Source organism: Triplophysa dalaica, chromosome 25 (genome assembly GCF_015846415.1).
Source record: "Triplophysa dalaica isolate WHDGS20190420 chromosome 25, ASM1584641v1, whole genome shotgun sequence".
Taxonomy (NCBI): Eukaryota; Metazoa; Chordata; class Actinopteri; order Cypriniformes; family Nemacheilidae; genus Triplophysa; species Triplophysa dalaica.
Genome location: NC_079566.1, coordinates 13494206 through 13566294, shown reverse-complemented (window position 1 = coordinate 13566294; position 72089 = coordinate 13494206). Strand labels below are relative to the sequence as shown.

General features: G+C 36.5%; 4 protein-coding genes and 1 pseudogene across 7 annotated transcripts; 4 read left to right on the top strand and 1 right to left on the bottom strand.

The window, feature by feature from the left end:
• The first annotated feature begins 2913 nt into the window (after positions 1-2913).
• Positions 2914-10968, top strand: LOC130415665 (CMP-N-acetylneuraminate-beta-galactosamide-alpha-2,3-sialyltransferase 1-like). The gene is made up of 7 exons (XM_056741516.1): positions 2914-3258; positions 6659-6896; positions 6984-7177; positions 7262-7441; positions 9453-9498; positions 9779-9898; positions 10065-10968. Exons 2-7 carry the CDS (start codon positions 6666-6668, stop codon positions 10227-10229), a joined length of 936 nt encoding a protein of 311 aa, XP_056597494.1. The 5' UTR covers positions 2914-3258; positions 6659-6665; the 3' UTR covers positions 10230-10968.
• A 5382-nt stretch (positions 10969-16350) lies between these two features.
• LOC130415565 (CMP-N-acetylneuraminate-beta-galactosamide-alpha-2,3-sialyltransferase 1-like) lies at positions 16351-23664 on the bottom strand. Of its 2 annotated transcripts, none has more exons than XM_056741360.1 (7): positions 23501-23664; positions 21321-21642; positions 20957-21150; positions 20488-20667; positions 17606-17651; positions 17409-17528; positions 16351-17262 (listed from the first exon to the last, which is right to left on the bottom strand). In XM_056741360.1, the coding sequence occupies exons 2-7, from the start codon at positions 21606-21608 to the stop codon at positions 17098-17100; spliced, it is 993 nt and encodes a 330-aa protein (XP_056597338.1). In that variant the 5' UTR covers positions 21609-21642; positions 23501-23664; the 3' UTR covers positions 16351-17097. The 2 variants fall into 2 exon arrangements, with proteins under 2 accessions (XP_056597338.1, XP_056597339.1); XM_056741361.1 differs by lacking the exon at positions 23501-23664 and adding an exon at positions 22875-23494.
• A 3307-nt stretch (positions 23665-26971) lies between these two features.
• LOC130415984 (CMP-N-acetylneuraminate-beta-galactosamide-alpha-2,3-sialyltransferase 1-like) lies at positions 26972-40370 on the top strand (annotated as a pseudogene).
• Positions 40371-40496: 126 nt separating this feature from the next.
• LOC130415985 (CMP-N-acetylneuraminate-beta-galactosamide-alpha-2,3-sialyltransferase 1-like) lies at positions 40497-50163 on the top strand. The gene is made up of 7 exons (XM_056742026.1): positions 40497-41316; positions 43862-44194; positions 46968-47161; positions 47587-47766; positions 48293-48338; positions 48509-48628; positions 49040-50163. Exons 2-7 carry the CDS (start codon positions 43931-43933, stop codon positions 49205-49207), a joined length of 972 nt encoding a protein of 323 aa, XP_056598004.1. The 5' UTR covers positions 40497-41316; positions 43862-43930; the 3' UTR covers positions 49208-50163.
• A 3186-nt stretch (positions 50164-53349) lies between these two features.
• On the top strand, positions 53350-60231 carry LOC130416034 (CMP-N-acetylneuraminate-beta-galactosamide-alpha-2,3-sialyltransferase 1-like). 3 transcript variants are annotated; one of them, XR_008906005.1, is made up of 7 exons: positions 53350-53954; positions 54501-54827; positions 56378-56571; positions 56851-57030; positions 57537-57582; positions 58626-58765; positions 59312-59424. XR_008906005.1 is itself a non-coding variant. In XM_056742121.1 (7 exons), the coding sequence occupies exons 2-7, from the start codon at positions 54564-54566 to the stop codon at positions 60002-60004; spliced, it is 972 nt and encodes a 323-aa protein (XP_056598099.1). In that variant the 5' UTR covers positions 53362-53954; positions 54501-54563; the 3' UTR covers positions 60005-60231. The 3 variants fall into 3 exon arrangements, 1 of the variants encoding a protein (XP_056598099.1); XR_008906004.1 differs by adding an exon at positions 59837-59865 and having other exon boundaries at positions 53351-53954; positions 58626-59431; XM_056742121.1 differs by lacking the exon at positions 58626-58765 and adding an exon at positions 59837-60231 and having other exon boundaries at positions 53362-53954; positions 59312-59431.
• The last annotated feature ends 11858 nt before the right edge of the window (positions 60232-72089 follow it).

Sequence of the window (72089 nt, the reverse complement as noted above, 5' to 3'; positions counted from 1 at the left end):
ACAGGTAAAATGAATATTATCGTTTCATTTAAATGTAATGTATGTGTACACCATTTAAGGTTAAAAATGCTGTATTTTCCATAAACCCGGGCATATGTGTACATCTCCTCTTTGCCCCGCCTCTCTGAAACGCACTGATTATTTACAAAGCTCATCGCTCTGGACATTTTAGTCAATAGCGAATATAAGAGATCATAGAATTATTTCAAGTGAACCACATGGAATGCAAGATGTGAATGCTTTGTTCATTTTAGTCATTTAGGAAGACTGGTTAATTCAGTTGGCTATTGTGGGGTGAAAAATAAGTTGAAAATTATAAAAACAGCGTTATTTGATTAAAAAACATTTCTGTTTGGTTGAATAAAAGTACTTTTTTATATAACTTAATAATGGTCTTTTTCATCTCACTTTATACGAACTTTTAATATGTCAAGGTCACTTTGGTTAAGCAACCTAAGTTTCCAGAATTGTATTACGGAGTATTTCTGTGCTCGATACACTCCCAAGCGATCGTACAGGTTTCGGAAAGATTTTTTTCGAACATGTAAAACTGTTTAGTAACAACTGGATAATTCTCCCAGAAAAGCGCGCGAGAGCAGGAGCATGCGCAGATGTGCTTCTTCTGAACAAAAGCCGCTAGAAGTCTAGGAAAAGTGACTTCAAAAGACAGACTTCTTTATTTAGAAACACTGTTTTGCGTTCCCACCTCCATGTGCGCGGGCAGGGGAAACGCATGGCAGTATGAATGTGGCGTATTAACGCTGTTATGTTAAATTTTCTTCCTGTTGCCTGGGCCCCAACCGCGCATGGGCCCCTGGGACTGTGGCAATAATCCCTATTGGATAATCCGGCCCTGCACACAAATACACCAGGCTGCAGTGCGGGGCGGTGCTACCTATGGGGGAGGAGCTCCGCCCTCAACATATCCGATTGGTTAGCAGGCGGGGTTATTGTTAAATACAGCTTTCATGTGTCGCTCTGCCCATAACTCTACACATTGGTTACAAGGAAATGATGTTGAAACCAGGAACTGATGGTAAAATCATTGTTGTTCGATTTAATGCGGTGCCGTTCAAACCGATTGAAATATAAACTCTGTATGTATTTATTAATATTCATAGTATGATAAAAAAAACTTAATCCAATGAAAGTTACTTCAAGGGAAGTGTTCCAGTCTTTTGTAAATTTGAAAGCATCAGTCTTTCTACTACTTAGGTTGATTTTGATTCTGATTTTGGCGCATCCTTTGTTAGCTAGACGATAGATTTAAAACATATATTTGATTAGAATATGGATACCGTATCAGTTTGAACTCTTTTACAAAGTCTTTGTTTACAGTAAATTTCTCATTTTTCATCTCAGAAAGTATGTCAGTGTCTATGTATTTATTTACCGTATTTACTTGTTTTTATTTAATATTTTTTTTCATTATTTATATTAAATAATCATTTATTATCCTACTTTTTTCTATTACTGTTATTTAATGCAGGGATTTTCAAACTGTGATCTGGGGCACTCTAGAATGCTCCAAAATATATTTTTTTGATAAAAATATAAAGGTTAAAGAAAAATGACATAAATCTACTGGAACATTATTACAGTTTCATATAAATATGTTAAATTTTTTTCTAAGCGAAGAAAGAACATTTCTAAGAAGGCAGTCCGAAAACATTAACATTGTTAATTGTTAAATCCATAATTTTAATAGCCAATTAGTGTGTTGACACAATTATTGAATTACATCATTCACTTTATTTCCATTACAACAAATGATTAAAATGGTTACGAATATAGCAGGATTAAAAAAATATTAACTACAACAGAAGCATATTTGACCAACATAAAATTACAACGAAAAACAACTTCATTACGTTCACGTGTGTTAATATGCGTCCTTGCAGTACACCACGTTTGCCATTTCTTTTAAACAGGCATTTTATCCATTAATAACGTATATTTCCGATAGGGCACCATGTAGTATTTGGCAGTTTTTGAAGCAAACGGCTATGTATAAAAAACATTCACTCAACATAAGTTAATGATGTGCATGTGGCATTCAGAGAGTTTTGCATCTGAACTTTTCAATTGTTTATCAATGAAAATCAAGTTAATTTAACGTGGGCATTAAACCTTATGAAAAAAAACTTCCCAAATACAGACCGTGTCATCACACTCACAGTGATGCTAGAAATAGTGGAAGTGAAGCATACCGAGCAATCGACGTCATTACTTGTGTTTAACCAATAATGCGAGGTTAGGGCGAGACGACACATAGATCGCCCTTAATATTTACCGAACCTCTAACCAATGAGACGCGTACATATGGAGCACCGCCCTGTAAAGACCACCGCCCCGCAACCTGCAGCTCGGTGAGTGAAACTGATCTATATTTAGTTGACAATGGTTGCGCACGTGCTTTGGTTCAGCCTCCCCCACCACACGCGCCGTACTTTTTCGGAAACAATCGTAAAGCTGTATCTATCTTTAATAAATGTTATCAAACTAAATACTCTTCGATCTTACGAAGTATGCAATACTACTCTATATGTTCTCAAGATTAATATGAGATTGGCAGCAACCATGTGTGTTACCCCCGCTTTAAAAATACAATACACTTTTGTGTCCAATTAAACGATTACCACAAATGTACGTTAGAATAAATCCCAACAAAACAATGTAGGCTCAACATTATTGCGCTGGTGCTGTAAACATTTACAGGGATGAATCCTTTTACAGCAGGGTTGTAATAAAATAAGCCATGATAAAAAGGTCAGTAAAGATGACCTCACATTTTCTTCTCGCCACTTATCGTGTGTTGGTGGAAACTGATGATGTGAGCACGTGACCATCATCCTGCATTTAAACGTGTCCTCTGCTTTCGCAAATAGAGAATCACTTGGTTTGAGCGTTTGTTGTGTCTGTGATTATATAAGAACCGCTACCTTGATTTGAACCCTATTCCTATCATTTAAACAAATAGCTTTCCAAGAGTGATCGTGTTGTATTGTGCTTGCAGCCCGTTTACCCATGACGACATTGTTGCAATTGCAGTGCCTTGTTAATTAAAGTTTAGCCTTTAGTCTACGTGATACGCAGTCATACGCTGTATAACAGTTAGAAAAGATCAATCATTTTCGTATACCCACTTAATAAAGCCCGAGGATACAAACATCGTTTTGAGTTAGAAAACTGCGAAGCGCTGACTTTTGGACTATTGTTGCACCCGGGAGATATATGACACAAAAGGATATCATGCAGGTGAGCCTTATTTTAATGCACGTAGAACTATACAAACACAACATAAAATAAACTTGTCTAAGGCGTATACAAAATACTGTCACATACTAAATAAGCTTTAACAATAAATCAATTTCAATAACATGGAGTTCATTACAAAAATATTTTAAAAAGTGGGAATGAGATATACGTTAACATTCTTTTTAGTATATGGACAAAACCAGAACAGGTGTCCAACAGTTTCATCAGAATCTTCACAAAATGAACAGCAAGAGCCAATATAATTTTGATACTTTTACATATAATGGTTGGCGGAATAACACTTGTGAATTATTTATAAGACACCTCTTTTACTTTGTTGGTTAGAAGGAAATTATGAGGAAGCATCCCTTCTTCCAGCAAATGTCATTCACTGCATTATTCCAGTATGATAATACTTAAGGAATATATACAATATCCTGTTGAAATAATGATCGGATCAGTCTATTGTTTTGACAAGGTGAAACGAAGCATAATTAAGCAACAGGTATGTCAAGCCAATTTATTGAGACTGATCGAAAGTTTTTCAATAAAGCAACAAAACCTGGAGGCATGAAGCATATGACTATTCAAGCCCCTCTTGGGGAAATGGGAGAAAGGTAACCATTTAATCTGCACTATTTGCATCGTGTGACGCTGGAGCAGGTATTACAGAAAATGAGCCCTGCGTCGCAATAGCGTCCCGGGTTAGAAATCGCGTAATATGTTTGCTGGTGTATTATACTTTCTGCTGATAAATCGCCCCCATTTTTAAAACCACAGCGTATTCTTTAATGAATTGAGGATATTTATTATCATTAACATAAGAGTATTGTTGGCATATTGAATTGTATCTAACTAGCCAAAGTGTCAATAAATGAGGGAGGAAGATGATTTATACAACAATGTAGGCAATATTTGGTTTGGGATGATAAGAGATGCGAACACAGGCTGGAGAAATTCCCAGCTATAGGTGCAAGGGTTGCTTGATAGAAGTGCACAAATGTTCATTGTTAATTATTATACCCTGACATGTTCACAAGTCTCTGAAGTCCAAGTGTCTTAAGTCTATGTACTATTTTTAGCAATAGTTCTCTCCGATAGTGATTGCAATTCACAGTGTATGATCCTAAATCGGTTTTGAAAAAGTTTTTAAAACTAACTTTACAGAATATCTTGGGTATTCGAACCAGTACTGTTGCTGGTTTGGTAGCCTGCGTTTTCTTCTTTTTACTAGGTCTTTGCGCCACGTTTACCGTTGCAAAATCATAACACATTTTATGCGGAATAATGATGTGCTAATATGAACAATTTCGTATTTTTATTGTAATTTTGTCTTTTAATGAGTTGCATGGTGTGTAATTAAATGTTCCAAACAAAGATTGAACTGTTTTCACGTCATTTATTTGACCTTCGAATGAAACTAAACCAGGACATTACCTTTATTTTTCAGAAAAGTTCAGTAACTACTGGATATGCATTGTTGCAACACAGAGAATATTAGATCATGAACTCACTTACTAGATCATTCAATTTCATTTGATTTAAATGACTCGTTCAGTAGGGCGTATTCATGAAGTACATTTAACCAATGAAACAATGAAGCGCTATTGTCTAATGGCGTGCCTCTCTGTCTCAATGAATAGTCTTCTTCAGTCATGCAAACATGTCACATACGTGCTTTGATATTTAGAGTCTCGTTCAATCTTTGAATGTACATAACGACTTAATTAATCACTTCTTTTGCCTAAACTGTTACATTGTTGCATTTCACGTTATGCAGCAGCTCGCATTAGCGCATAAATTAACATTTGCATTTAAAATGTTCGTGCTTGCCTTTGTAATGAGTTTTAGGGTGACTCGCCCTCACTCGAGCGTCAAGTTTGTGGAGTTTTTTACGAGTCTCATGAGTCCAAGTCGAGTCTTGAGTCAGCTGTTTCCATCGCTGTTATACACTGACTTAAATTATAATTGCAATACTTTTGTTTTTGCCCCTATTTTTCATGAGCTGAGCTAAAATGTCAATTTTTTCCCCTTGTACACAAAGGGCTAATTTCACTCAAATACTGTTCACATATCTGCCTAAATCTGTGTTAGTGAGCACTTCTCCTTTGGCGAGGTAATCCGTTTACCTCACAGGTGTGGCATATCAAGATGCTTCTTGTGTGCGCCTTAAACTGACCACAATAAAAAAACACTATAAAATGTTTACAGCACAATGCTACAGATGTCGAAAGTTTATAGGGAGTGTGCAATTGGCATGCTGACTCCAGGAATGTCCACCAGAGCTGTTGCCCGTGAATTTAATGTTCATTTCTCAGTGAAAAAGGTGGCGTTTTCAAAAAGATTCACTTTGAGACCCGTTTTCAAAAGTTTGTGTTTTCAGTCCCCCAAAACGCTGTTTCCGTCTAAACGAAGACCAAGACTCATAAAGGTATTTGCACCTTCAGTTGAAGATGGTCTTGCGTAAACATCCCCTAGTGGGCTTTTATTGTGGCCAGCCCAAGGCACACCTGTGCAATAATCATACTGTCCAATCAGCATCTTGATATGCACACCTGTGAGGTCAATGGATTATCTCGGCAAAGGAGAAGTACTCACTAACACAGATTTCTGAACAATATTTGAGAGAAGTAGGCCTTTGTGTACATAGGCCTACTTGATACATAGATTCTTGATTACATATAGAGGCGTAGTCTATGCATTCGTGAGTGTGGTGGTGCTGGGGGGGGAATCAGAGTATATTCACTACCACTAAAATGATACCATTTTCTTTATAATTGTTATTATATATTTGTGTTTTAGGCCTACTTTAAATTGATGTTTCGTTTTACTCAATGCTTATTGTTTTTGTTTATGGCATTTAAAATTAAGAAAAAGTATGTATATTTGTAACTGCAATAATCAGAAAAATCACGTACACAAATTTGTAACGAAATATGAAAGACTTCTGACAGTCCCTGAAATGTACATTTGGCTGTACAATATTTCACAGTTATACAAATACCGCAGTGGTTTGCAATAAAGGATTTTATCTTCATACATAGTCAAAGTTTTAGTTTGATGCAAACAGCAGATTGACACGCACATAATCTACATGGCATGGTGATATTTGATTTATTTTCATTAATCAGATATATTGATTTAATTCTTATATCAATATAAACGATTGAAACTTTAACCAGTATCTGGAATCAAAACATGGTATGTTTTAAGTTTGTTTGAGAAGTCCACGTATTTGGTATTTAGAAATGTATTGAAATATGTCTATTGCACTTAACGTATTTAAACAGTGCACCTGTTGTTGTGAATGTTAGGGAATTTAAAAAATGATCAGCTTATTATTATATTAAACCACACTCCAAAATGATCTTTGTTTGTTTGTTTTACTCCATGGGTGAAGTGAAGGAATGATGCAACGGATTAGAAATTGGACACTGGTCATATGTGTAATTCTAGTCTGCATGTTTGTGGTCTTCCGACCCCTGGAAGACTTCTCAGATGGGATCTGTGCGTGTACTCACTGTGTCAGACAGCAGAGCCACAGTCATTGGTTCAATGAACTCTACAACGTCTCTGTCCCAGCTTTGCTCACCAGGAGAAATCATGTGCTTAGTGATAGTGACCTGAAGTATTGGAAGGTATTCTTCTTACTGTAAAATGACTTTGATCCATATGTTTTAGAGAAACCTTCCGGAAACTGAAGTCACTTTTACATAACATTGCAGGATCTTCAGAAATTAAAGACCGAATCCAACTACGTCGAAGTGGTGGAGAAGTTGTTCTCGCTCTTCCCAGATAAAGAACACTACTCCGATGCTGGACCGGATCGCTGCCGAATCTGTGCTGTTGTGGGAAACTCTGGCAACCTCCAAGGATCCTATTATGGACGTCTCATAGATTTTCATGACTTTGTCATTAGGTATGAATACGTTGAGATATGTCACGGCCATAAACATATCAGTTCTGACCTATTATATGTTTTTTGCATTTATTGTTAAGTTAGGATAAATAAGGGCCCAACCAAAGGTTTTGAGAAGGATGTGGGTTCCAAGACCACTCATCGGATGATCTATCCCGAGAGCTCTGTGGATATGGACGACTTCACCCACCTTGTACTTTCTCCCTTTAAGATCTTGGACATGGAGTGGCTCATCAGTGCCTTCACCACTAAAAACATCACACGGTGAGGACTGTGTAGTCGGCCTGAAAAAATTGTGCCACTACATGTAGACAACAACAAAATATGACATGGAGAGTTACATCAGACCATCCCACAGTGTCGGCTTCAGTTCACAGAAATGTAATGGTCTAGTCAGGGCTCTAGACTGCGACAAAATGGTTGTAAATGAGATATTTTTTTTATCATGTTCGAAATACAATTTCACCGCTTGGTCCAAGTGCGTAAAACAAATTTTGCACCGGCAAATATTTATTTGAACATTTAATGTGATTTATAAATGGTGAATGACGCACTTGCGATAAGTGCAGGAAAGAGTGAGCAGAGAGCTTATGCACTACCTCTGTCTCCAAACTGAAGTGTGCCCCACCTACACGCTTGCAGTGCATTGATAATAAAACACAGCGACTATTTAAAAAAAAATCAACGTGACCTATTAACAGAATGATTCATCAACATACAACGTAATTATGATTACTATCAAAAAAGGGTGCGACTAAATGAGAAATTGAGTCACACCAATAGAACCAGTGGAAAAAATGTGCCTAGAGCCAGAAGCTGATCTAGGATTTGTTTAAAGCAAGGGCCGATCTAGGATTTTTTAAATCTTATACCAGATTTCTGAACAAAACACTGGAGAGGAGTAAGAGAATGATGCAGGTTTATTAATGATAAACAGAGATGAGTACAGGTAAGTAAAAAATCCAAAAGACCACCAAACAAAAGCATTATATACAGTGCTTATAAGCATAACTTTGGTGTGATCAAATACTATAGGGTTTTAAGTGTCAGACACTATTCTCCATCCCTGGACTATTTTACTCCTCTGAACTGTAACTTTGTTTCGAAAATTGGTGGGGAAAGAGATGACAAAAACAATACTATAATAAATTGTTTCTATTATAACACGTTGGGAATATGTATCATAACAGTGGGTGGTCTGTCCATTAGCTACTCCGCTTTTCGACCCAAGTTCTCACAGTAGTCATATTTGGTTCCCAAACTATCATTTTGGGAAGGTCACCATGGCTGTTGGGGTGCATTACACTTACACATTCCCATGACTAATAAAGACATTTTTTCATTGGTTTTCGGGTTTTTGTGATTGGACACTGGATGATGAGCCCATTTTTAAACTGGCCGCGTTCCTGGAGTCAAGGTTCTCTGTCTTCCGCAAATATAATTTACGAGTTAAAATAATTGCTTTAGGTTTTTGGGCTTAATGGTGTTCAGATAAAGATATAGTCAAATGCAATAATCAAAATGCAAAATAATATTTTTAAATTACAGAATGCATGCTTCACTGTGTATAAATTAAATAACGTAACTATGATACTTCTGTGTATGTCTAATTAGTGAAATTGCTCTCACATAATGTGTACTGTAATTATACTGTATATTTACAGACAGTAGTATGAAGCCCTGTAGATTATTCTATGGTTCACAATTTCCTGTGCTCCTATTGATATTATCCTGAGATTTTGATTGGAGTCTCATCAGCTGTACTGCTGAATGTTTACTGATGGATAAATGTGTGCTATTTGAGATTACATCTTGACACTTCAGTTCATTATATAATGTGTTTTCTTATGCACAAACCCCAAACAAAAATGTTCACATTTTTCTAAGGTTTAACCAAGTTGGTGTATTGTTCTGAGAATGTGCTGCGTGGAGAATAGTTGTGAGAAAATCATTAATTGTGTGTTCGCATCGAGGAGAAACGGTCATTTCTGAAACTGACTCTAAAGTAAATAAACATAAACATTGATAAGAACGACGTTTCCTTGTAGTATTCAAGATCTGAAAACATTGAATCTTTTTTGTTATTTTGACCAGTTTGTACCACTTAAAATTTTCTACACATACAGCAAACAAAAACGTTTTTTGCAATTGGGATGAACTGTTGTCACTAGTTCACAGAATGAAACAAATATGATCATTTTACTTAATCACAAACTAAATAATAAATTCCGAAAAATGTAATATAATTTTAAGTATGTGTTCTTGTCTTTTATAGCACCTACATGAAAGTTAAGCCGAGTGTGACTGCCAACAGACATAAGGTGAGTTTGAAGCTACACTTTGAAATTGTTTGGATTCTGTCGAGGGGCTGGGGTGATTGTTATTTTGTCAAATTAAAGTAGAGCACGTGCTTCTGAATGCCTGGGTGGGTGTTCTCGTTGTTTGTATATAGTGGCATAATATGTTAAATTCTTTGAATGTAAGGGTGGTGGAGGATGTTTTAGACAACGAAATTTAAGATCAAAAATGTTTTTTTGCCACTGTAAATGTAATTCTAGTTCATTACAGTAATATCTATTAAACAAATATTTAATCTTCAAGGTGATGATTCTACATCCGGCTTTTATAAAATACGTCCATGAGATTTGGTTACTAAAACGTGGCCGATATCCATCCACTGGCTTCCTCGCAATTGTATTTGCCCTGCACATCTGTGACCAGGTAATTCTTGAAAAAAAATATATATTATATACAAAAATATATATATAATAATATATAATGAACATATATAATAATGAGAAAATCATAATCTATATAGAATTCAGCTTGATCTAATATTGTTTTGTCATTTCATTTTTGATGTGTATTTTTGTGTATATTTGCACAGGTTTCTGCATTTGGGTTTGGTGCCGATCAGTATGGAAACTGGTATCACTACTTTGAGAAAACCGGACGCAACCTTCACACCGGTGCTCACCCCGGCAGCTTTGAATTTGACACTATGATGCGCCTTTACCTTGAAAACAAAATTCAGGTGTTCAAAAGAAGATAATTATAGGAAATCGGACATGTGTCATTCGACTAGTAAATTGAACCAGATCAAACTGTACTGCTTACGCCTGCATCATAAGGCACTCATTTATGCTACGTTTCTTGTTTGGTTGCAAATGTTTGCTTGGTTCAGAGAAAAAGCTTCCCTTGAGCAAAACTCCACATGCTGTAATGTATTTAAAGTGACCCAGTTTTACGGGCGTAGGACATTGAGATGGCACTGTATTGTCCGTGAAGATATATTTTATTTGTTTAGCCACCTCACAAATTCCTGTCTGCGTACATGTGTACGTCAAAGCAGAGAATGGGTTTTTTTTGGGGCGTGGAAGTCTATTGTGCAACAGAATGTTCAGTTGCCCACTCCTCAAGATAACTTCTGAATGATCAGCCAATGACGCACCTGCTCTGCAAAAAATGTTTCACGCTGACTGAGCAGTAAAGGGATCCTGAAACAGATCTTTACATATAATGAGGTCATTTATTTGTTGAGATTAAGTGTCCTAGCTACCGAAATGTGTTTTCTCTTCACAATGTAATTCCAACAAATGCCTTCAGAACAATGGTGCTGTTATACGGAATGCCTTGAGATCATCATGTGGCTCAGAAAAAATACTTTAAAGATCTCGCACTGATGGTAATGAACACACACTTTTGTTTTCGAAATGGTAACATGCATGTTCAAACGAAGCCATTTCATTGTGTCATTTAATAAATAAAATAAACGCTAATCATTCACAAAACAGTTATTCAGTTATTTCAACACGTTTCTAGTGTGTTGAAATCTGGTGTAGTGACGCAAGAGGAAGATTGTTTACAGTGAAAGAGATGAATCATATTTAACTGCATCAATATTACAAAGAATACTATTGTAGCATTGTTTCATGATGGATGTTAGGTATTAACACCTGTAATGGTTCAGAAGTCACACAAAAAATCATGAGAGATTAGTAGAGAAAATTATTGACTGATTGTTTTCCAGGATACTCGTCAAGAAATAAGTGAAATTGCTTTCATATAAAGTGTGAACTGTAATTATACTGCATGTTAACAGACAGTAGTATGAAGCCCTGTAGATTATTCTATGGTGCACAATTTCCTGTGCTCCTATTGATATTATCCTGAGATTTTGATTGGAGTCTCATCAGTTTTACTGCTGAATGTTTACTGATGGATAAATTTGTGCTGTTTGAGATTACATCAGTTCATTATATTAAGTGTTTTCTGAATGAGAACATGGTTAAACCTTTGAAAAATGAGGAAGTTTTTGGTTGGGGTTTGTACAAGTTGGTGTATTGTTCTGAGAATGTGTTACGTGGAGAATAGTTGTGAGAAAATTTTGTAAAGAATTTTGAAAAGAATTTTGTGTTTGCCTTGAGGAAAAAGTGACATTTCTGAACTGGTTCTAAAGTACATGAACATGAACAAGAACGACTTTTCATTTTAGTAGTCAAGATCCGAAAACATTGAATCTTTTTTGTTGTTTTGACCAGTCTGTACCATTTAAATTTTCTACACATACGGCAAACAAAAAAAAACATTTGCAATTTGGATGAACTGTTGTCACTAGTTCACAGAATGAGACACATTTTTTTACACAAAAACATACTTAAATTATTGTCGTTTTTTCTGATAGCACCTATCAAAGTTAAGGCGAGAATCAACGGAAGCTACACTTTGAAACAGTTTGCATTCCGCCCAGGGGCTTGGCTGACTGTCACAGCATGCGCTTCTGAATACCTGGGTGGGTGTTCTTACAGTTGCATAACCTGTTCTTGTCTGTAAGTGTTTAGGAATCTTCGAATGTATGGGTGGGGGAGGATTTTTTAGACAATGAAATTTAAGAACAAAAATGTTTTTTGCCACTGCAAATGTAATTCTAGTTCATTACAGTCATTTCAATTAAACAAATGTTTAATCTTCCAGGTGATGGTTCTACATCCGGCTTTTATAAAATACGTCCATGAGATTTGGTTACTAAATCCTATCAACCTCTGCTAGGGGTCATAACTATGCATTTGAAATTTCAATCAAGTCAAGATGCTTAAATATGCCTTTTTTAGTATAGGGCCAAAATGTGTTTTCATCTGTTTGGCGTAACGTCAGGTGCTTCGTGTTTCCAGGAACAGTTTTCTCTTCATAATGTAATTCCAGCAAATGCCTTCAGAACAAAGGGGCTGCCATACAGAATGGCTTTTTCCTTGAGATCATCACGTGTCTCACAAAAAATACTTTAAAGATCTCGCACTGCTGGTACTGTACACACTTTTGTTTTCGAAATGGTAACGTGCATGTCCAAACGAATGTATTTCACCGTGTCATTTTATAAATGCATGCAGTTGTTATACCAACACATTTCTAGTGTGTTGAAATCTGGTGTGCTGACGCAAGAGGAAGATTCTATCTTTACTGTAAAATATATAACAAACAATACTACTGGACCATTGTTTCATGATGGATGATGTATTAATGCCGCAAATTGTTTAGACGTCACAAAAAAAAGATCACAAGAGATTATGAGAGAAAATAGATTTTGCACATACCCACGGAAGTATGTTCCTTCACTTACATGAAGGGATATGTGTATACTGAATGACCAAATGGAGTTTCATGTATACATTTCTCATTTCTCATTTCTCATTTCTCATTTCTCATTTCAACTGATGCAAAACGTTCGGAATAACCCAGAATGTATGTATGGCAGTCGGCCTACATCAAAGGTTTTATTTAGAATCAAATAGAGCTTTATTGCCATTGTAAAGGGAACAATGAAATGCAGTTTAGCAGCTCTTCTGGATGAGAGTTGTTAAAAACAGAAAACAAACAAAGATATATATACACACAATATTATAAAAAATATAAATCCTCTGAGGTAACGCAGTAGCAGTGCAAGTAAAGCAATAGTGCAACAGAGTAATATAGTAGGGGAGGGTTATTGCACATTTAAGGGAATTTTTATTGCACGTTTATTTGTTTTAATTGATATCAAGATGGCAGCCGCGTCCAGACGCAGCGGCCAAGGTTTTATTTCACATTAACAATAGCCTTATATAAGACAGTCACCTGCAAAACTGCATTCCAGTGGTGCATTGACAAAGCCAAGCTTTTTTTAAAGCCTTTCAGTGCATGACTTTAAAGATATGCTTTGAGGTTAAACCCACGTAACAAATGAATCAAATTCAAAAACAATATCTCTTTCACAAACCTGTCCAGGTAGAATAAAATTACCATATATGTTCATTAGACTGTAAAGTATGTACAAAATATAGTGTTCCATTCTTCCAATGACATATTTAATTATTCTGCACACATTCCATGTCATATGTTTCTTATCTATCGTATAGCGTACAAGGGTATTATTTTACTTGTGTAACCAGATATGTATATTAAATAAGCATTTTTTGTGTGAAATGCATTGACAATATAAGGATAAACTAGATCAATCTTTTGCTAGGCCCTAATGTTTTATAATAATACAGTAGGCTACATCTTAATTATATAGCAAACAAATTATTATTAGTGTTGTTAATATAAATCTATGAAAATTATGAACTGAAAACATAAGCAGGGTTAAGCTAATTCATAAGTCTGCAGTCTTTGACTTTTACAATAAAAACATGTTTACAATGTTGAAAACATGTTGAACAAACACATCTCATGACCAGACGGCTGATGGCTGAAAGCAAAAACAGGTGCAACAAATGCAAACAAGTCATATATTTATGGATCCTTTTAGAATCCTCTAAACTGGATCAATCCCACAACCTTGGTCTTGTCTTATTGAACCCATACAATGAGGTGACTGTTTTACTTCAACTTTGACCTCCAATTGTTTATCTACCCTGTCTTGCTCAAACAACCAAAGACTGCTTGTAGATCCAACTGTGTCTCCCGCTTCTTTGTTGTTACATACATGCAAAGAAAACAAAACACAAACATTGAAAAGAAAAACCCTTAGTTGAGACACAAGGTCTAAAAACATTATCTCCAATCAAAAGGTTTAATGGCATCTGTCAAGAAGAAAAAGAAAAGGTCCTAAAATAAACTTCTTTACGTCATGCTAACTTTTAATCAATGGCTTGGATCTCATTGTATTGCTTTGCACACATCACGTATGTAAAAATATTTTTTACAGCTGGGGTTAGATCACAAATTATGTTGCAATTGTTTCGTACAAGGATGTATTTAATGTGCTCATAATTATGTTTGTGTTGGATGTGGTTTTGTGTGGACTCTCTCTCTCTTTTTGTCTCTCTCTCGACACAAGACAGGTGCTCAAAGCAGCTGTGTTCAATCCGGTGAGGTTTGGGGTCATTAATGTTGACGGGAAGAAATCAAAATATAAGATGTGGTGGATCTGTGGAGAAAAGAGAGAGACTTTCTTCTGCCAGTTTCTTTCTCATGGCCCAGATACATTTGTTGTTTAATTGTCTTGATTCATTAATTTTTGAGTAAGTGAACTCATGAGTTTTGTTGTGTTCTTTGACAAAAAGAGAACTGAAGCTGATTAATATATTTTCATTATTTTTACTTCTTATATGGTTTTCAGTATTTTATGATCTTTTGATTTAGGGAATTTAGGGGGAAGGGTGCCGTTTTTGTTTAAACTTCTTTTTCTCCTGATTATAGTCAGATAGGAATAGAGGGAAGTTGTGCGTATACTTTATTTTTCGATTATCTTTTTCGAGGTAAATTCCTCTTCTTGGGATAGTAAATTCTGATTGTTTGTTATTTGGCGAAGTCAAAGAAGTACAAAAATTTCCAAACATCAACAAATAAAATGTATTATTTGTTGATGTTTGGAAATTATTGTTAATCATTTTCTATTGTTTCAAATTAAAAGATATGAATTTGTGTTTGTGTTGACTCTGGGACGGGAGGCTGGATTGCCCTGGTTTTTCTCTCCAATGAAGCTTTTTTTTCGAGTTATGTTTTATTTATTATTTTGTTGCTGGCTCCCCAGCCCTAGATGGGTAGTTATAAAACACAATACATAAAATTATGTTTTTGTTATGAACTACATTATAGTCATCATAAAGCTAGCAATAGCTCACTACCTAGTAATCATTTTATAGTTTATGGCTATGATTAAAAGGAAACACTCAACGCAGTGAACTATGTCAGTTCCTGAGCAGCTGCGTTACACAACAGAGCACATGAGTGTGTAAAGACAACAAAATATTTAACAGAAATTACTAAAAAGAAACAATTATAAATCTCTGCCAAATTCATAAATGTAGGCCTAACAGTTAAAGCAGATCAAAAGAAAAAAAACGTACAAAAGTTTCTCTGCTTAGGTGTAAAAACATATGATGCATGAAGCAGACGTGCTTTAAATAAAATGGTTGCAGTGCATGGGGTTAGGGTGGGTTGTAATTTACTGTTGATAAAAACGTCTGCCAAATAAATGAATGAGAATGTCATTACCACCCACGTGATTTCATATATACATTGACACATCTATTGAATCATATGTCATGATAAAACCTTGTTTATGATATTATATGGATTCATTTGTCCGAATCAGTGTTGAAAAATAATCAGTAAACAGAAATAATCCCTGAGTGCAAATCATTTATCAACACTGATATCCTTAGAAATTTGACACACAGATTCCATATTCTAAACAAGATCTATGAAGAAAGTAAGGAATTTCAGTCCGAAGTGGCTTACAATTCCAAACAATAATCAAGAGTTTATAAAAAATGTGATGGACGTTTTGAAAAGTCAAAAGCAACTTTATGACTTTTAAGTCAATTAGTGAATCTTATACATGCAGCGGTAAAAAAAATGAGGAGAGCATTCCAAATTTTCATTTCAGAACCGCATTGCAATAAAATCAAACCTCAGGAGTGGCATAAAGTTTCCAACAGCAATGTAAAAAACGGACATCATAACAAGGCACATGATGAACTGTGATACAAATCCAGATTATCCCATAAACATTTTGGAACTTTGCCTAGTGTGTAAAATATGTAGAAAATTCTATTTTACCTAAATGTGAATATAAACTTGTTTTCTTTGCAGTATTTGAGGTCTGAAAATATACAGAGCATATTACCTGCTTATATCTGATATTTTGAGATGTTTCTCCAGTATTCCTTTTCTGAAAAAATATATGCAAATATTAGCAATAATTTTATTTAAATTTGGGAGAAATATTGACTGTAGTTCACAGAATGAAACAAAAATTGTATTTTGTCTACACACATGACTTATTTTTAGTACATTTTAAAATCATAAAGACGGTCTCTTCATTTTTTCGCCGCTGTTTGTTTATACACACACATACAGGTTTTTGATGTTTGTTTAACAGTTGGATTACTGAATGTTTACGCACCCACACATGCAGACAAAAACAATATTACAGAAACCCACAGACAGGCAAAGAATCATACAGAAACACACACAATGGCCAATTACTCAAGAACTCAAATAGACAATGTATGTATACTGTGTTTGTGTGTACTGTACATACTTATCCGTCACAGAGTGTTGACTTGTTAACGATTAACACATTAATAGGCTAATAAAAATGATTATTATGAGTTTAACTTCACCTATATTCTTACCTGAGTATACAATACTCTTCATAAAGTGCCAGCAGTGATGACAACAGGTCTGTGCACCAAACACAGCTCCAACCTAAGTGTCTATATTTTTCAATATTCAATGTTTTCTTACTGTTCTTAATAATAATGACATTTATGTATAAATATATAAATATATTTAATAGAAAATAGGACATATAAATTTTGGGACAATATTTATGCAACAACAGTGGTATGGGTTTGTGTTGAAACATGGAGCAAACATTTCCCCTCCCCCCCAATTTTTTTATTTTTTATTTTATTTAAATTTGACAATATATTTTATAACCCTTTATACTTGAAAATCTTTTTTCTCAGCTGAAGCTCATTCATGGTTATATTTTCAAAGTCTCCACCATGGCTACCTCTGGAAAAGTGAGCCAAAGTGCTGTCGAAATAATGATGCCAGTTTCCATCACTTCTAGCTCCAAAGCCAAAAACGTTAACCTGTGTGAGAGTGAGATCAAGTCATATACAGCATTACTCACTCAGATAATCTATTTAATCAAAAATTTGTTCAAGAGAGGTTCAGAGTTTGTCAAAAGCAAACATTAGACTCTGTGAATCAAATATCAGAGAGAAGGGGATTTTACCTCATCACATATGTGAAGGGCCAGTATTAGAGTTATGAAGCCTGTAGATGGATATCTCCCATGCCTTTGTGACCAGTTGTCATAAACGTATTTAATGAATGCTGGATGGACAATCATCACCTTACAGAATAATGGAATAGTTATTTAATAAAAATATGATGAATCTTAGGCATAAGAATGATTTTTAGGTTACATACCCTGTCCATGTCAGCATTTAGAGAACCTTTCACATCAGTGTACGTGCTGGAGAACACAAAGATCATTGGGTTAAAACAAGTAAATTAGCATCAAAGATCAAGACCGAAAATATGATTTTAGCAGGTGACTTGACAATATCATGTCTGTTCTGGTGAAATCTTCTTGTAAATCTAAACCTGTATGACTTCTGCAGAACACAAAAGAAGATACTTTAATGATAACAGAACTTCAAGCCACATACACATATTTGGCCTTCAACTCATTTCAGCATGCATTGTGGTAATTCCACTTCAGTGTCTGTTAATTAAAAATATAGGAGGAATTCAACCTGGAATTCTTCTAACAGCAATGTGAAAGACTGAGAGAATGCAAAACATGCATGAACGGTGTGAAAAAAGTACAGGCTTTATTCCATTATCAGGGCTCTCAAGTCTCAGACACAGGCATGTCAACCTGTTCACACCTTGTATTTCTTAGGCAGAGAAATTTCCAGGATAACGCCCACCAAGTTGCGCCGCTATTAGAGGAATCAAGTGAGTTCGCCATAGAGTTCAGAAGGCCCAACCACACACCAGCTAATCAAATGAAAATATATAGCTACTGAAAAGCCAAACAGCTGTATCCGGATAAGATTTAGATGTTCTACAATAACAATTGCAAGATTGGGAGCATAAGAGGACGAGCGACGGGACTGCTGACGAGAGAGGGCCAGGCCTGGATTTTATGTTGTGGTTTGTTATGCACCAGCAGTAGTCCAGGAGGGGCTGCCGGCTGTTTATGTTATGTTTTATTCGCCAGCAGTCGCCCGTGAGGGGCTACTGGCTGTCTTTTTATTTTGTTTTCATTGTATTAAATGTTTAAATGTTTGCAGGTTCCCGTCTCCTTCCTTCCTTTTAATTGAACCTTTTGACAATCTCTAACTCTCACACACACACACACACACAATAAGAAATGCTGAATTAATTATAAATATATTTTTTGTACGGATTTATGCGTCACATTTTTCAGATCAAACCCCCGCTGCCAATATCTTACTCTGAACTCAGTTCAACTTGAGAGCCCTGCATAATATTGTTAGGCTTTGTTTTCTCTCTGTTTTGATGTTTTTAATTTGTGAGCACATGCCTTGTTTGACACCCTGCCATATGCTGTCATGTCATTTTGATGTGACCTCGCCCTCTTGCTATCTGTTAATTACCTTGTTATTGTATCACTCGCCTCACCTGTTCCTTGTCATTACTTTCTCTCTCTCCCCTTCTGTTCCTCCTTTTGTGTCCAGATTTTCTTCCCTTAATATTTCCTCTGTTTCTCTTATCCTGTGTCATACCATTTGTGTTAGTTTTCTTTGCTACTCTCTAGTCTAGTTATCTTGCCTTGTTCCTATATTTTGACTCACCCTAGAACTATCCTGTCTGGTCTATAGGCTCAAGTGCCCATAACTGAAGGGCAGAGCGAGGCTTTGTGAAACAATGATACGGTGACACCTAATGGACATTTGCAGGTATTGCTCTTAGACACTTATATAACAAGTAGTGTTTGTGGTTAGTAATCCTGGGTCGAGGGTTCGAATCATGGTTGAAGCGTCGTCACATCATATAAAATAGTGTTTCTTCATTATGTTTTTATTTTATTTTAAGTTTTAGTTTTCTTCAGAACAGCAGATGTTCTGGCTACACCTGTGCACATCCAATAAATGCAGGTGTTAGGAGTGCATGTGTTTCAACATTGATAAGTGTTATGATTTCCCATCACACACCTCCAAGTCTGTTTTCAAAATGGTCCCATAGACTTCAATTGACCTTTGACTTTTTACTGCAATCATCTTATTTCGCATTTGACATACACAACATATGGCTCTGTTTTTTTAATAAAATGTGGCTAGATTTCACATTAAGTGTCTTATCCCTAGATGATCACTGTCCATAGATCACAATAAACATGCTTCTTTTTTTTTCTTGATTTACAGAAAATCAGTTATTGACACTTGTTTATGAGTTTACTTTCAGATCAACACCCCCTAGTGGCGGAATGTAGTCGTGTTTTGAAACGTTTTGAAACCGTAATGACATAAAGAAGAAACTGCCTTTGCTAACAATCACTTGACTAAGCCAGTTTCATTCTTACTTCAAAGAACTGATTCTATACACAAGATTCAATATTGGCTTCGAAGCTTCATGAAGCCTGTTTCGAAAGCGCCCATCACCAGTTCTGTACTCTCTTCCAGAGTGAATTGCATCTCTCTGTGTGAGTCAAAGACTAGCCAGGATGCTCCCCCTACAGTCACCTCAGATCTCCTCAGGCCAATTACCGTTGCCTGTTTCCTGTGGCCAGTTACGGCTATCTCCCCTTTCAGCCCTTGCCAAGCACTCAAGCCTGTTGCCTCCTGACTCTGGCCTAAAGCACTATTTTGTGACTGTTCTCATTGTTTGTCTTGGCAAGTCTTGTTGAACCCTGCTTCTGATTCCGACCTCATTCCTGACACATGTATTCATGTTTGAACTAATCCTAAATACAATTGAAACATTAGTTTGGTGTTTAAATGTGAACATGAACTTGTTTTCTTTGTAGAATTCAAGATCTGCTAACATTACAACTTTTTGCTTTTTTGAGCAGTTTGTCCCGTCTGAATTTTCTGCAAATACAAATAATATTTTTATTTGGAATTTGGAAGAAATGCTGTGACTTGTTCACAGAATGAAATTAAAAATGATAATCTTGTTGAAACCCGTTCAAATGGCAAATTCAGAAAAACTTGAAATAATTAGTGTTGTCTTCATTTTTTTTATTCTGTTTCTCAAAACTTTTGGATAAGGAATATTTCCACTTGTTTGTTTAGAAAGCTGTATGTTAAAGTTTTTTTTTTGATCATGCACAATCTCACCTTGTGATGTGTTTAGTGGTGAAGATGCTGATGAGCCAGCGCAGATCAAGGATCTTAAAGGGCACAAGAATCAGATTGGTGGACTCATCAATGTCCACAGCGCTTTCAGGGTAGATAATCCTGTGGGTAGTCTTAGACCCCACGTCCCGCTCATAACCTTTCGTTGGACCCTTGTTTATCCTGTGAGAAAGGAAGAGATAAATATTGAACATTTTTCACTGACACTTTGATCCTTTGTCTCTTTAATCAAGGGTCACACCCCAAAAACCAGAATGGCACATTTTTCAAATCACTGTCATAATTGTCAGCTATTTCAGGAGTACATCCTTACCTAAAAGGAAATGTTATCTACAATGACAGGTATTTTTGACAAGCATACATAAATCTGCTTTGCAACAGCACAACTGAATGAAATGTGAATAGAAAAGAAGTGGTTTCGATGTAAATGTTTTGAAGAAGTAGCTGTTACCTTATCACAAAGTCATGGCTGTCTATCAGTTCACCATATTGGGATTTCAGAAGATTCCCAGAGTTTCCGACCACGGCACAGGTTCTGCAGCGATCCAGACTTGCGTCCGAATAATGTTCTTCATCAGGGAAGAGAGCAAATAATGTGTCTACCAAATCCGTGTACACATGTTTAGAGCTGTCAATTTGTAGACCCTACAAATGTTTAAAGACATCAAGTTTAGCTGCAGTTCTTATAGATGTGGCTAAACTTCGGATTTTTAGATCACTTGACTGAGAGTTTGTCTATATAAACCCTTAAATTGTCCCAAACACAAAATACATAAATCATGTTTCATATTAGAGATAAAAGGGAATTTACTTACTTTCCACCATCTATAGACATCTTTCTTCAAAACGCTGTTCTTTTTGTTCAGCATAGTTGGAATTGTCGGGTTGTAGCGCATAAAGAACCAGTCATCATCATTCAGATCTCTGACACATTGATCACAAGCGCACAGACCTCCTCCATCATCATCATAAGATGTTTGCAGGGAATTGTATATCACAGCATTTTGGAGAAACATGAAAAGAACGATGATGCTAAAAACGATTGTGGTTGAAATCACTTTCATGTGTGATTCCTGTTTATTGAAGGTGATCATATTTTTCATATGTACTGTCGCTGGATGGTTCAAAACCCAACAGCTGAAATGCAAAACACCATATTTAGCATGCATAATAAAAAAATGATGTTGTTCTTGTGCATTTATGGACAAACTAAACCAAGTATTTTCAACTTATGTTTATTTATTTTTAAAAATACATATTTATAAAACAAAATGTTTGTTTTAAAACATTTCTTTTTTTTTCTTTAATGCTGTTTTCACACGAACTGTATCTACTTAATAATGATTTGATTTCTTTTTAAAGATTTTTTCGTATAGCCGCTTTGCAACAATTCAAATTTGTGAAAAGGATTTAGCTCTAGGAAGTAACATTAAATTCCCCAAATAATTTGGGTGGGGACCACTTGGTTCTGGATTATTAGTCGAAATAAAAACAAGGGTCCATTTTGTTTTTTAAATTACCTTTGTAAAATGAAAATTAAATGCCCAGTAGGTACACGTACCGACCACGGACCCACAGCTTTATTAAGGGAGGCCTAAATATTTTTCATAATATTATTAAATTAGATTAGACAATTAGATTATTAATACTACTCTTAGATCTATAATTGACCTTATAAGTAAGTTTATTTTTATGTCGCCTTGTTGTACAAACACTGTCGAGTTTGTGAAGAGGCAGCAGATTTTACCGGAGGGGAGCAGGAATCCGGTTAGACCAGGGTTCTCCTGAGGGTTTTTTTTCTCGATTGGAATTTTTGGTTCCTCGTCACCTTTTGCATACGGTTTGAACTATTTGCACTTCAGAATTAATATTGCATTTATCAATTTAAAGTGTGTTTTTTATTTTTGACCAGTGTTTCTCTCTACTTTATATTAAATGTGTCCTTTCCCATTCGTGTCGGTGCGTCCTTGCCTGTGTGCGCCTGCTTGTCTGTGTGTGTCTGAGCGTTTGTGGGTATGTCTGTCTTCTGTGTTTACCCCTTTTCTTGTTTTACATGCATAACTTTATTTATTTTGCATATAGTCAATTTGCCTCATGTACAGCTGCTTTGTATCAATAAAAATGGTAAAAAGCGCTATATCAATGAAGTCGAGTTGAGTATTATTTTATTAATGTACAAAAATGAAAATGAAAACATTTGCTTCGGTTTACACTCCAACTATACAACACAAACTTTTCATACATTTTTAAATAATAAAGGCCAAATACGCGTTTCCAATTTTCCAATGTTGCACACCACTTTTGGCCATTACTGTCAAAATCCTTGGATGTTTAAGAGTGTGTGACAAATGTATTAAAAGTTAACGTACCTGCTTATTTGGACGTTTGGTTCCTTGGAATGAAGCTGTAAATCTGAATATTTTGATTCTTCATCAAGGATGTTTATATTCCTGAAAAATATTGTACTAAGGCGGAGTAAAGTTGCTTGCTTTAGGGTTAGGTTACTAAGAGGACAAATGTCGCCATGATGTAATTCCTGCACAAACCCTGCACTATACATTTAGTCTAACTGTCTTGAACATTTATAGCTGTCAATGCACTGAAACCAATTAATTTGGCTAGGTTTTTATTTTATCGTGAACTGCACTGGACGTAAATGTTAAAATTAAAATACAATTACATTTTTGTGGTTTGTACCGATTGCACCACTGTCACGTGAATGGTCTGAAACTAATCCATAGTTCTTTATATTTGAAGAGGCTTTCATTTATTTGCCTAGTTGATTGAGACTTAACAGATACTTTAAAGCTAATTTCAACAAGTTTGTTGACCTTCCTGCTAATATAATAATTAATCATCGTTATATGGTATTATCAAAGCGATAATTCAACATTTTTGTCTTCTTTTGAAGTTTTATGGTGGTTCGCAAACGAGCTTCTGAGGCCACCTACAGGACTCGACAGAGAATAATAAACTAAGTAATTCAACACTTTACCTTCGATATAATATGGAATGAATCCGTTTGTCTTAACCTGCAAAGCTACTATACATCGTAGATGTATATACTTCCATATTTTGTTTTACCGCTGCTTGAAGATATTCCGTTTGTTCCATTTCTAAGGGCTCGTTCCTATGCCCTAAACCCTTTGAATGGGTTACCATATGGTGTGAGAGCTTTGAAGGGTTGAAGGTGTAGGGGACCTTTTGAAGTGCCCTTCTGCGTCATCATGTCGCGCCCACAAGGAGGTGGAGTCACCATGTAAAGAATCTGCGCAAAGAATCATGAGGGCCCGAAGTGACCATCAGTTGTACCCTTCAAAATTCTTTATTCTGAAGGGCTCTTTGAAGTGGCCAATTATGTGCACTTCGGTTTGGAACGACCCTTCAGTATGGCGGGCCTGATTGTTGTCACTCCGAAGGGCCCTTCATAGGGTGATATATCCCAGTTGGAACGCGGGGTGACAGTTTCAAAACCTTATTTAAATGTCAGGAACACTTCAAACGATGCATTGACAACTTTTAGAGATATTTATATCATTTTAAATCAGTCGTAAGTTGAAGTTGAATATTTTGATAAATTAACTTTTAGTTCCTTTTTATAAATTCTCTTTTTTAGTGATCAGTTGCAATTGTGTGTTTTCCACACAAAATAAAGTGATTTATACCCATTGGTGCTCACTGCATATGATACTGATGAAAGTGTCTGGAAATCTGTCTGTTTCAATAAAATTTCTTAAATTGGATAAACTCTGCACAGAAATGTGGTGTTTATCACATATTATTATTATATTGAATTTTCCAATTATTGCATCTAATTGTCTACTATTCAGTTTTCATTTTATATTTATTCATTATAGTGCATTTTCTAATTATTGTATATAATTTTACATTATTGTAATTTAATTTTACATTTAGTTTCAATGTTCAAAAGCACAAGTTAGCATTCTAAACTTTCCAGGCTATTTAAAAAAACTTTAAACATTGACTCCTGATATGAACTTCAAACAAACAAGTTTCCAAAATCAACAAAAATATGCAATCATACTTCGTTAATAAATATTTTGCAAATAAATACTTAAAATAGGGTCTTTCCGTTAAAAAATCTTCTTTTGAACAGCTGAGAAGAAAACCACTAATTTTATAGTTCAAATCCATGCTTCTCACATGGCATTCCAGTGACAATGGTGTTAAATGGCTCAGTCTTTCTGATGACCGCAAACGAGAATTAAAATAAAATATAACTTTGAGAAGGAGTGCTCTCCTTTCGCCTGGATTTGATACGGATCAGATCTGCTGTATGTTGTAAGAGCTGGCACCGGCGCAAATATTTCATCGTGCATCGTACCATTACTTTCGTTTTTATCTAAAAGGGCAAAGTAAACATTCATAAAACCCTTGCTTTCTAATTAGTTGGTTGCAAGAACCAGGGCCGGCCCAGCCTCTGTTGGTGCCCTAGGCAAGATTTAAGATTTTGCCCCTCCTATGCAAAATAAATAAATTCATAAATAAATAAATGTTTTTTATATAAAATGATTTTATATATCAATGATTTTGATATTGGTCAAGAACAATTTTGTTTATCCGCCCTTGGGTACAGTGATGAGAAAAATAAGAATTTTGTTCACTCATTTTATTGCTTTTAATGTATTGTGAATTATTGATTTCTCTCCACAAAAGGCACAAGGCGCATCCATATGTATAAACTTTTTTAGTTTAAAGTCTTTAAAGTTTGGAGATATGCAAATTCAAAAGAAAAACTTAAACATGAAAAACATAAACCTAAAACTGGAGATTTAGAAAGTATATTTTAGTGTTTACTGAACCAACATCTCTTATTGCAGGTAAATGATGATGATAAGAATAAAATGCATGTGGGCCGAAGCGTGTTTGTGTTGTTTTTTATTTATGAATATTAAAGAAATTGTATACCAAAAGTGATATCTCATGAAGTGGAGTGGTTTGGATATCATCATCAGGCTGCGCCTCCATCACGGGTCTCCTCTCTTTTCTGATGATGTGTGTAGTGTAGCACAGGCCCTGTCAGGTTCATTCGTTAGACTTTTTAAACACTGAAATTCAAAGGTCATTTCACGATCCTGTCCTGGATAGAGCTGCAGTGTAACAGGTGTGGGTGAGGGAATGGTGTCTTCAAACACAGTACCATCATAAATGGTACTGAAGATTGTTGACTCATGCAGATTCCGGTCATTTGCAATATTAAATTTATATTACCTGCAAATAGTATATTGCTTTTCAGAAAATAACCTGAGGCCCCAGAGCCGTATGATGCAGTCTATGACATCGTGGGATTACAAATTTATAAGATAATAGTAATAGTAATGTAATAGTATATAAACAAAGAAAGTTATGTACATTGTGTTTCACTTCCTGACCATACGGCAGAGTCCCAAGTAAGAGGTGAATTCTAAGCTCAAGCTCCTGATTCCTGCATTGCATTTGCATGCTTTGTGTAAATCGACTCCACCTCTATGGATCCCACCCCTTTGAAAGGTATAAAACTCTACTCTGCTGTGGTATAGTCGGACTTGGATGACTTCAGCAACGCAAAGTGGGTCCTCAATAGAGAGAACTTCTGTATGAAAGATATCCCAACGTCTCCTGGTCTCTGCTTCTACGAGGAAAAGGTTTCCTAAAACATCAATCAAGAGACCTACTATTTTCATTGACTGCATAATCGTTTGTGCCCTTAATATTTATTAAGCTGGGTTTTTAAGAGACTAAAATATAACACATTTGCAAATGGCAGGACGGACTACATTTTTTATAAATGTCCTCTTTTAAAACTGTGGCGTATTGATGACACAAATGAAAGCAAAAATGTATCTGATATGATGGGAATGCTGCTCAGAAAGATTCATAACATTTTTTTAAACCAAATGTTCTGTTGTGAAGAGAATCTATTGCCAAAATGTCAATCCATGTTGTAGGTGTGACATTTTGAAAGTACCCATTAAAACTGATCTGTGTCAGCTAAAATGTCTGGAATTTTTGTGCGTTTCAATGAGAGTTTTGTGTCATGTCTTTGTTTACGGGTTCTTGTCATGTGGACAGACAGCTTTGGTGAAAAAAGGCTGACTATGTGTTTCTTTTTTTACCAAAGGTTGGCAAGCATGCAGAAGCAGAGGGAAAAATAATCATTGCTTCAGACGTGAGGACATCTTAATTTTAAACTTTCTTCTTCTTTAGGAACTTTAGGCCTTTATTAAAACACGTGTTATACTCTGAAAGTCATATTCTTTGCGTTCACTTTCCAATGATTAAAATATTTGATGTCAGAAATCTCATAAAAAGAGTGTGCGAAACATGAAAAACTCGAGAAATATAAATGGTGATTGTAGGTTGGTTTACACTTTTGTAAGTGGAGGTTGGATGTGCAGAACAGAACATGATAGAGCCGATAGGTGACGCACTCATCTTTGTGTCGTGCAGCCCTCGTTGGGTTGCGTTTTCCTAACGCATCGCTGTAAGAAAGACCACATATTTATTTTTAGGGGAAAATACAACATCTGCGCATCTTTGGTGCACAGCTGACGCGCTCTAACACAGTTTGAGCACCTGGATGAGGTAACATGAGGAATATTTGATCCCCTGCAGATTTTGTAAGTTTGCCTGCTTACAAAGAAATTAAGGTCTATAATATACTGACTGAAATGCAAATCAATTTATAACCTTTATTATTTTTATATTCTGTCTCTATCACTCTATAACCTCCGTTTGGAGAGTGTATTTCCTCAATGAAAACCATAAAGTTCTATCTCCGAATGATCCGCAAAGATTATTGTGTGTTTTATATTGTACTTGTCATGTCTGTATGACGTTGTTACGGTGTGCTAACCTCATTGTTATTTTTATAGCACCTGATTTATTTGTAGGTTTTCTCATCTTGTGGTTTACTCAGTATTATTTACATGCACTGAATATTAAAGTGCACATATGTACTTATTGTTTGCTTACACAGTCAAGTGTTGCTCGCTCAGTATTGTCAGTCACGTTTTGTACACATGACACCGCCTAGCAGAAGTTTGTACACTTGTACTATTTAGTTAATGCTGTCACAATTAAAATGCTGTATATCAATACCGTTCATGCTAAGATATACTATAATACATGTTATTATATGTTTCTTTCAGAACCACACACTTACGAATATCCATGTAAATAACTCCAAATTAATATAAATGAAACATGTATGCGGGTGCCTATACTGCAACTGTCAAGAAAACGTCCCTAAATCTGTCTTATGGTCTGGTTATTTTGTTCTACCCGGGAGTGATTGTAATACAAAACAGTTGGGCAATTCCAGCGTTATGGAAGTGACATTTTGCGTTATGGACGTGACACAAAAATGCTCAGAGAATGAATTTGTTATACTATTATATTGAACCATCTGTTTATATTTTACTGAACCCTTGTTGATATAGTCTTAACATCAAAAATGGTCAGTCTATGAAAAAAAGAATATATAAAAAAAGGGAAATAAACATGCGTTATGGATGTGACAAAAATCGTATTTTTTTCGTATGGTTGACATTTTCACAGAATTGCCCGGTTCCAGCAGTAGATAGAAAATACAGTCCCTCTAAGTCTAAGCAACAATCTTCAGATTCAAATGACAGGGCCAAAACGAATATTATCGTTTGTTTTAGATGAAATTTAATGTGTCTACAAAAACGTTGTATTTTCGCATGTTTGTATCTCCTCTTTTCCCCGCCTCTCTGAAACCCGCTGATTTTTTACAAAATGCATCGCTGTGAAAAGCGAGGTGTGCTGTGATTGGCCAGTTTACCAGCGCGTAGTAATTGGTCGAATACTGCAAGCGCGTGACGGAAATGTAATATGTACCATATTCGGAACATCATGTTCCCAAGTAATTGTACTGACAGATGATAAAATGTCATCGATACGTTCCTAACCATTTCGAGCCCGAATCTGATCCAAAAAATGAAGATGATCAAGCCGATATGTCAACTTTGCCAGCGCGACTTGAGCAAGATGTAAAGGGTTGGTAAGGTTTTTAAAAATTATATTATGTTAAATATTTAAAAACTATAGCTAACCATTTTACATACTGTAAACATAAAGATTTGCCGTTAGTGATTCACCAGTTTTACGCCATGTCTCAATAAAGACAATAAAAAAGACATTTGTTGCCTTAATTTGGAACACTGATTAGGATTTATGTTGTCTTTTTTCACATCACGCTCGTGCCTGCGTTTGCAGACCAGAAAACAGATTTACATTTATGCATTTGGCTGACGCTTTTGAAACACACAGTGTCTCCACTACATAGCTGCGGCGGTGACGATACAATGAGATTTACAAGTACGCTCACCTTACCTGTGTTTACATTTGGGCAGTAGTCAAGTCATTTTAAAGGGGTTATTAGCCACGAATACATGTTTTATTGTGTTTTTGGTGAGTTATAAGTTGCTCAAGCATGTATCAGACACATAAAATTTCCTAAATTAATGTGTCCTAACAAAATTCTGTTTATTCTATCTCACCCAGACCCACCTGAAACGCCTTGTGTAACCACACCCCCACAAATCTACGTCACAAAGACTGCCCAAATATTAAGAAAGTTAGGTGGGCTTGCCTGTCATTACAATTACTTTGGAACCGGATGTTACAAATATGGTAAGAGACATTACATTTCCTTCACACCCTTGCAGTATTTGACCAATCACTACACTCTGGTTAACGGGCCAATCATAGCACGCCTCGCTTTTCAGAGCGATGAGCTTTGTATAAAATCAGCACATTTCAGAGAGTCGGGACAAAGAGGAGATATAAACATGATCGGTATGTGAAAAATACAGCGTATTGAACCATAAACCGTATAAAAACATTCTATTACATTTAAAACAAATGAAAAATGTTTTAGCATGTCATATTACCCCTTTAAGGAACGCTAGTAACCAAACAAAACACACCCACATTGAATTTCATTGTATGATACAAGACCTCTCAAAACGGCCTCTCAAAATACCTTCTTTTGTGTTCCACAGAAAAAAGTGTCACATTCAGGTTTTGAACAACATAAGGGTGGAAAAAGGATGAGAGTATTTTTGGAGGAAAAATATGTTTTTTAATAAACAAGTAAAGTAAGTATGATTCATTTCCAGGTTTAAAATTGTTCGGTCACAAAGGGAGAAAACACTATACTATAGGACTCCAGAATAGCAGAATTTAAAAGGAAAAACAAAAAAAATCTGAAATTAAATTAAAAAGATGCCTATTGAATCCAAACCCTTTACCAACTGAGAAAAAGCTTGTGACACTAGCCCCGGTCTCCCTTATTCATAATCTTCAGAAGTGAGATCACAATGTGAGAGCACTGCCCGGGTCTGCAAAGAAGCCAGTAATGATTTGTCTAATATTTTAGCATAGGTTATATGTAAATTCTTAGGGGACATCATTGTTGACATGCACACAGCAGTTTTAATGCAAATTTGTGCTGAATCCAAACGTCCACATAGACACACTCTGCTTTCTTTTTTAAATGCAACCACATGTTATATCTCAAACTTGTTGCTAAAGCAGTAATTCTAAATAAAAGGGATCCTTGTGTTTTGAAGAGTATAATGGTTCATGTCACTTGAACGTACTGTAACAGCACTGAGATAAAACTTCTTTGATGGTCATCAGTGTTACTTTGGTTTTAATAGAGCATTCCTATCGCTCACCGTTTAGCCCTGGGCCTCGTTTTAGGTTTCTGGGGAATTCTTCCCAAATGACTGACAAGTGTATATTTCTTTTTCATGAGACATGTTTAAGAAGCATGATGCATTAGGGTGCTTTAGGGGATGTTCATTCTAAACATGTCATGACGGTGGAACTGATAGTGTCAGAATAGCAGGACTTTTTTCACCACAAACCATTTTTTATGAATTAACTTAATTATTCTTTGCTAACTTTTGAGAGCTGAGACCCATCCACTGGTGCTGAGATGAAACCTGTCTAAGATGATTTCTCTTCCCCCTATTCGGTGTTCTTTTTATAGTGAAGATACATTTTCTCATTTTTCCAATGGCTCAAAACATTTAAAAGAATGTTACATGCGGAAATGTAATACATACCATCAAAACCGGGGTTTTACCCTGAAGGTGGAAATATTTCAAGATGGGTGTAAGGAATTCAGAGAGAGCAAGAAAGAAAACCTGCCACGGACGCTTTGCATATTCGATTAAATAAACTGATCATGTGTGAAAGAAAGAAAACGACACAAAAAACAACTCACCCAAAAGACTTTTAGGGTTCGTCTATTTCTAAAGTAACCCCAAAATATTTTTTAATTTTTACAAATATTACAACATGTCCCCCAGTGGCCAGCAACACTCATAAACTGAGTTTAACCAAATTCAATTTCCTTTTATAATGAAACTTAATATGTGTAAATTCAAGTGACCTTGTAACGCTATTTTGGTTTAGCTTGACATTTTGTTGTATTCTTTTTATAGTTCTTCTTTAACATTTCAAAAGAATAAGTGGGAAATGCCTCTATTCCTAAAGATGATGCTAATGTGAATATTTGATCTGATCCCTAACACAACATGTTGAGTAACCGGATCGGCTGGAAGTCACACACCAGCGCTCAATGAAACACTCAGCTCCTGTGTTTGCTTTCAACAGAACGATAAAGGATCATGCCGTGCGTAACCTCTCCATCCAGGAATTAAATTTGCTCCATTGACTTTCAAAATGAATCTGTCAAACATACAAAAGAAGGTACGTGAACCTGAATATGGATGCAGATGTGCCAGGTTTTACGAAAAAAAGCTTATTGATTTATTGAGTAATCAGTGTATGGTATAGAGGATGTGACTTCAGTACTTCACTATAATGTCTGATGTGATACAGACATTTCTAGAAACACAAAAAAATTGAAGATGATACTGGCATGCACTTATCTCTGCTAGTGCAGGGGCTGAAGGACCATAAAAGGGCACTTAAAAATAAAGTACCAAAACTGCAACATGTACATTCACAAGTTTATTTTTACAGTGTCTAAACAGGTGCAGTTATAATTTTGAATATAAATTTAAACCAAAAAAGGGATAAATATATATAAATACTATAAAATTTAAAATTAATATTGTCAACTTTGATTTTACTGAAAAAAATCAAGAGGGTAATCGTGTTGAATTGGTTTTAAATTTCTTTAATATTTAATGGCTGTATTATATAGATGCAAGTGCTAACTGTCATGAAATGAAAGAAATGTAATGCTATCTATGGTAGAGAATTGACTTGGATGTTAAACTTAAAATGCATTTTCCCAAAACATGCAATTTAACAGCATTAAAAACTGTCACAAATTAAACTTCCATTAAAGGCCAATTTTAATATTAATTAAATGTCGTTGGATTAATATGCCAACTTGGCAAAATTAAGCAAAACACAATAAAAAATCTACTAGTTTTAATGGAAACATACTGGTGTCTACCGCTACTGTATGTTATGGATTCTATTGGTTGGGTGCTGTCAGGCAGATTAATACTATTGGAATAATGCCTAAAAACATACAGAAAGGAATTTTGAAATGAGATCAATAGAAATACTGGTTCCTAGAAGGGCTGGGCGATATTGCAGAAATGTATTTGTAAATGTTATGTGTTTTTTTCTATAATGATTGATAACTATAATTATTTTTAAATATAATTCATTAAAAATATATTTTTTAATTTATAACAATCTATGTCAAATAATCTCTTTTTTAAATAGAGTTTATTAACAAAACAGTGAAACAAAGTTAACTTTAAACCAGTTTAAATTAAATAAACCAAGTCATTGATATGACCTAATTAGACATGTACTGTAGCAACAAAGAGGATATTAGGCCATAAACAACATGGACCAGTTAATTCTGTCTGGGAACACTTCTGGGTGCAGCACCCCCTGGCTTCGAGCGGGACACGCGATGCTCAACAACAGGGCTCCGCGAAAGACGGTAGTCTGGTGCAGCGCTGACTGGAATACAAATTTAGAATAAAGATATACTATTTCGCGATTTGATTTCATTTTTGTTATAATGCAAATAACCGATGCGGGATTTTCCGGCATTAGTAAAGATGGTTTGCGGCATGATATAAAATAATGCGAAAAACCCCCTGAAATTAAGCCCTGAAGTAGCCTCGGCAAAATAAATTACAGCACCCCCTGCTCAAAATAAGTTAACGTGGCTATGTGTGGCTAGTATTGTTTTTTCAAGAAGATATTTATAAAGATATTACGTTGAATTGATAAAAAGGGTAAAAAAAGTCATCCCTGCCCTTTGACGTTGAACCGGCGTCTTGTTAAGCAAATCGGGTGAGAAACTGAAGGCTATTATCGCAACTTTGGCTGTATTCCAATCGCACATGCAACACGGACTTAGAAGGGCAGACCCTTGGAAGTGCAAGTTCTGGATGGAGATGGCCTGCAGTTTTTCAAAAATATAGCTATTAAAATCATACACAATGAATGCAGTAATTAAAACAACATAGTTTTTCCCATATCTGAGAGAACAGCTGCAGTAGTGTAGTACTCTTCATACAGTTACTTTCAAGGTTACAAGAAGCGTTTAGCAAGCCGACCTACCTTGTGCACAAACCGACTGCCTGTGGCTGTGGATTGACGATTATAACGTTGCAAATAACATCAAGTTTCTGGGAAAGAGCGATAAAAGCGCGTTATAAGACGTCAATCGTTGTGAGCTACGGAAATTACTTTCGTATTGAATTACTTTTCGTATTGTTAGCAGTGTTTTGGACAGTTTTGGTCTTAGGACGTGTATTTCGTAAAGCACACCTTTCCTTAAGTCTCCACTTATTTGAAATGTTAAGGCGGGCCAGGTAAAGATGATTGGCCAGTTGACTAGCCCTGCCCCAGGGGAAACAAGTAGTCCCAGAGTGGAGACTAGACGATGCGGCGGAGCATCACATTTGGAAGGAGCGACAGGTCTCGCCCCGGGCACTTCACTTTTCATTGGTTCATGATCAGAAGAAGCGTATTTGTGTAGAAAAGTGAACGTAACCTTATTATAACGGTGAATGACTTTAGATTAATCTTGCAAAACTCCAGTTATAATCAATGAAATTGACTACTACACTGTTTTTTAAGATAAACTTTCTTAAACAAGTAATACTTACTTGAAAACTGTTTTCAAGGTAGTTGAGCTACCGTCAATCTAGTGAAAAATGAAGTTAATTTAGTAGCATCGCTAATTGTAGTTAGCTACTCCCCCACAGTTTTTCTGTGCTACCTACTGCTGTTGCTACTAAGCAACCAAAGACACAGAGTAGTTGCGCAAACAGCCCCGTAAAGAACCTCCGCCTACTTCTCCATCCCCAGGGCAAATAAAAAATGTTTTATGTTTATTTATTTATCTTTTTGCGATGAACGAAGCTATTGTTATCTAGTATAATTATCACTTTTATAATTAATATTACCTTTTTAAGTATGACCAGAAGGGCACTTTAATATTTTGACCAAAGAGGCAGGGTCTTGAGCCCCCCCTGGCCCTCCCCTGTATAAGCCATTGGTTTCTAGTGACTGTCAGCTATAACATGTAACTCAATTACATCCATAATCAAACGTGAAAAATACAGTTCTGATTACACTTTAGGGTAAACTACTGTAATATTGCTCTTTGTAAATGTTTACAATAGTTTAGCATGAACTATACTGCATTGCTGTATTTAACACTGCAGTATACTAGGGTAAGTTTAAAAACTATAGTGTCTAAGATATTAGTTAAAGTTTACAATGCTGTCTAGTGTTATTTTCATGTGGATATGTCTAAACTAATCGATTTAACGAAGAAGCCAAAAATAAGACCAACTATTTTAATCTAATTTAATCTAATTCAATCTAATTTGGTAACTTTGTTTAAGTAAAATGTTTTATTTAATTATACATAACTTTCTCTCCGTAGGTTGTATAAATCTGCTTTCCTAATATCTGGCGACTCCAAACTCCAGAGGTGGCAATCATATTACACACAATGAGACATCACCACCGCTATTTGTCTTTACTCCTCATCTCCACTATTGTCCTGTTCTGCTTTTACTCTCAAAACTCTTTGGTCATTTTTACCTATAATTCTTATTTTGGTTATGTGACCGAGCGCGCTCCGTGCGGGTGTGGCACATGTGCGCTTGAGCGGGGGGCGCGCGGACTGGTTCAGTGCACATTATGAACCGACAGTCCATCTGCTGCTCAACAGCAGCAACAGCGTGTTACACACAGACGTCTTCAGGTGGTGGAAGGTGAGTTTGCTGAAACTTTGCAGGAAGCACAAAGTTGTGTGCAACCAAGAACAATTTAGATCAGTTGATAAATCTGTCAGCACATGTGTATTCATTAAAAGACAGTTTTAGGCAAATTGGTTTAAGTCATATGGATCACATGCAGTTTTTGCACGAATCATGTAGAAAAATATGAACATACAGTATGGAAGATTTTCCTGTTTAAAGACGGGCAGTGCAGTTCCAGGAAACTGACACAAGAGAATATTAGATGCCGGCAGCTCTTCAACAAAACTCATTTATTTAAACAAAATGAAAACAAGACTGAACAGAACAATCCCTCCAGGGGAAAAACATGAACACAGTACTTTTAACAAAACAAAACTTGACTTAATTTAAAGAGACCAGGGGCAACAGGACCAGAAGGGCATAAAGACAAAAGATCTAGAACAGGAAAGCAAACACAAGAGGGCAGTTAATATAAGAGGAACGAAAGATGCATTACAAGGCAATAGGTGAAGGACTTGAACTGAGATCGGGATAATGAATATGGAAACAAGGGGGCGGGGCTAAGACACAGGCAGGAGAGCACATGGCACACAGAATCAAACAATAGCCAGGTGGTTGAAAACACAAGACATAGGGCTGTCATGATCTCGTCACTTCAAACTAGAAAAACAACCGCAAGAAGGGTTGGTGTCACGATCACCAAGGAGGAGAACCCAAGCGCAGGCAGCAGTAGAAACACTCTAAACTTTTATTAAACAAAATCCATGTCTGGGGGAAAGCCAAAACTGAACAAAGATACACTCCAACAAACCTGGTAGCACAGGAACGAGGCAAAGTAACCAAAGCAAACAAAATGAAACGGCACAGGACAGCAACACAAGGGCATTAAATATGAGAACTAACAAGGGTCTTCCACACAAAACACGTGGGACTGTCGTGACCCTGCCTCAAGACTAGAAAAGCAAGACAAGATGAGGCAGGATCATGACAGCAAGATCATGAAAGGCAGTTCCCAGCATGCTTTGCATGAGAATGGCTGTGGATAGTAAAAGTAGAAAAGTTTATGTATGCAGGTATAAACCAGATAAGACTTATGGTCCAAACTAGTGTCTTGCTGCCATGTATTTTATATTTGTCTTCATATTTGTAATTTTTTCTTGCCATAACACTTGCAATTGTGTCACTATAGATTCAAGATTCTAAAGCATGAAAGTGATAATTCTCCAAAAAATGAAAAAATCTATCATCAATAACCTCACTTTGTCATTTCAAACCTGCATGACATTCTTTCTTCCGCAGCACACAAAATAAGTAATTATGAAGAATGTTGTTAACTGGCACCCATTCACTTGCATTGGTTTTGTGTCCATACAATATAATTTTATGAGTTCAGGCACGGTTAGGTTACCAACTTTTTTCAAAATATGTTATTTTGTGTTCCGAAGAAGAAAGAAAGTCATACAGGTTTGAAATAACAAGGTGAGAACAATTTATATACATTTAAATAGCTAATTTTTAAAAAATATATATTGTATTGTCTTTATGTTAATTTTTACCCGCCCCACAGGGTCTACAATTTGTAACACGCGCTGCCGACTACACAGAGGTGGTGAAGAAACTGTTTCCACTCTTTCCGGATAAAGAACACTACTCAGATGCTGGTCCAGACCGCTGCAGAACCTGCGCTGTGGTCGGGAACTCCGGGAACCTGCTGAGATCCCATTATGGACCTCTCATAGATTTCAATGATTTTGTCATGAGGTACAAAAGCACACAAACTTACAACTGACTTTAATTTTGTGTTTTTTATTTGTTGAGAAAATACACAAAACTGCTTTTTTGAAGTGGAAAAACGGTCCATAAGATTTGAAAAAGAAAGTTCTTTGGGGAATCAAAAATGGTTCTTATGGCATTGCTGTAAAGAAACTTTTGAAGCACTTTTTTTTTTAAAGAGTGAAGCACAACTAATCCACCCAAAACCAAGAAAAACTTGTTTGGTTCTTTACAAAGAATGCTATCATCAAATATCATTCAAGATAAAATTGAAAATATTCAGCGTGAGGTTGCATGGATGCTGCTATAAGGGTCAAAAATAACTGGATTTGTATTTGAACCTTTTTTCAAACGTTGTATTCCTACATTTCAATTCAATATCAAGTTTTGCTGTGTTTTCCTTCAGGATAAATAAGGGTCCAACGGAAGGTTTTGAAAAGGATGTGGGTTCCAGAACCACTCACAGGATCATGTACCCTGAGAGCTCTGTGGATATGGACAACTCAACTCACCTGGTGTTTTATCCTTTTAAGATTCTGGATATGGAGTGGCTCATCAGTGCCTTCACCACTAAAAACATCATAAAGTAAACTTTGCTGATTCTAATGATAGACCGTCCAAAATCTAATGCTGTACTCTAACCAAGAGAGAATCTCATATTGAACGTAACCATGAAATCAAAAACGACTATTAATATTTTAATGTATTATTGCAGAGCTGTTTTTTATAATCATGTGCACTAATCTGTCATCAAAAACATTAACAACAACATCTCTGTATGACGTTTGTCTCTGCCTGGGGGTGGAGCTATACTGAGTGTCAATCATATACACCCGCCCACAGCTGAGACACCGTTTACATTTTCATGTAGGAGGAGTTTAACTATAATTGGTAAATCTATAGTTGTCTGTATAACATTAGAGTAGAAGAAAGTATTGTAACATCAGCTTTAAAACAAAATATCCTGCTGTAGGTTTGCCCATAAAACCAACCATGCAAATGTTAAGTAATTTAAGAGGAATTATAAAAAAACAACGACAGGGATATTTAATTTAATGGGTAAAATTCAGTTAACGTTTTTTTATTTGGTCTCTTCTGTTTGTTCCCAGAACATATAGGAAAGTGCCATCCACAATAAAGGCTAATAAGGACAAGGTGATTAACACATATTTTCTTCGAATAAATAAATTTACTAACAACATCAAATTATTTTGTTTGTTGAAATATAATGTAGGAGAAAATCAAACTATATCAGATCACAACATTATATTAGTTCATTCACAAGTGTGCTTCACAAGGGACTTGTGTTATTTTTTTCTCTTAAGGTGATGATTCTCCACCCAGAATTTATGAAATATGTTTATGTGAATTGGACGGAGAGTCACGGAAGATATCCATCCACAGGCTTTCTAACGCTGATGTTTGCTCTGCACATCTGTGATGAGGTAAAACATTCATTATACGTCTATCAAATAAAATAAAAAAATCTCGAGAAATTGTATGTGTTGTGATTCCAATGAGACATTTGTGAGGTTTGTTTAACGTTCACCTCTCCATTGAGGTTTTTAGTACAAGCTGTTTATTTAAAAACAAGTAGTCTCTGTTTGGATTGTAAATATTAATTTGATTTGGATGTGTCACTTCTGGACCAGTGACAAAGATAAATGGAACGGAACAGCTTGCAGTACACAAATAACTTTCCCTATATACTGTAACTCAAGATAAATGTATCGCCTCTTTGTTATTTTTCTTTTTCTCAAATATGAAAGGATTAAACACACAAGTTATTCTGTGAGAACATAATCGTGTGCTAAAGCTCTTTTAAATGATGAAGACATGAACTCCTTCCCTCACAGGTGAAAGTTTTCGGGTTTGGAGCTACAAAGGCTGGAAAGTGGCATCATTATTTTGATGAAACGTTGACTCAGTATGTTAATGAAAGTCATGCTGGAGACTTTGAATATCAGACAATCCGTCGACTTGAGCAGGAGAAGAGGATTGTGATGTTCAAGGGTTGGACATGAACCAAAACGATTTGGAAACGCAACGGCGGCGCCAGGACGTTTTTCTTGGGGGTGCTTAACAGTTTATAGAGAGGCTAATACAATTATAAAATGTTTAAATTCCTCAGCTAGACAACAGGCAATTTTGCTTAAATATATTGTTGTAGTGCTTTGGCCTCCCATGGGAGCACTTAATAATATTGTTAATGAATTAAGTTTCTTTACATTTTTTAACAAGCCTGCATTAAATGCTGTGCGTTAAAAAAAAAAAAAAACTTTATGCAATGCCACATCTTGGGTCCTTCAATGGCCACTGCTTCGAAATAACCAAAAGCAAACTTATCAATGCTATGCTCTTCTGTTTTTTCGTATTTAAATAGAATTCCCAATAAAACGCTCTTATTTCAGCGTAATCTGTTGTAGTTTTAAAATTCTATAACTAAAACGTAGAATATAGCACCCGCACTTCGTACAACACAACATTCGATTTGCCACGGAAGGCATAACAATCCGCTTTACCTGCTCTTCAGATGCTCTTCTCTTGCTCTGGAGAGCTTCTCTTCCAGGTAAATGCGATTTATTTTAAGTAATGTTTTATTGGTTTCGCTGCTATCTGAAAGTCACATTTTCTGAACGGAAAAGTTCGACTAAGCAGCCTTAAGGGAGGGGTTAGAATCAGCCAATCGAACAGCGTGTAATTGAGGAGCGTGCATAACCTGCCTGGCCTGTTGTGTTTTAGGCACAACACCTGGGCTAAACTGTTTTTTGAATGGGCTATAGTGTGATCTATTGTATCTGTAATGTAAATATTTTTGGGCCATTCAAGAGCCACTCATTCCATGCAATTTTTACTCTCTACACTCGGTGGCGTGGGTGGTCAAAAGGATATTTAAATGTTTAGAGGAAACTGAAGACAGGTGTGGGGAATGAGCATATCAGTTTTGACAGGGCAATGTGCATTGGTGCGTATGGAATCAAGTATAAAATAAATATGTGAGAGACCTTTATGTTTTTCTGACTGTGTACCATTGAAGAAATCAATTATGTGCTAAAATAAATTTAATGTGAACCAGAAGAATGGAAACGGACATTGTTCTAGTGTTTGGTCAGTAGATGGAGGTGTGAGCCAAACATTATAACAGCGCCCAAGGCTGTTGTCTAAGGTTGCATACAGAACAGCTGACATTAAAATGAGCACAATTTTCCATTTATAAAACCAGAAACCCACTCATTTTTATCCGCACGCAATTTAGTTATGAAGCAGTATTGCATTTGCATATTTATGAACCCCAGTTAAATTCATTTTGTGCGATCTGCTTTTAACATGCAATCATTAGATATGAATAGAATAGAATGTGAAGATATAACCCGATATGTTTAATATTCCCTGAGTAATGAATGCCTATATTTCAAAGGTTGAAATAGTGAAGTTAATGATTGAAATGATTGAAATCTTTGATGCCAGAAATCTCATAAATAGATTGTGAGAAACATGAACAACTGGAGAAATATAGAGGGTAATTGAAGGTTCGTTTTAACTTTTGTGTGATGCGGTCGGGTGTGCAGAACAGAGGCAAACATGATAGAACCGAATGGTGACGCACGCACAACATCTTTGTGTCATACAGTCCAGGCTGAGCTGCCTTTCCCAAAAGCATCGTAACCTTAAGTTAGAACCATTGCCATAGTGCTGTCGAGTCCGGACTCGAGACGTGTTTTTATGGTCTCGGACTTGTCTTGGACTCGTTGGTATTTACACTCGGACCTTTCTCGGACTTGGTCATCATTGGTCTCGACAAATGTTCAAGTCGCCAAGCAATAGCCGTCATTTCAACGTCTAGGTTAAATATAGACCCGATATAGTCCGGATATGTGTAACCCACTTTTAGCTCAAATAACATTTAATCTGGTTAAAAGTAAATTTATCCTAGTTAATTTGCGAGATGTATGATATTCCGTCATGTTAGCAAAGTCAACTGTGATGACGAGGTGTTTGGTTTGCTTTATTTGGCATGTTATATGTGTAGGCTGTGCGTAGACACGATGTAGATCGTAGTTGGACGGGCTGTTTCCCCGCAAGCAATAGACGTCATTTCGCCGTCTAGGTTATACCCGATATAGCCCGCAGCCCACAGGCCAACATAACTTTGAATTTGGATACATGTAATTTTGACCAAAATAACTTATACGATAACTTACCAGATGTATGAAATTCCATGCAATCAAAGTCAACAGTGATTGCAAGCTTTAGTTTAATTTCTTTCACGTTCTAGGCTGTCCGTAGTCACGATTTAGCGCCTAGTCAGACCGACTAATTTAGCCCATTTTGAGTCAAAAAATCATTTTAGTTTTAGGTAGCGCATAAGATAGTTGTTATAAAATCATATCAATATGCCATTTCATGACATGGTCTTTAGCGACGATAATTACACGGCCTGTAGACTGCTTTTAGCCCACACTTTTGAAAACATTTGAACTAGCGTTTTCTTTGCTGTCACATAAAATTCATAGTCATAGACATTCTACATATGGACTGTCATTCATGTGAAGTTTAATACAAATCAAATTTCGAATTTTCAACCGCTAGATGGCACAAGCGAAGCCCTACTGAGACATGACTACTCCTACTGGGACTACTGCCATCGCCAGACGAGATCACTTTAGCCAGATCTCGCGATAAACATTTCCGCCATTTTCAATTTTATATTAAACGAGACAGCAGTTGAACCTGTCGGAGAGCAACACTCACAAAACCTTACCATTTCTAATTCAAAATTGTAAGTATGCGTGCTCTTTTTGACATGTTCAGTATTTAAATTCATTATTTGTTATGTGTAGGAACCGTGAAATAATAGCGTGAGCATTGCAGAGTATTTGTTTTCTCCAACAATTAACGTTACCTGCACGTGTAACGTTACTGCAACTGTGTGGCCTAAAACTAAAATTGATCTAAATTCAAGCTGGTAAGGATGAAACACATTGGTCCAAACTGATAAACGGTCCACACAAACACAATAACAAGTAGCTCAGTTTCGTTCCACTTACATTGCATTTGCCAGTCAATGTTGTGTTCTCGCCAGCATCTCTAACATTATGAGTGCGCTTACATTTGAAAAAACAACATTTTGGTCAGCAGGTAAAATGGTTTGAAAATCAGACCGAAAGCCTCGTACCGAACAGTTCAACACCTGTATCGTTACACCCCTAATATATGTGTAATTGTGTGTGTGTGTGTGTGTGTGTGTATATATAATTAGTGCATCACCATCATGCAGGCAAAAATGTTCAATTATTAATACAAATCCATTAACAATATTGATATAAATTATATAGTATCAATCTATATTCCATTGGAAATCATATACATGTATCTTAACTCTATATTGGCCAGCTAGTGTGCATCCAAGCAAAAGTGAATGACTGTCACAATTACTGTAATTAGTTAAAAGATGATTGTAAACAAAGCTTTTCTTGTGCAATTGTTTTTCTTTTTCTCGTTTGGCAGACGCAGTGATGACCAATTTTCCATCGGGAACAGAATTAGAAATAAAAAATGCCATTTCTGGCCATTTTAAACAGGCACCAGGGAGAGCAGGGGGTGGTGGGTATGGGAATAAAGGCAACAATTGATTTGTTTTATAAAATTAAATATTGTATTTGATCATTTTTATGTTTGTATAAGTTGTTAATATAATTTTTCTAAATAAATCCTTTATATTTAATTTGTTTGGATGTTTTTCATTTATTAGAACCTGTTATATTTGAGTGAAAAGAATCCTTTAGCCTCATTTTGTTGTCTATCACACGTATATGTAGTCCTTCAATAGCTGTGTAATTGATGATTGGTCTATTCTTGGGCTGTGGTTAGACGTCTATTAGATTTTCACTGACAGCCCAAATTCAGCCTTGTTTTAGCCTAGACGTCTGGGCTGGATTTAGACGGCTAATAGACGTCTTTTAGACCAAAAATTGCTTGGTGGGTTCATGCAGTTACTTTCAAGGTTACAAGAAGCGTTTAGCAAGCCAACCTACCTTGTGCACAAACCGACTTCCTGGCTGTGGATTGCCAATTATAACGTTGCAAACAACATCAAGTTTATGGGAAAGAGCCTAAATAGCGCGTTATAAGACGTCAATCGTTGTGAGCTGCGGAAATTACTTTCGTATTGAATGTAACGTTAGCAGTGTTTTGGTCTCAGGACGTGTATTTCGTAAAGCACACCTTTCTTTAAGTCTCCACTTATTTGAAATGTTAAGGCGGGCAAGGTAAAGATGATTGGCGGGACGCCAACAAGTAGTCCCAGGGTGGAGACTAGACGATGGGGCGGAGCATCACATTTGGAAGGAGCGACAGGTCTCGCCCCGGGCACTTCACTTTTCATTGGTTCATGATTAGAAGAATAGAATTTGTGTAGAAAAGTGAACGTAACCTTATTATAACGGTGAATGACTTTGATTATAACTGGAGTTTTGCAAGATTAATCTAATGAAATTGACTACTACACTGTTTTTAAGATAAACTTTCTTAAACAAGTAATAATTACTTGAAAACTGTTTTCAAGGTAGTTAAGCTACCGTCAAGCTAGTGAAAAATGAAGTTAATTTAGTAGCATCGCTAATTGTAGTTAGCTACTCCCCCCACAGTTTTTCTGTGCTACCTACTGCTGTTGCTACTAAGCAACCAAGGACACAGAGTAGTTGCGCAAACAGCCCCGTAAAGAACCTCCGCCTACTTCTCCATCCCCAGGGCAAATAAAAAATGTTTTATGTTTATTTATTTATCTTGTTGCGATGATAGAAGCTATTGCTATCTAGTATAATTATCACTTTTATAATTAATATTACCTTTTTAAGTATGACCAGAAGGGCACTTTAATATTTTGACCAAAGAGGCAGGGGCTTGAGCCCCCCCTGGCCCCTCCCCTGTATAAGCCATTGGTTTCTAGTGACTGTCAGCTATAACATGTAACTCAATTACATCCATAATCAAACGTGAAAAATACAGTTCTGATTACACTTTAGGGTAAACTACTGTAATATTGCTCTTTGTAAATGTTTACAATAGTTTAGCATGAACTATAATGCATTGCTGTATTTAACACTGCAGTATACTAGGGTAAGTTTAAAAAACTATAGTGTCTAAGATATTAGTTAAAGTTTACAATGCTGTCTAGTGTTATTTTCATGTGGATATGTCTAAACTAATCGATTTAATGAAGAAGCCAAAAATAAGAACAACTATTTTAATCTAATTCAATCTAATTTGGTAACTTTGTTTAAGTTAAATGTTTTATTTAATTATACATAACTTTCTCTCCGTAGGTTGTATAAATCTGCTTTCCTAATATCTGGCGACTCCAAACTCCAGAGGTGGCAATCATATTACACACAATGAGACATCACCACCGCTATTTGTCTTTACTCCTCATCTCCACTATTGTCCTGTTCTGCTTTTACTCTCAAAACTCTTTGGTCATTTTTACCTATAATTCTTATTTTGGTTATGTGACCGAGCGCGCTCCGTGCGGGTGTGGCACATGTGCGCTTGAGCAGGGGCGCGCGGACTGGTTCAGTGCACATTATGAACCGACAGTCCATCTGCTGCTCAACAGCAGCAACAGCGTGTTACACACAGACGTCTTCAGGTGGTGGAAGGTGAGTTTGCTGAAAATTTGCAGGAAGCACAAAGTTGTGTGCAACCAAGAACAATTTAAATCAGTTGATAAATCTGTCAGCACATGTGTATTCATTAAAAGACAGTTTTAGGCACATTGGTTTAAGTCATATGGATCACATGCAGTTTTTGCACGAATCATGTAGAAAAATATGAACATACAGTATGGAAGATTTTCCTGTTTAAAGACGGGCTGGGCAGTTCCAGGAAACTGACACGAAAGAATATTAGATGCTGGCAGCCCTTCAACAAAACTCATTTATTTAAACAAAATGAAAACAAGACTGAACAGAACAATCCCTTCAGGGGAAAAACATGAACAAAATATCTTTTACAAAACAAAACTTGACTTAATTTAAAGAGACCAGGGGCAACAGGACCAGAAGGGCATAAAGACAAACGATCTAGAACAGGATAGCAAACACAAGAGGGCATTTAATATGAGAGGAACGAAAGATGCATTACAAGGGCAATAGGTGAAGGACTTGAACTGAGATCGGGATAACGAATATGGAAACAAGGGGGCGGGGCTAAGACACAGCAGGAGAGTACATGGCACACAGAATCAAACAATAGCCAGGTGGTTGAAAACACAAGACATAGGGCTGTCATGATCTCGTCACTTCAAACTAGAAAAACAACCGCAAGAAGGGTTGGTGTCACGATCACCAAGGAGGAGAACCCAAGCGCAGGCAGCAGTAGAAAAACTCTAAACTTTTATTAAACAAAATCCATGTCTGGGGGAAAGCCAAAACTGAACAAAGATACACTCCAACAAACCTGGTAGCACAGGAACGAGGCAAAGTAACCAAAGCAAACAAAATGAAACGGCACAGGACAGCAACACAAGGGCATTAAATATGAGAACTAACAAGGGTCTTCCACACAAAACACGTGGGACTGTCGTGACCCTGCCTCAAGACTAGAAAAGCAAGACAAGATGAGGCATAATCATGACAGCAAGATCATGAAAGGCAGTTCCCAGCATGCTTTGCATGAGAATGGCTGTGGAGAGTAAAAGTATAAAAGTTTATTTATGCAGGTATAAACCAGATAAGACTTAGAAATGTTTGATGATGTTTATGTGAAAACTGGAACATGTGGTCCAAACTAGTGTCTTGCTGCCATGTACAGTTGTATTCAAAATTATTCAACCCCCAATGCTGTAAATGGTTTTAGGGAATTTAGTGTACATTTGTAATTGTATTCAGAATGAAATCCTACAAGGACCTCTTAAAGAACCATATGCAACTAAAATGACATCAATTAGTTTTGTAATACAGTAGTAAATGTTTCTTTTGTGAATTCTTCATTGACATAATTATTCAACCCCTTAAAGACTACCACTCTGAAGAACAGAGGTTCAATGAAGTGTTTTCAATCAGGTATGAAAACACCTGTGAATATCAGGGTGCAGCAATAAAGCCTAATGAGCACCAATTAGGCAGCTTTAAAATGACTGTGATACTCAGCTCCTTCTAGACATTTACTGGTGTGGTTACAAACATGGTGAGGTCAAGAGAATGGTCCAGGAAGACAAGAGAACAGGTGATTACTCTTCACAGGAAGGGCAATGGCTATAAGAAGATTGCAAAGATGTTAAACATACCAAGAGACACCATAGGAAGCATCATTCGCAAATTCAAGGCAAAGGGCACTGTTGAAACGCTACCTGGTCGTGGCAGAAAGAAGATGCTGACTTAGACTGCTGTGCGCTACCTGAAGCGTAGAGTGGAGAAAAGTCCCCGTGTGACTGCTGAGGAACTGAGAAAAGATTTGCCAGATGTGGGTACTGAAGTTTCTGCTCCGACAATACGGCGCACCCTGCGTAATGAAGGCCTCCATGCCAGAACTCCCAGGCGCACCCCCTTGCTGTCCCCAAAGAATAAGAAGAGTCGACTGCAGTATGCCAAAAGTCATGTGGACAAACCACAGAAGTTTTGGGATAGTGTTCTGTGGACTGATGAAACAAAATTAGAACTGTTTGGGCCCATGGATCAACGCTATGTTTGGAGGAGGAAGAACAAGGCCTATGAAGAAAAGAACACCTTGCCTACTGTGAAGCATGGCGGGGGGTCAATCATGCTTTGGGGCTGTTTTGCTTCTGCAGGTACTGGGAAGCTTCAGCGTGTGCAAGGTACCATGAATTCTCTTCAGTACCAGGAGATATTGGATGACAATGTGATGCAGTCCATCACAAATTTGAGGCTTGGAAGACGTTGGACCTTTCAACAGGACAATGATCCCAAGCATACCTCCAAGTCCACTAGAGCATGGTTGCAGATTAAAGGCTGGAACATTTTGAAGTGGCCATCGCAGTCACCAGACTTAAATCCGATTGAGAACCTCTGGTGAGACTTAAAGAAAGCAGTTGCAGTACGCAAGCCTAAGAATGTGACTGAACTGGAGGCTTTTGCCCATGATGAACTCACCTCACTTTGTCATTTCAAACCTGCATGACATTCTTTCTTCCGCAGCACACAAAAGAAGTAATTATGAAGAATGTTGTTTACTGGCACCCATTCACTTGCATTGGTTTTGTGTCCATACAATATAATTTTATGAGTTCAGGCACGGTTAGGTTACCAACTTTTTTCAAAATAAGTTATTTTGTGTTCCGAAGAAGAAAGAAAGTCATACAGGTTTGAAATAACAAGGTGAGAACAATTTATATTTGCAATTAATTAGCTCATTTTTTCCCTAAAAAATAAAAAAATATCATTGTCTTTATGTCAATTTTTACCCACCCCACAGGGTCTACAAAATGTAACACGCGTTGCCGACTACACAGAGGTGGTGAAGAAACTGTTTCCGCTCTTTCCGGATAAAGAACACTACTCAGATGCTGGTCCAGACCGCTGCAGAACCTGCGCTGTGGTCGGGAACTCCGGGAACCTGCTGAGATCCCATTATGGACCTCTCATAGATTTCAATGATTTTGTCATGAGGTACAAAAGCACACAAACTTACATCTGACTTTAATTTTGTGTTTTTTATGTGTTTAGGAAATACACAAAACGTCTTTTTTGCCGTGGAAAAACGGTCCATTAAGATTTGAAAAAGAAAGAAATAGTTCTTTGGGGAATCAAAAATGGTTCTTATGACATTGCTGTAAAGAAACTTTTGAAGCACTTTTTTTTAAAGAGTGAAGCACAACTAATCCGCCTAAAACCAACAAAAACTTTTTTGGTTCTTTACAAAGAATGATATCATCAAATATCATTCAAGATAAAATAGAAAATATTCAGCGTGAAATTGCATTGGATGCAGCTATAAGGGTAAAAAATAACTGGATTTGTATTTGAACCTTTTTTCAAAACGTTGTATTCCTACATTTCAATTCAATATCAAGTTTTGCTGTGTTTTCCTTCAGGATAAATAAGGGTCCAACGGAAGGTTTTGAGAAGGATGTTGGTTCCAGAACCACTCACAGGATCATGTACCCTGAGAGCTCTGTGGATATGGACAACTCAACTCACCTGGTGTTTTATCCTTTTAAGATTCTGGATATGGAGTGGCTCATCAGTGCCTTCACCACTAAAAACATCAACAAGTAAGATTTACTCATTCTAATGATAAAACGTCCAAAATCTAATGCTGTACTCTTACCAAGAGAGAATCTCATATTGAACGTAACCATGAAATCAAAAACGACTATTAATATTTTAATGTATTATTGCAGAGCTGTTTTTTATACTCATGTGCACTAATCTGTCATCAAAAACATTAACAACAACATCTCTGTATGACGTTTGTCTCTGCCTGGGGGTGGAGCTATACTGAGTGTCAATCATAGACACCCGTCCACAGCTGAGACACCCTTTACATTTTCATGTAGGAGGAGTTTAAACTATAATTGGTAAATCTATAGTTGTCTGTATTACATTAGAGTAGAAGAAAGTATTGTAACATCAGCTTTAAAAACAAAACATCCTGCTGTAGGTTTACCCATAAAACCATCCATGCAACTGTTAAGTAATTTAAGAGGAATTAATAAAAAAACAACGACAGGGATATTTAATTTAATAGGAAAATTTCAGTTAACGTTTTTTTATTTGGTCTCTTCTGTTTGTTCCCAGAACATATAGGAAAGTGCCATCCACAATAAAGGCTAATAAGGACAAGGTGATTAACACATATTTTCTTCAAATAAATACATTTACTAACAACATAAAATGATTTTGTTTGTTGAAATATAATGTAGGAGAAAATCAAACTATACTAGATCACAACATTATATTAGTTCATTCACAAGTGTGCTTCACAAGGGACTTGTGTTATTTTTTTCTCTTAAGGTGATGATTCTCCACCCAGAATTTATGAAATATGTTTATGTGAATTGGACGGAGAGTCACGGAAGATATCCATCCACAGGCTTTCTAACGCTGATGTTTGCTCTGCACATCTGTGATGAGGTAAAACATTCATTATACGTCTATCAAATAAAATAAAAAAATCTCGAGAAATTGTATGTGTTGTGATTCCAATGAGACATTTGTGAGGTTTGTTTAACGTTCACCTCTCCATTGAGGTTTTTAGTACAAGCTGTTTATTTAAAAACAAGTAGTCTCTGTTTGGATTGTAAATATTAATTTGATTTGGATGTGTCACTTCTGGACCAGTGACAAAGATAAATGGAACGGAACAGCTTGCAGTACACAAATAACTTTCCCTATATACTGTAACTCAAGATAAATGTATCGCCTCTTTGTTATTTTTCTTTTTCTCAAATATGAAAGGATGAAACACACAAGTTATTCTGTGAGAACATAATCGTGTGCTAAAGCTCTTTTAAATGATGAAGACATGAACTCCTTCCCTCACAGGTGAAAGTTTTCGGGTTTGGAGCTACAAAGGCTGGAAAGTGGCATCATTATTTTGATGAAACGTTGACTCTGTATGTCAATGAAAGTCATGCTGGAGACTTTGAATATCAGACAATCCGTCGACTTGAGCAGCAGAAGAGGATTGTGATGTTCAAGGGTTGGACATGAACCAAAACGATTTGGAAACGCAAGGGCGGCGCCAGGACGTTTTTCTTGGGGGTGCTTAACAGTTTATAGAGAGGCTAATACAATTATAAAATGTATAAATTCCTTAGATAGACAACAGGCAATTTTGCTTAAATATATTGTTGTAGTGCATTGGCCTCCTATGGGTGCACTTAATAATATTGTTAATGAATTAAGTTTCTTTACATTTTTTAACAAGCCTGCATTAAATGCTGTGCGTTTAAAAAAAAAACTTTATGCAATGCCACATCTTGGGTCCTTCAATGGCCACTGCTTCGAAATAACCAAAAGCAAACTTATCAATGCTATGCTCTTCTGTTTTTTCGTATTTAAATAGAATTCCCAATAAAACGCTCTTATTTCAGCGTAATCTGTTGTAGTTTTAAAATTCTATAACTAAAACGTAGAATATAGCACCCGCACTTCGTACAACACAACATCCGATTTGCCACGGAAGGCATAACAATCCGCTTTACCTGCTCTTCAGATGCTCTTCTCTTGCTCTGGAGAGCTTCTCTTCCAGGTAAATGCGATTTATTTTAAGTAATGTTTTATTGGTTTCGCTGCTATCTGAAAGTCACATTTTCTGAACGGAAAAGTTCGACTAAGCAGCCTTAAGGGAGGGGTTAGAATCAGCCAATCGAACAGCGTGTAATTGAGGAGCGTGCATAACCTGCCTGGCCTGTTGTGTTTTAGGCACAACACCTGGGCTAAACTGTTTTTTGAATGGGCTATAGTGTGATCTATTGTATCTGTAATGTAAATATTTTTGGGCCATTCAAGAGCCACTCATTCCATGCAATTTTTACTCTCTACACTCGGTGGCGTGGGTGGTCAAAAGGATATTTAAATGTTTAGAGGAAACTGAAGACAGGTGTGGGGAATGAGCATATCAGTTTTGACAGGGCAATGTGCATTGGTGCGTATGGAATCAAGTATAAAATAAATATGTGAGAGACCTTTATGTTTTTCTGACTGTGTACCATTGAAGAAATCAATTATGTGCTAAAATAAATTTAATGTGAGCCAGAAGAATGGAAACGGACATTGTTCTAGTGTTTGATCAGTAGATGGAGGTGTGAGCCAAACATTATTACAGCGCCCAAGGCTGTTGTCTAAGGTTGCATACAGAACAGCTGACATTAAAATGAGCACAATTTTCCATTTATAAAACCAGAAACCCACTCATTTTTATCCGCACGCAATTTAGTTATGAAGCAGTATTGCATTTGCATATTTATGAACCCCAGTTAAATTCATTTTGTGCGATCTGCTTTTAACATGCAATCATTAGATATGAATAGAATAGAATGTGAAGATATAACCCGATATGTTTAATATTCCCTGAGTAATGAATGCCTATATTTCAAAGGTTGAAATAGTGAAGTTAATGATTGAAATGATTGAAATCTTTGATGCCAGAAATCTCATAAATAGATTGTGAGAAACATGAACAACTGAAGAAATATAGAGGGTAATTGAAGGTTTGTTTTCACTTTTGTATGATGCAGTCGGGTGTGCAGAACAGAGGCAAACATGATAGAACCGAATGGTGACGCACGCACAACATCTTTGTGTCATACAGTCCAGGCTGAGCTGCCTTTCCCAAAAGCATCGTAACCTTAAGTTAGAACCATTTTCATAGTGCTGTCGAGTCCGGACTCGAGACGTGTTTTTATGGTCTCGGACTTGTCTTGGACTCGTTGGTATTTACACTCGGACCTTTCTCGGACTTGGTCATCATTGGTCTCGACAAATGTTCAAGTCGGTCTCGTCCGAGTCCAGTAATTTATGTTTTATTTTCTCCTTCAAAACAAAACATTGATAGATCAATATTCTTGTGATCTGAAAACGAATGATCCGAAAACTTTTGCGTACTCTCGACTCAAGAACGAGCGCTGCGCGTGCTCATAAGTGCTCTCTTCACACCGCAGTTCAGCTCAGTGTGTGCTGTTGATGTAACTAAATGACTCCGGTATATTGGTTCAAGTCCGCGGGACTGTCATGCACGCCAGATAGTGATAACTTAATTAATTTGTGGATAATATAAAGTGTTTACGGGAGACGCTTAAACGCGAACGATTCAGCTGAACTGGTTCGACCGGTCCTCTAAAAATTAAGAACCGGTTCTTATGAACGATTTGTCCGCAGGGCGGCACAGAGAACATCAATCATTCATTATGCACGTTGTCAGCGAGCAGCGGCATTGTACACTTTGGTGAAGAATTTTACGACAGTGCGCCTTCTAGGAAACTTGTTGTAACAAAACTTTCCCTGAAACCTGCGGGACAACATCCAATTTCGTTTGACACCTGCAAAGGAATCACAAAGAGAGGTAAGTTAAGGCCATGTTTCAGAGTTTGCATTGCAGTTTGAGTTTTTTTATAAGTTTACAAAGTAGCCTAGTGCTTAAAGATAAAATTCATCGTATTTTTATTGTCATTGCGATATGAACATGCTATATGAGGATGGGCACCGAAGCGTGCTTTTAAACGAGCCTATGGTCTTTCTGGCGGCTCCTCTATCGAAGTTCGAACACGCACGAGCACGGGCAAGCGCACATACACACGCACGAGCACGGGCAAGCGCACATACACACGCACGTGCACGGGAAGGCGGGCGCACACACATACACACACACTCAAAGGTGTTTATTGCTGCACAGCCTTGCTGTTTGGAGGGCTGATGCTGATAAAAACAGTTCCTTAAAAAAGTGGTCTATTTTTGGGGGACACCAAATAATATGTTCAAGAATGGGAACATATTCAATTGTTTGCTGGTTATTTTTTACATTTTATTGGCAGAATAAAATTGTTACACTTCAATAAAAAAATGTTAAGGTACACTTCGGCTTAGATATGCTTTCTCTTGCATCACATAAATGATCAATAGTTAAGTATGTGGTCTTGTAGTCATGATTTTTTTCAGTCTCTGTCTTGACTGTCTCAATTGGACTCGGTCTTGACTTGTACTTGAACCTCTGTGGACTTGGACTTGACTTGAACTCGAACCTCTCTCGATTTGGACTTGACTTGGACTCGAACCTCATTGGACTCGGACTTGATTCGGTCTCGATTAGTCCTGGTCTTGGACTTTTCTTGGACTCGACAACAGTGGACATGACTATAGCCCTGCAATTGCCACCAATAGAGCTACGATAAACATGGCTTACGATGCTTTTGGGAAACGAAGCCTTGGTCAGTCTTGAGCAAAGAAGTCTGTGAAGGCTCCTACAGTATGTGTTAATTTATATTTTTACTCATGTGTGACGTCAATGTCATGGCTGGATGATTTTATGTTCCCTATAGTCACCCTGGTGTGCTAAGAAAATGTTATTATGAACAGAAATATACTTCAAAGATCTTTTACTCGTGATCTTTTTTTAGGGGTGCCAATGGCCAACGTTTATTTAAACAAATCATAATAAGAGGCCTACATATAATATTTACATTTACATTTAGGAATTTGGCAGATGCGACTTACATTGCTTTATCCTATACATTTATACATAGGTATGTGCAATTCCCTGGGATCGAACCCACAACCTTGGGTTGTTAACGCAGTGCTATTACCGCTGAGCTACTGGAAAAAATAGAAAAAATGTTCTACTTAATCTTATATTTTTATGTTTTTTATTATAAGGATTAACAATACATCTTTTCCTTTAGATTGTAACCTCTGTATGCAAACTTTTTTATTGCACTTTAGTTTAATAGATAAAAATACAGAATATGTGCCAGTCAACGTCTTCATACGCACTGCTCTTGACTGAAGAAATTTTGTTTCTTTATTTTACATCAGTGTGTTTATTTTATTCCTTGCGTGAAGAAGCAGTGTTTCATTTCTACATCAGTTTCTTTGTTAAAATGCTATTGGACTGTAACATAACCCATTATACCTGATGATAAGATTTTGTCAATCTCTACTTTTACCTCAATAGTCTGTCATTCGTTCTTTATTTTGAAGTGGAACACAACTATCCCTATACACTTGCACCAGCCACAGGCAGCAAAAAACTGAAGTCATAGCCGATTGGTCCGGTTGGCTGTATAAAGAATGAACACTTTCCTGAAGCTGACTGATTTTACATCATTTATGTATGATGGTGCATTTTCCCATTTTAAATAGCTTTCCATACCATTTCCTGTGGCTCAGTGGTTAGCAATACTAAGGTCATGGCTTTGATCCCAGGGGATTGCAAATAGTCAGAAACAAAAAATACTTTTGGCCTCTAGGGCCTCCAAATGTTTAGAACCGGCCCTGGAATCCAAGTTCCCATTAAAATAGTGACAACACCAATCACTTTAACAGTTCATCAATTATTAATTCCATATACGTCATTAGAGATTGTCATTCATCAAAGTTACAAATCACATCAGAACAGTGTTACACAATTCTTTATAGAAAATCTAGAAAATCACATACAAAGAATAACATTATACAATCCCCAAATCAAAAAGTTTAATATAATAGAAGGACTTATAAAGCCATTTTGACTGAACGTTAGTTCAAAAGAATCGAGGAAAATGTGAATATTTGATCTGTCAGAACCCATTACAAAACAAGTGGAGTATCCGGATCGACTGGTAGTTTAGGGTCACAAAACAGCTCTCAATGAAACACTCAGCTCAAGTGTCTGCTTTCGACAACACAACAGAGATTCATGTCATGCGGATACTCCGGGGATTAAAATTGCTCCACTTCAAAAATCGAAAGCACACCAAAGGAGGTGAGTGAACTCGAACATGGATTCACATGTGCCAGGTTTTACGAGAAATCTTGTTGATTTATTGAGTTATCAGCGTATGGTAGAGGATGTGACTTCAGTTCATATAATGTCTGATGTGATACACACATTGCTAGAAACATAACAATTTGTTTATATGACAGTGGCTTGCACAGACCTCTGCTAGTGCAGGGGCTGAAGGACCAAATAAGGGCACTTAAAAATAAAGACCATTCTCATATAAACGAAAAAAAGATACGTTTCTTGTTACTGTCATCTGTAATTTAATTAGCATACATTAATCCAACGTGAAAATACATTTGTAACTTTAGCCTTTAAAGTAAACTGTGTTATGGTGTAAAATTGCTCTTTGGTGATGTTTACGAAAAGACTATAGTTTACAATTTGGTCTAGTAGTTTTTTTTTTCATGTGGAACGTGTGTTGACAAAGGCTTAAAATAAATAGGCTACAGCTTTATTATAATTATCTCATTTGTCTACTTTAACGTTTTATTTCATGAATCATTATACATAACTTTCTCTCCGTAGGTCTATATATAACTCTGCTTTCCTAATATCTGGCGACTCGAGGTGTCAATCGTTTTACACACAATGAGGCATCACCACCGCTATTTGACTTTACTCCTCATCTCCACTTTTCTCCTCTTCTGTTTTTACTTTCAAAACTCAGTGTTGATTTTTACCTATAATTCTTATTTTCGTAATGAGACCGAGCGCGCTCCGTGCGCGTGTGGCGACTGTCCGCTGGACCGGGTGCGCGCGGACTGGTTCAGTGCGCGTTACGAACCGACAGTCCATCTGCTGCTCAACAGCAGCAACAGCGTGTTACGCGCAGACGTCTTCAGGTGGTGGAAGGTGAGTTTGCTGAAACTTTGCAGGAAGCACTAAATTGTGCGCAACCAACAAAATTTAAATTAGTTGATAAATCTGTCAGTACATGTGTATTCATTAAAAGACAGTTTTAGGCACATTGGTTTAAGTCATATGGATCACATTCATTCATTGACCGAAACCGGAAGACTTACCTGGGGGCAGGGCTGTTTCCAAGCAGGTCCCATCATGCTTTCCATGAAAATAGATCGGGAGAGTAAAAGCAGATCTGAACGTCTAAACAAGACGAGACTTTAAAGTGTTTGATGATGTTTAGCTGAAAACTGGAACATACGTGTTCGAATCAAGATTAGTATTTTCCTGCCATTTCTTTTAGAAAGGTGTCAAAATATTAACGCCTCTTATGAGTTATTAATATCAATTTATTTAAACCACAAAGTGTTTTTCCTCATACTGTAGGCCTACATGACAGCAAAGCTGTTTCTCATCAGTTGTAAACTGCTTAAATTGTTTATTGCGGCCTGTTTTAATTGTAGTTTTAGTCTAGTCTTTGTGTCCAGCTGTCATTTTAGTTTTTATTAGTTTTAGTCACACTCATACTCTTTTTAGGGTAGTCAAGTTTCAGATGACGAAAACTGATTATGTTTACTCTAGTTTAATCATTGAAAATTGTATTTTAGTCTCTTTTTAGTAATGTAATTCCATTTAGCCCAGTCAATGTTATAAATTCCTATAGTAGGCTATAGACGAACCAAAATTATTTTAGTCAGACCCATTTCAAACAAAGTTATCTTATTGTCACGCGTAACGGGTATACATGAGCGCACGACAACTGGGATATAATCCAAAGGGTACTTAATAGTAAATCCACAAACATATAGGAGCAAAACACACGTTAACATAAAACAATAACCGACATCAAACTGAGGGAAACACAGGGCTTAAATACAAGAAAAAACGCAATCAAGGGAAACTGAAACAGGGGAGAGATTAATTAACTAATAAAGACATCAGTCACAGAAGGAAAAAACAAACCAAAACAGGGTACAATACACACATTCTTCCAGACACGGAAGACGCTATAATAAGAATTTACGATCATCGGTAGGGTGGGAATCTCCAGGCACGTCACGATGCGATTACAATTCAGAGGGCTGCGATGCAATGATAAAACGTACGATTCCCGATGCATCTTTTTCCTATAAAAAAATTTTTTTTTCTTGCTGTGTTACTATTAAAATCAAAGTATTTGTAATTTCCCTGACCGATTTTACTTCCAATATCCTTTATTAAGAAAACAAATGGAAGTGATTTCGCAAATCAACTCGAAGGTTACATTTGCCAGCATTGCAAAGAACCAAAAGGAAAGTAATGACTGCCCTCAGTGCCCTGTAGTAGCATTCAGAATGCAAATAATTAATGCACGCTTATTTTAAAGATTTCAAAATGACATGGCATGAATCAAAACACGTAGACAATAATAGTAAACAATTGAAGCATTAGAGCATTTCTTTATTCAATGGCTAAATAACAATGTATTATTATCATTATGTACATTTTTATTCCCCAAACAGGGTCTACAAATTGTAACACGTGTTGCCGACTACACAGAGGTGGTGAAGAAACTGTTTCCACTCTTTCCGGATAAAGAACACTACTCAGATGCTGGTCCAGACCGCTGCAGAACCTGCGCTGTGGTCGGGAACTCCGGGAACCTGCTGAGATCCCATTATGGACCTCTCATAGATTCCAATGACTTTGTCATGAGGTACAAAAGCACACAAACTTACATCTGACTTTAATTTGATGTTTTTTTGTGTTGAGAGCACAACTAATCCGGCCAAAACTAACAAAAACTTATGTGGTTCTTTACAAAGAATGCTATCATCAAATATCATTCAAGATAAAATAGAAAATATTCAGCGTGAGGTTGCATGGATGCTGCTATAAGGGTCAAAAATAACTGGATACATATTTGAACCTTTTTTCAAAACGTTGTATTCCTACATTTCAGTTCAATAACAAGTTTTGCTGTGTTTTCCTTCAGGATAAATAAGGGTCCAACGGAAGGTTTTGAGAAGGATGTTGGTTCCAGAACCACTCACAGGATCATGTACCCTGAGAGCTCTGTGGATATGGACAACTCAACTCACCTGGTGTTTTATCCTTTTAAGATTCTGGATATGGAGTGGCTCATCAGTGCCTTAACCACTAAAAACATCAACAAGTAAGATTTACTCATTCTAATGATAAAACGTCCAAAATCTAATGCTGTACTCTAACCAAGAGAGAATCTCATATTGAACGTAACCATGAAATCAAAAACGACTATTAATATTTTAATGTATTATTGCAGAGCTGTTTTTTATACTCATGTGCACTAATCTGTCATCAAAAACATTAACAACAACATCTCTGTATTATGTTTGTCTCGACCTGGGGGTGGAGCTATACTGAGTGTCAATCATATACACCCGCCCACAGCTGAGACACCGTTTACATTTTCGAGGAATTAAACTATAATTGGTAAATCTACAGTTGTCTGTTTTACATTAGAATAGAAGAAAGTATTGTAACATCAGCTTTAAAACAAAACATCCTGCTGTAGGTTTACCCATAAGACATGCATGCATAATTTTATAGGAATTATTAAAAACACAACAACATAGATATTTCATTTTGAGTGAAAATTTAAGTTAAAGTTTTTATTTGGTCTCTTCTGTTTGTTTCCAGAACATATATAGAAGTGCCATCCACAATAAAGGCTAATAAGGACAAGGTGATTAACACATATTTTCTTCAAATAAATACATTTACTAACAACATAAAATGATTTTGGTGTTAAAATATGATTTAAAAGAAAATCAAACTATAACAGATTACAACATTATATTTGTAACAAATGGTGGTCTGGGAGGCAAGGTCGGATCCAAATGAAGCTTTATTAAAATATGTAATTCAATGTTTTTAACCAGCAAACAGGCAAAGGACTCAAAACAAGAATCAAACATTCATAAAACATAATTTGGTTAAAGAAACGTCAAAACCAAATAACCTAAACACTGTAGTATACTTCAGTATTTACTTTAGTAAACTGTCATAGATACTATAATGTTTCTAAACCTTAGTGTAGGAAATCCTTTAGTATACGACAGTTTCAATTCACCATATTTACTGCAGAATACTGAAGTATACTTTCACAAAGTGTAGTAAGTATATACTATAATATACTACAGTACACTACCATTTAAACACTAAAGAATACTTCAGTTTTTTTAATGTGAGACAAGAAAATAAGACACAAAAAAACTGTCCAAGAACAGACTCTTCATGTCAATCAACATTGTAAAATCGCAGGGGCGAAGCAATCGATTTATACATTTCTGTGAATATTTTGTGTGCTTCAAACCAAAGCAATTGTAACAAATGAACAAAGCAAGTCCGATGTGATCAGATGATAAATCTCTTTTTATCCTAACCAGAAGAAATAAAAGACATTCTTTCAATTCCTTTCTTTATAGTTAAATCTCATTGGTCCAAAATCTTGCTCTACAAAGCTTCAATATTTCTTTCTGGTTAGAAACTCGTTCAGGATGATGTTTGGACAAATTTTCGTCTCACGTCACATTGACGCTGACATGATTGACAGAAATATCTCTGGCATCAAACATTAAAAAGCCCATGGACGTCAGTCTAACAGCACAGTGATTCTGAGAAGAGTGCGGTGTAGACAGACGACCCTCCACACGTAGATCCTGCTACTGTTTGGTTATAATGTGGGGGGTAAATGAAGCTCAGCTGTCATCGCTGCTCTTTATTTAGCCTCACACACAACAACAACAATCAGAGAAGGAAGATCAGAGGCCTGCAGAGGTCAGAGGTCACGTACAGTGTCACACTAACAGGGAGTGATTGAAGATGAAGTTTCAGTGAGGATGATGATGATGAAGAGTTCGGCACAGGTGGGTTTAAACCCCACGTCCCTCCAGAAACCACATTTTCAACTTTTTATATTCCCTCTTTTTCTCTTTGTGTATCTGTCAGGGTGACCTTTCACATCAAAACTGTAGAAATTTGAAAAAAATGAATTTAAGAACAACGTGGTACTATTTGTTGCACTGATTTAGCCCAAAATTATGGTATTAAATTAATTTATTGACATTTTAATACTCCTATACAGAAATGTTGTACACTCATAACAAACGTATTTATTAGTACACAAAACACTAACATCCATACCACAGTTATATATTGAACATGGTAATGCTGTGGGTCAAACAATACTGAGCAATGTGTAATGGAGTGAGTGTGATTTAAATAGTGACTGAGTGATAGGCAACAGGTGAAGGTGTAATCAGAGGGGATCTTGGGAAATGGAGTCCATGGTGAAACAGTCCATGGTGAAACAGATGTCCCCAGTGTTTGGGGACATCTGGTGGCAGGGAACACATATATGACAATATTAGTTCATTCACAAGTGTGTTTCTCTTGGTATTTTTTCTCTTAAGGTAATGATACTCCACCCAGAATTTATGAAATATGTTTATGTGAATTGGACGGAGAGTCACGGAAGATATCCATCCACAGGCTTCCTAACGCTGATACTTGCTCTGCACATTTGTGATGAGGTAAAACATTCATTATGTGTCTCAAATAAAAAATATCTCCAGAAATCTTGTGTGTTGGGATTCCAGTGTGACATTTGTTAGGTTTGTTTAACGTTCACCTCTCCATTGAGGTTTTTAGTACAAGCTGTTTATTTAAAAACAAATAGTCTCTGTTTGGATTGTAAATATTAATTTGATTTGGATGTGTCACTTCTGGACCAGTGACAAAGATAAATGGAACGGAACAGCTTGCAGTACACAAATAACTTTCCCTATATACTGTAACTCAAGATAAATGTATCGCCTCTTTGTTCTTTTTCTTTTTCTCAAATATGAAAGGATGAAACACACAAGTTATTCTGTGAGAACATAATCGTGTGCTAGAGCTCTTTTAAATGATGAAGACATGAACTCCTTCTCTCACAGGTGAAAGTTTTCGGGTTTGGAGCTACTAAGGCTGGAAAGTGGCATCATTATTTTGATGAAACGTTGACTCAGTATGTTAATGAAAGTCATGCTGGAGACTTTGAATATCAGACAATCCGTCGACTTGAGCAGGAGAAGAGGATTGTGATGTTCAAGGGTTGGACATGAACAAAAATGCTTTTTAAACATTGGCAGAATGTATTAGCATACATAAAGAAGGCTTACAATATACTTTAACTTCACTTATACTGAATGAATTGATTCTGAAGTACGCAGGATTCAGATTCCTTCACTGGAGAAAATGCTATGAAATAAATTCCCTAAACCAAACTGTCAATCACAGTAAAATGGCCTCCAGCGAATTGAATGTGCCAATAAATACACTGTACAAAGACTGATCTTCAAAGTCAAGGCTGAAGTAAAAATGAAGTAGGCTAATAAAAAAATGTTCTAGTATAGTTATGAAAACACAGTGAAAGTACCAGAATCTGCAGTTGCTGAAAGCATTAGATTTTAACTTTGATATGACATTAATGTCAACTTGTAAATTATATATTTTTTGTATTTCTCTTGATTGAACAAGAACACATGCTTGCCTTTTAGGTGAATCCTCGTGAAACAGCTGAAAATGTCCTAATGTTGCACACAAAAAAACTGACATTAAAATGTGCACAATTTTCCATTTATAAAAGCAGTAACCCATTCATTTTTATCTGCACACATCTTTGTTATGAAGCAGTGTTGCATTTGCATTTTCATGAACCCCAGTTAAATTAATTTGTGTGATCTACTTTTTACAGACAATCTTTAGATATGAATAGAATAGAACGCGAAGACCTGACATCTTCAATATTTCAAAGATTGAAATGGTGAAGTTAATGATTGAAATGTTTGATGCCAGAAATCTCATAAATAGATTGTGAGAAACATGAACAACTGAAGAAATATAGAGGGTAATTGAAGGTTTGTTTTCACTTTTTTTATATGTGGAGGTTGGGTGTGCTTTTGGGAAACGCAGCCTTGGTCAGTCTTGAGCAAAGAAGTCTGTGAAGGCTCCTATGGTTTGTGTTAATTCATATTTTTACTCATGTGTGACGTCAATGTCATGGCTAGAAGATTTTATGTTCACTATAGTCACCCCGGTGTCTTAAGAAAATGACATTATGAACAAAAATATACTTCAAAGATCTTTTACTCGTGATCTTTTGAGGCTTGCCAATTGCCAAAAAAGGATAAAAATAGGCCTACATAAAAGAATAATTGCTCTACTTAATCTTAGATTTTGAAGTTTATTATTATGAATATATACAATACATCTTTGCTTTTAGATTGTGACCTCTGTATGCAAACTTGTATTATTGCATTTGAGATTATGAGGTGAAAATACAGAATACGTGCCAGTGAAAGTCAGCATAGTCATGATGACATTGTCTCTTGGTTGGAAAGTGATGAGTCACAAAACACGTACCGCAAGGACACCACCCACGTGGTGTGTACATCTGGGAACCAGCAAAGAAACATGCCATTGAGGGGGAATGTGAATTCTACTTGGTGTAAAAGAAAATGTAGGATTTGAATTCAAAGTTAACTCTATGTGGACCGAAATACATTCATCCACTTTGTCATGTGATTTCCATTATTTATACAGAACAGGATGTTCCAGTTTTGAGCAAATGTACACAAGCAAGATCAGAAGCAAAAGCATAAATATTTTTTTCCTGTTTTCACAGAAAACTGTGTTTAAAAACTTTCTTTAAATGATCCAAAACAGGACCCAAATTGGAGAATATTGTCACAGTAAATATATTGTGTGGTTAAACATCAAATCAAATGTCTCTGTATGGGTTAGATCGGTACAGTGAATTTAAACACCTCATTACATTTGATTTCATTACACTAAATACACAAAGAGCAAGTTATGGTATTTACATATATCATATATCAAATAATAGACTTGTTAGACATGACAGTCAGAGATAGAATAAATGATCCCAGCATTCACAAATATGTATTTATCTATTTGCTATATAGAAAAGAACAGAGTGAACTTTGATTTTTGAATATGCATTAAATTGAAATTATTTGAATTATTGAATTATTGGGTTGTATACAGTATATGACCGCAGCTGTGAAAAAGTTGCATCGAATTCTAAGCTACGGGGTGTCAAAGTAGTAATATAGCCAAAAAAATGACAAAAATAAGAAATGCATGCTTGTTGAGGTAAGTGGTTTAATAATACAGTACTCAAATTTTCATCTATCATAAATATTGAAATTTAACACCATGTTTTACTATTTTGCACAACAATAAAAAACATAATTCACTTACATTGATTTATATCTTTGACGTTGCCTCACAGAGTCGATATTAACAATATCAAAGTTTTGTTTTCACAGAATGCTCTTTACATATGTAGGGTGTCACTGTAGAAAGCAGTTATGATAATAAATGTCACTTTTCTGGGTTTATGGCATGTTCCTTCACTCATACATTCCATCCTAATTTGTTTTATTGTATTTACTGCAATAGATCTAATACGTCTAAACACCCCTTTAAAAAATGTTTTGGGTTATAACAATTTGTTTTATATTTAATTTAGATATTGATACATTCTATTCTATATGAATTGTTTTATTTTAAATCAAAACAACCAAAACAATAATTGCTATTTTGCTGGGTTCTGCCAGAAGGTGAGTTTGGGCCACATAACATTTGTTTATGGTAATGCCACTAAAACCGATGTGACATGAAAAGAATGATGATTTACAAATTTAGCTTGATTTATCTTATAAGCTTAATGTGTAATAAGCAAAGCAGGCTTTCTTGCATTTATATTGATACCAATAGAAATCATCAGGAAGTGTATAAATATCTGTTCTGGAACCTGGATTTTAAAGGAGTTTTACTCATGAAACTGGACCGTTTTCATTTATTTGGCATTATGGGTGCTGCCCAATGGGTTGTGACACATTGGTTGCTCAAAGGCTGAAAGTGAGCAACTCTGAACATGCTGTCACACTTTAAATACTAATACTGATAAATAAATGGCTCTTTGTTACAGAGCCGGTTTATTAAAAAATCTTGGTAATGATCCATTTCACAATTATATCTTGCAGAGAGAAAGACAAACTGGTTTGACAAATTAAAATTATCAAAGAGAAACTTATTTTTCTCAATGAAATCATGTTTATTGTCATCAGTTTTACAAAGTTCTTTGTGTCAGTTTATCATCACTTTTATCTGTAACTTGTTTAAAGAGTAAATTTACACCAATGACAAGCTTGACAGGTTGCATTCCCTGTTAATATATAAAACGCAGACAACATTAAAAATGGGTTTAATTTGCATTATTCATGTAACCTATGTTTTAAAAGATTTGACTGAAATATTGGAAATAATGTCACTTGTTCCTTTACAGAACAACATTATCAACATTGTTTGTTGGTTTGCTCTGCCACAGGATTGCAAATAAATAAGGAAAAATCAAACAAGATAAAAAGCAAAACTAAACAAATTGAAGCCCTGGGGCCCGTTTCAATAAGGAAGTTCAACCAACACAGAGTTAAAATCTGAACTCTGAGTTGATTTACTCAGAGAATCGTTACTCTGAGTTTTCAGTTTCAGAACAGCTGATTTGAGTTAGTTTAATCAACCCTGAGTAAGTTCACTCTAGGTTACGCGCGTGCACCATGGCTATAAAAAGCCATCATCAATTGAGCGAAGATAGCACGATTCACCATGGCAACGGCACGTGACAAACAGCGCTCTGTTTATTTCTCGCCAATGGAATTGGAGGTACTATTACAAGCTTACGGTGAATATGAGCAGATATTTAGAAAAAAGAGCAACACAGCCGCAGCAGCAAAAGAAAGAGCGTTGGCGTGGGAGAAAATTGCTTTACGTGTTAATGCGTAAGTTTAAATGTCAATCACTTTTAAATTCATTTTGTTGAAACTGTCAAAATTATAATTATATTGAGCAGGGGCGTAGCAAGCTTTTCAAAAGTGTGGGGGATGGATGTGGTTTGTTTGTTAACAATGAGAACGATGAATGTAATGACATGAACGGTACAATAGGTATAACATACAAGATAAGCTATGAGTGATACTAGAAAAGTATAAAAACACATTCGGAACACATAAGATAAGTCAAAACTTTGTTGTTAAAATACATCACAGTAGACTTGCTAATGAATCAGAAATACTTTAATAATCCCAGGGGGGAAAGACAGTGGAAAGCTTGATAGTGAAATAGGTCTGACAGGACTGTGACTGCTAAAGTTTGCTTACTTGCACCTTGAAAAGGGGAGATATAAAAAAACACACACACAAAGCTTTTTCTCTGGTGGTATAAATAAATCTGTTTTTAAACATTAAAATAATATTAACTTTTCTTTCATAATTGTTCAACAGGTACAGTCAAACATAATAGGTAAGTATCCACATAAGTATTCAGCTAAACAAAAAAACAATGCTCAAAATATCAAAATCAATAAACCCATAAATACACTGCTTAACAAGGAGAATTTGTCCCTCCTCCTCGTCAATTCCCTGCCTTCTTCATCACAGTTACTTTATACATTACATGCCACATAAATAACCGAATTTATCTAGCTTTGAACAACATCCCAATTGGCAATTAGCATTAGTCTAAAAACAAAATATAATTCAGAAAATACTCGACATATCAACAAAACATAAACAGAACATCTCCCAAAACACATATCAAGGTTATTTAAAAACCTCAAAAGCATAAACACTCATTCAAAGTAACTGGAATAGGGAGGCGTTAATAACCATAACCGTTCCCGCCTCCTCAGCACGAGCTGACCGAACAATCTCTAAAACCTCAAGAGAGGCGGGACTTGAGGCAGAACAGCCAATCACCATCCGGGTCACGCTCAAAGCCGGTGTCCTGTTTGAGAGGGAGGAGAGAGGAAGCAGCCGCAATGCCGCATCGAGCGCAGACACAGAGCAGCCAGAGAAACGGAGGAGCGACTGCCGTATGGCGTTTGTACAAAACTGCGGAAAACCGCAGAAAAAGTGCGGGTGTTTAACCTCTCACCGGGAAAAGTGTGGGTGTTTTAACACCCACATCCCCCACGGTTGCGACGCCCCTGATATTGAGCTGTACTAAATCAGTAGAGCTCAATATAATTTAGTAGAGCTCAATATAATTACAATTTTGACAGTTTCAACAAAATGAATTTAAAAGTATATTTATATATATTGTACACACACACGAACATCTACGTTTTTTCATATAGGTGCAATCCTTCTGCAATTAAAAGAACTTGGCAGCAGCTGAAAATGAAATATAAAAACATCATTCAGTCAGGTGAGTTTAAAGAAATAAAATGCTCTTACTAGTATAGGATGCCTGACTGGGATATGTTTGATATATTACTTAAACAAGCCTTAAAAGTTATGAGGAGAACCGAGCACTATGGTATTCTAAATAATGTCTGTAAAACCGCTATGCACTGGATTTGATAGTCCGTTAAACCACATCCAATGAAAGTAATCAACAGTTGTAATGGCCAACCAAAGAAAATTCTCTCTGCATATCTTAATTAGAGTAATGACAATAATTGGACTATTTCATGTCTACTCAGCCAATAGAAAGAGGGTAGAGGCACGTAAAACAGGAGGAGGTCCTGCACCACCACCTCTGACGGATGCAGAGGAGATGGCCTTGAGCCTCAACACTGGACGACCAGTGGCTGAGGGAATTCCAGGAGGGAGTTCATCAGAACCTGTTTCTCCCCAGGATACAAGTGCTTATATAATATGTAAAAGGCTTGACTATCTTGGTTTGTACAGGCTCTTATAGTTACCATATTTCACTTTGGCCTTTTTCTTTGTCTCAGCAGATTCTGATGGTAAGGTTAGCCTTGTGGAACCTCTTGTCACAACAGAACCCCAGGCAGTTGTAAGTAGCCTAACCCATGCTGAAAAATTCAGGGCATTCTTAAAAGGGAATACTACACAAAATGCACATCTTCACAGGATGAAGGGGATGATGAAACCTTATCCGCTGACACGGAGAGGCCTACAGAGGTAATGTTCATATCATGTATCTCCAAATCACACACTCCGTAGTAGACCTCTAGAGAGTTAGTTGGTATATGTGCACAAACTGACACGCTTCTCATTTTTTGAACAGAGCATGGCAGAACAGGAGGAGGGTCCATCAAATTCTGACACCCAAATTAATGCAGTTCAGTAATGTTCATAAATGTCATTGTTTGAATCTGCAGAATTTTTTCGAACATCAACATCTAACCTCAGTCTTGTGTTTTTCAGTTGCCAGTTAAGGAGCTATATAAGCTCCATCTAATAAAAAAATTACATAAGACGGATAAAGAACTTGTGTACTTGGACGGTCAGATTCTAAAAACAGATTTGGAAATTGAGCTCCTTTCACCTGCAATCATGTGAAACTCCTCTTTGATGGGCTCTCACAGGTTTGTGGCCAGGAAACTTAACAAAAATGTGCAAAAAGTGCTTGAGAGCGAGGCACACTTTTCTTACCGCTCTGCATACAGTTGCCTTGCTAACGTGTTCTGCATCCCCGGTGTTATAAAGAAGCTACCATTAGCAAAGAAACGTAATGCCATACACAAAATCTGCTCAGATGTAAGAGCACGGCCACGACGAGTGAGGTTTGTGATGTAAGGATGAAGCAGAGTGTGTATATATGTTATGGACTGTAAAGAAAATCGGTATCGCTCAAATAAAAAATCCTCCGGATATGATAAAACGTCCAAACGGGGCCTCACAATTCTCTCTCGACGTAAATGTAACTCTCTGCGAATTAATGCAGCTTCCTCATCTACGGGTTCATGAATAAACGGACATGCCATTTTAAGGTCTGTGTAACTTTATTGAGCGCGATTAGGAACGTGAATGAACAAACAAATGGCGTATGCAATTTCAACACCGCTCGCGCTTCGAAATGGGGGTGGAGATTGTAACAAACCCTGGGTTTGCGGAATAAAACCTGCTCCCGACCAGGTTAGGTTCACGGAGTAGGTTACTCTGGTTACTCACTCGGAGTATAAGATACCTCGATTCTGAAATGGGCTTGACTTACCTCGCGTTCTGAAACCAAAAACCTGAGTATTCTGTTTTCTGGGGTTGACTTACTCTGAGTTTGCACTTACCCTGCTTTCTGAAACGGGCCCCAGGTCAAATATTACTCCACTACAAGTAAAAGTTGTAAAGCCAGATTCTTACTTAAGTAAAAGTACAGAAGTACATGCTTTTAAAAGTACTCAAGTATTAAAAGTAGATGTCCTTTATGTCAGTGGTTTATTGTTTCATTGTCATATACCGTATGCCTTTCCATCAACCTGAGTACAATGAATAGGTCACAGTATCAGTGGTATTAAAGGGGTAGTTCACTTCAAAATTTGCCTATTGACATTCCATAGTCATTTTTATTTCTGCCACGGAATGTCAATGGGGGCAAATTTTGAGTAAGCTACTTTTTTAAGAGCTTTATATGTTTAGCATAGATATGTTTAGTTTAGATATGATATGACCCTGTATGATCATAACGTCTGATTATCCTCATTAGCCCCCAGGCCCATATGTATTTATGGGCAGTGTTTTGTATTTTTGTATATTCCCTTTACCAGTTTTAGCAGCAATTTACCAGTAAGATTCTTCTAAAGTGTTGTAGCCATGTGTTTGTTGGATTATTCACCATTTGTCAAAGTAAAGCTACAATAATAAGACTATCGTAAATTAGTTACTGTGTTTTTACAAAAAAATGCTTAATAAGAGCATGGTTACTATCTAGAGTAAATTGTACATTTGTGGATACAGTGGTTTTAATGCAAATACCATCCCTGCTGAAAAATTAGCTGTGTGAATTAGCATTAGATTTTTCTATTAAATTCCTCTTTGTAGTGTTTTGGGTTTTATTCAAAGAGGATTTACCATCCCACCTATGTAATCCATCACATACAAGTAGAAAATATGACTCAGAGGAAGGAGTGATTGCCAAGTTGGATGGTGAGATCGTGTTGCAACCTTGGGGTGTGCCGGAAATACGAGCAGATCTGTCTAGGCTGAGTTCATCTAGGTCAGCATTTCTCAACAGGGCGGTACCCCAATGGAAGCGATGGATGTCAGATTTCTGAAAGGAGGGCGTTTGCAAGTTTTCACCAAATATCCAGGCAAGACAAGATTAAACATTTACTTGCAAAAGATTACGATCTGCATCCGGAGTAGCTAGGGCGCAAACTGTGGTTTGTAGCCGTGAATGTTTTTTACTAGACACGCACACACAACGTGATGATTTCAGCCTATCATAGCATGTTCAGCAGTTGAGTGTGACAGTATCTCCACGCAGTGAGTGCACAGTGCTCGGGACTTGCGACCAAAATCCTGTTTCTTCACCCCAAACACAGCTCTTCACGGCAGCCGCTTCAGATAATAAATGTTGGTGGGTTTAATTTCCCAGAGCAATGCGAGCAAGTTTTTAAAAGTAATGAGTAAGATAACTTTATCACTAACATAGTCATACGTGAACAGAAAATGTGCATTCGACATCTTGAGTAGCACAGACCGATCGCATTCAACGCGAGAGAGAATGAAGATCAAACTTCTCCATGAGCTTTGGAATCATTCATGCGGTGCTTTGATGTCATATGCCAAGTGCGGCAAACACACCAAAATACACTTATGTAGTATCATATTAAATTTGGGATCTGCGCCTCGGTCATGTGAGAGCTCTGTCATGTTACCTTGACGTCAGCTGACTGTAGAGGCATATTTATCTTAATAGTGAGAGTGAAAAAATGTGAATCAAATAGGCTAACAACAAATTTCTTCTTTTGGCTGTGGGTAACATCTGTACCTTCCATTGCACATTACATGAAAGTTGAATTTGCATGAACGGAATTTTGAAAGAAATACGTCTTTGTATGCCTTGGAAAATATTTCAACAAATTATATTCTCTCCACTCTAATGACAGCATTTAAAATGAATAACATCTATTAATTAACTCTATTCATGACATGTTTATGTTAGGCATAAACTCAGTCTAATATACAGTATTGTATTCATCTTTGGGTAGGATGTTGATTTTCTACTTATCTAATCATCGTCATACCTGAGCCAAAAATGTACACAGCTTGGACCGTTTCAAGATAATAAAAGATAAATACATCCAATTATTTCTACATTGTAATATGTGTTTATTCTTGTAGGAAGATTGTATTGTTTTCATTTGCCTTATTATGAACACAAACGATTAATGACAAACCTTGTATTATGCCTCTGATTGATGCACACACTGGCACACACATTTAGGCCTATAAACTTAAACTCACAATTACACACCTAAGTGAGGTGAATCAAACACCTTATTAGGTTTTTTATAATGCATTTAGGAGAGTATTGAAACTAAGTTCAAACATTCTACTTCACATCGTTTTTCTCTTTGGATAGTATGGTAATTTTCCAACTGGCCAATCAAATCTGTTATTTGACTTTCAGTGACATGCTTTTTATTTATTTTTATTACTATTCAACAAATCAGAACGATCTGAAATCGCAATTAACCAAAAAATTATTACATAAGAATTAATTATAAAGATGATTTGTTGTAGCTTTCCTGTAGCTCAGTGGTAAGAGCAATGCGCTAACAATGCAAGGTTGTGGGTTCGATCCCAGGGGATTGCACAATTCTATGTATAAATGTATAGGCTAATGCAATGTTAGTTGCTTTGGATAAAAGTGTCTGCCAAATGCGTAAATGTAAATGATTAAATATTGCAATCAGTATACCTAATCAATGATTGTTCACATAAATGCACTTTATATCGTTTTGAGCATGTTTAAGAGCACATTTGAGCATAATAAAATCCAGTAATTTATCTGGGCTGTAGAAGCCTGAGGTCTAAATTCAAGAAGTTCAGACACGAAAATAAACAAGTTACTTTCCACTGACCTTGTATACAGATACAGACAAGATCCAGCTGTTGTTTAATAATTTCATATGAGGTGACCTTGTATACAACTTTATTAAAAGGAGGTAATGGCGAGCGCACGCCCATTGATCATTGAATACGTACCTTGTTGCCTGGGAGTTATTTGTGGCAGAAAAAACACAGTTGGTTAGTAATTAGTATAAAATTAAGAGATAACAGGAAATGACGTGATTGGTTTTAGAAGGGACCACCTTTCAGACGTTTTACTATAAACGCTGGAAAACACATGGTTTTAAAATGACTTGGAATATCTCACTTTGTTTGACTGGAGCAAATAAAATTAACTTTTTGACAGCTGGACATTCTTCGTCTGACAGGATTTTTTGAACTGCAAATCACTTTTTCCACATCACATAACAAGTAATGAAGTTCAAAAAGCAATAATGCATCTTAAAGATAGAGGAAAGCTAGTAGCTTTGATCAAATTACTGCTGAACATTTAAAGTTTGCTTTTGCCATTTTTCTTCTAATGGCTTGATAGACATGGGCGTTTGCCATGTTGTCGGTAGCCATGTTGCCTGTTATCAAGGATAAAGCCGCACTGTAAAAAACCCGACTTGCAAAATGTTCTCCCAGTGTTAGGCAGATGATCCTCAGAGGTTATGTTCCTCTGCACCCAAAGGTAGCTCCAGCCCGCAGTGTTTGTTTGATTGTATGACAGATGTTAAACAGTAGACGTCTCCCAACTTCCTCCAGTTAAATGAGACTAAGGCCGAGGTTTTACTTTTTGGCCCCCCTGCTTCTACAGAGGTTGTTGTCAGTAAACTGGGACCTCTATCTGGTAATCTTCACTCACATGTCAGAAACTAAGGCGTTACTTATGACTCTGCATTGACTTTTGATAAACAAATCAATGCTGTGGTTAGAAGTTGTTTTTAAAGATTATTGCAAAGATGAAGTCATTCTTAACATTAAGAGACATGGAGTCTGTACTCCATGCTGTTATCTCATCTTGATTAGATTGTTGTGATAGATTGTACTTGGGTGTTTCACGTTCCTACTGTCACTTCGTCAACTTGTCCAAAATGCTGCTGCCAGATTGTTAATTGGAACGAGGAAGAGGAAACATATTTCACCAGTGCTGATCTCTCTTCACTCGCTAAACATCCATTTTCGAACATTGCTGTTTGTTTGGACTGGCTCCGTCATAAATCTCTGATCTAATTTTTCATTGTATTGCTTCCAGGGAAGTTTGATCAACTAGAAACTTCAGTTGAGTGTGCCAATGACACGTCTGAAATTGAAAAGTGACCGTGCCTTTTCAGTGGCTGCTCCACAGCTTTGGAACAATTTGCCAACTTATATAAGATTTGCTCCAACATACGCTGAGTTTAAGTCCCTTCTTAAGACGTATTATTCACTATTGGCATATGGTCACAAGTAGGCACAGTGACATAACTGTATTGTACTATTTGCTGAAATACTTGGCAACAGAAAGCTCCTGGCAGATCTCAAGCCAGAAAATTTGCGCGCACAGGAAACCCCGCTACTGTAGAAATGACTTTCTACTTTTGGACCTTTTATAAATGTATTGGAGTAGAAGTATGACATTTGTCTTTAAAGTGAAGTGAAGAAAAATTGATTCAAGTAGATACTCAAAAAAGTGTACAGTTTACTTTGTCACTGTCCACCACTGCTTATATAAGATACTGTGAAACACAAGGTTATGTTAAAAACACATAAAAATAGGACACCAGTCTTGGTATCAATGATTTAAGGTGACTGTTGTTCTTGTGGAATGTATTACAATACGTAGCCTATAGACTAAAAACCTTCCTTCAAATGTTTAGGACGGCCCTGGAATCCTTGTTCCCATTCAAATAGTGACAACAACCAATCCCTTTAACAGTTCATCAATTACTAATCACGTCCATATACGTCATTTGAGATTGAACATTTTGATTAGAACATTTTGATTTAACTGTAATAGGGTAGAAGATACAAATAAGATGGACTACAAATCCCAAAGGTCAGATTGCTATTAAAGGAATTCCAATTTTAGGGACTTCCTCTTTGAAGCACCATGTGGTGTGGGAACTTATGCCTGTGTAAGAGCTGATGATAAGACCATCGATTAACAGAACTGAATTGGTGAGTGCACCGTTAGAAAATGTTTGTCTGTTGCTTCAAAGAATTAATCCGACCTATTTTAGAGCAAACATGGTAATTTTAGTCAAATCCTTTTTGCTATTGCGAATTTGCTTGGTTTTAATATTTATATCTGCCTTGTGTTTTAGTGGCTGTTTGG

Bases quoted from the DNA above. Each gene is read 5' to 3' on its own strand.
- LOC130415665 (XM_056741516.1), top strand. From the start codon at position 6,666: ATGATGCAACGGATTAGAAATTGGACACTGGTCATATGTGTAATTCTA. The intron at 6,897-6,983 runs GTATTCTTCTTA...ATAACATTGCAG, and splicing joins GTGACCTGAAGTATTGGAAG to GATCTTCAGAAATTAAAGAC. The intron at 7,178-7,261 runs GTATGAATACGT...TTGTTAAGTTAG, and splicing joins TTTCATGACTTTGTCATTAG to GATAAATAAGGGCCCAACCA.
- LOC130415565 (XM_056741361.1), bottom strand. From the start codon at position 23,065: ATGTATAGTGCAGGGTTTGTGCAGGAATTACATCATGGCGACATTTGT. The intron at 21,151-21,320 runs GTAAGTAAATTC...AAACATTTGTAG, and splicing joins ATGTCTATAGATGGTGGAAA to GGTCTACAAATTGACAGCTC. The intron at 17,529-17,605 runs GTATGTAACCTA...TTATTCTGTAAG, and splicing joins TAAATGCTGACATGGACAGG to GTGATGATTGTCCATCCAGC.
- LOC130415985 (XM_056742026.1), top strand. From the start codon at position 43,931: ATGAGACATCACCACCGCTATTTGTCTTTACTCCTCATCTCCACTATT. The intron at 47,162-47,586 runs GTACAAAAGCAC...GTTTTCCTTCAG, and splicing joins TTCAATGATTTTGTCATGAG to GATAAATAAGGGTCCAACGG. The intron at 47,767-48,292 runs GTAAGATTTACT...GTTTGTTCCCAG, and splicing joins ACCACTAAAAACATCAACAA to AACATATAGGAAAGTGCCAT.
- LOC130416034 (XM_056742121.1), top strand. From the start codon at position 54,564: ATGAGGCATCACCACCGCTATTTGACTTTACTCCTCATCTCCACTTTT. The intron at 57,031-57,536 runs GTAAGATTTACT...GTTTGTTTCCAG, and splicing joins ACCACTAAAAACATCAACAA to AACATATATAGAAGTGCCAT. The intron at 59,432-59,836 runs GTAAAACATTCA...CTTCTCTCACAG, and splicing joins CTCTGCACATTTGTGATGAG to GTGAAAGTTTTCGGGTTTGG.